The sequence below is a fragment of the Centruroides vittatus genome, unplaced genomic scaffold, assembly GCF_030686945.1.
Source record: "Centruroides vittatus isolate TY-2023 unplaced genomic scaffold, ASM3068694v2 scaffold_149, whole genome shotgun sequence".
Lineage (NCBI taxonomy): Eukaryota > Metazoa > Arthropoda > Arachnida > Scorpiones > Buthidae > Centruroides > Centruroides vittatus.
Window position 1 is genome coordinate 556,912 of NW_027122681.1, and position 72,089 is coordinate 629,000.

The 72,089-nt window shown below is 33.9% G+C and overlaps 2 protein-coding genes across 2 annotated transcripts; both read left to right on the top strand.

Annotated features, from left to right (window-relative positions):
• Window positions 1-12,051: 12,051 nt before the first annotated feature.
• LOC136987195 (uncharacterized) lies at window positions 12,052-13,301 on the top strand. Its single transcript, XM_067284886.1, has 2 exons — window positions 12,052-12,088; window positions 12,430-13,301. The coding sequence occupies exons 1-2, from the start codon at window positions 12,052-12,054 to the stop codon at window positions 13,299-13,301; spliced, it is 909 nt and encodes a 302-aa protein (XP_067140987.1).
• Window positions 13,302-28,085: 14,784 nt separating this feature from the next.
• LOC136987196 (uncharacterized) lies at window positions 28,086-49,527 on the top strand. The gene is made up of 18 exons (XM_067284887.1): window positions 28,086-28,131; window positions 30,101-30,142; window positions 30,210-30,338; window positions 30,957-31,238; window positions 31,303-31,370; window positions 31,556-31,675; window positions 38,698-38,787; window positions 39,313-39,384; window positions 43,570-43,611; window positions 43,679-43,808; window positions 44,427-44,708; window positions 44,773-44,840; window positions 45,026-45,145; window positions 46,070-46,307; window positions 46,376-46,579; window positions 46,649-46,686; window positions 47,363-47,678; window positions 49,253-49,527. Exons 1-18 carry the CDS (start codon window positions 28,086-28,088, stop codon window positions 49,525-49,527), a joined length of 2,562 nt encoding a protein of 853 aa, XP_067140988.1.
• The last annotated feature ends 22,562 nt before the right edge of the window (window positions 49,528-72,089 follow it).

A 72,089-nucleotide genomic window follows, 5' to 3' on the forward strand; every position in this document is an offset into this window, starting at 1 on the left:
TTGTGTGTGAGGATCGGGATTTATTCATTAATTTAGTGAGAAATATTACATTAAAATTTTTCTAAGTTGTTTATATGAGAGGAAGTTTTGTTCGTCGTTTTGGAGAAGGAGAAAATATAACTTTTCTTCATACACCCCTTATCTACTGAGTTGGGCGCCTACCTGGACGTTCACCCCGTTCACGTATCCTTGAAAATTCCGTTGACGTGATAAAAATCCTTTATTTACATTGGATCAAAGTATTCGAATAAGGAAAACCGTTTCCTGCGATCGACGAGTTCTCACGAAGTCTACATAGAGTTTAGGCCTAATTAAGGGAGTAGGCGACATGAACTAGGCAGTCCTCGAAATATGTGAGGTGCCATAGGAGGCAGTTCCGAAATCCGGAGTCCACATCGAGAGGCAAGTGCCGCATGACTGCAGGCTGCCATAGACAGGTCTCCCACCATTAATAGTTTAAATTTGTGCTCATAACGACAAGATCAGCATTCCCCGCCTTCATACATCACCTCCAGAGCTCTTCAAAAAAGACTACGATCGACCAACAGTCGATGTAGTATATATTTGATTATTGTAAACTCCTCTATCTCGAGAAATAGGTAAAATTTAGCAATTCTCGTGACTAAGGCAGTAGTTAGCATCCTCTCGATATTGTTGTATATTTTCATTTGTTTCTTTGATTAAATTTTGTTACGTTAATTTAATATAAGTTTGTCTAAATTTAACCTAAATTTTCCATGAGGCTCAACGATGAGCGGTAAGCTCACCTACGTATTTTCCCTGCTCATAAAATAAGCCCTCCTATTTAAATTAATTCGTTATTATTTAGTGGTGTCGGGAATGCTGACAGAAGACGATTTTAGGATCGCCTATCTCCATATTTTCTAAAACACATATAAATGCCATCCTACGACCTACGCCATCGTACGAAGTTGTTTGTTTGTTTCCTCGACAGAGAGTGATTCCATCATCGATCTTGAATTTTCCTACGGTTAAAGCATGGAATCATAAAATACTTCAAATCTAGCTCCATATGTTCATCATGTTTCATAAGCAGTTGTTTTAAAAATTTTTATTTCATAGGTAATTTATAATAAAGTATTATGTAAGTACAGTACATAGGTACTATTTGTGTTGTGAGTTATTCCATTTATGGAAAGCCAAAATTTAGGTCACGACCTGCTTAAATGAGATCCCGTTTAAATCTCATGTGCCCCAATTTTTGTTTACGCAGACATGAACCCCTTGCAGTTCGCTGTCGACCTCTAGGGGTCGATACAGACTACTTTGGGAATTATTGCTATACACGAAAAATTAGTTCTTCCAGTTCTTGTTTTTGTAAAGGGTGTGTTTTATCAAAACTTTGACGTCACACATCTTCAATTACCCTGAGATGAGGTGAATTTTTCAGCCAAATCTAGCTCTTACACTCTCAGGTCTGAGAACATCCTTTGTATTTAAAATAGCGAAAGGTCTAGTAATCGTTTAATTTTTTAAAGGTATTCAGCAGTATTAAAACGAGTAATGTGCACATCCATGTCTGAATGCGTTGGGTTGGCAGCTTGGCAGCAAGCCAAATTGCAGATAAAATTGTACGGTTTCAATCGAACTGCGTATCTGACTAAGTTCATGACATGACTTCTAACAAAAGTATAATACTTATTCGATTAAATTGTGTGTTTTGTGACCAAAATCGTTCGATGCCTGTTCACTGTACCAAAAATCATTACATAGAAAGCATACTTTTGAATTTTACAACACATTCTGTGTAATATCTTTTTACCACTTTTCCGTTTACTACTTGAGTTAGTCATTTGATTTTTTAACTTTTTTCAACCCTTTTTTAACCCGTAATTAAGTTCATCGTGGGTTCGACCACGTCCACATGCAGCCTACCAGCATAAAATAAATACTATATTTCTTGTATAAATGAAATGATAAAAGTTCGCATATCATAAATGTATAAATCGAAAGAAAAGAACAAGTTACCTATATCAAGAACAACGTTCATAACGTGCACAACATTATAACACGTAATTTTACTCGCCGTAATAACGAAAAATCTACGATTGAATGAAAATACTCATCAACATTAACCAAAAATTCAAGTTCTAATGTAACTCGACTGATGTTACGAAATTACAGTTCTTGACACTAGTCCACCAAAAAATTACGAGACAACAATCAGTCATACCACTATTCTACGAAACGAAATAATGATTGCGCTTCAATCCCTTTACAGTGCAATCCGTTAAACTACTAATGAAGGAATCTCTAACTCAAACACAGCAAATCGCCAGTCAAATACATGTATATCAGATGTGGACCGTATTTTTTATTATTCAGTAAACCAAAACATGGTGTAAACAAAAAATCTCTGGCTGAGACTCTACGACTTACGTAAACAGTTAGAAGTTTGAATTTTTTTTGTTTTAATCCCGGCAAGAAGATAGAAACATTGTTCCATCATTTAATATTTTCCAAAACATATTACTTTTCTAGTTTCGTTTTTCTTTATTATTTCAACACTGAGAGGCAGGAAATCACCTAAAACGGTCGACAAAACAATTCTTTTCAAAACGATTTAACCCAAATTTTGTTAATGTGCATTGTTTATGTCCTAAAAATTTAAATTAGAAAATATTCATGTAAATACCGTTATGTCTTATTCAAAATTATTATTATCTTTTTCAGAAAAATACTGATTTACAAAGGTTTTGAGTGAAAACTTCTGGTCTGTTTAAACGTAGTTTGGAAAGAATTAGTCAACACGATGGCATTCTAAATGTCTGAAATATCTTCGTAAAGTGCATAGAGCAATAAATTTACTTTTAATCTATTAATTTGTGCTCTTCGACCATCGAGAATAATCAAACATAAAATCAATACACTAATTTAACTCTGCTCTGCAATAAACTTGTAATCCAAGTAAATTTATAAAAGCTGATCATTAATAACATTACACTTTCAATTAAAATTCCTTTTTGAAAATTATAGTTTCCAATTACTATAATGGATACCGTAATACGATAATGCACTCAAGAATATGAACATAATACTGTACAATCAAAAATTAATAATGATTTCTTCGTGTTTAGAAGTGATAAGACAGGATTCCATTTAAACAATATAATGAAAATTATAAAACGATCAATTCGTGACCATAGCAACACTCCGTAACAGAATATTATAATTTCAGACGAACGAAATAAAATATTCTCCGAAAAGAAGAGTGAAAATTGGTACACTCGAGAGAGTTCTGTTTATTCGAGTAAAAAATGCCAGCATTTCGAGAAAAACAACATTGCATGGGGTACATGTTGGCTCCACTACTGAATTCAGCGAAGGTATTCGGCCTATTTTTTTGGAATCCGTGTCCATGCGTAGAAGAAAACAAAACAGCAAAAGCCTATTTACGGTCAGCAATATTTAAGCTGTATACTTTATTTATAGAAGTATTTCTCTGGATGATGGTCTGCGCTTTTCTGATAAGGTTGGACAATAACAACCATTACTTTGTAAGAGTTGGTAAAATGTTTGGAGATTATGAGTTGGAAGCATCAATAGTCATCGCGCTTTTCGCAGTATACATTGCTGGGCAGTTCAGTATACTGAAACGAAAAAAAATCCACTTACATTGCATCGCAGGCAGTTATCCAGAAGAATGGAAAATAACCGACACCGTAGACGAGTACTCATTGCGTTGGTTATGTCTCTTATTTATTTTATTGAGCATGATTAGTGTAACGTCCGGAATTACATTTTATTCGGAAATAAAGAAACAAAACGGAACAGACACAAAAGCATTTCTTGTGTCTGTTATCGAAGCTTTATGGCTCATTTATGCTACAGGTCAGATCTTACATCTTCTTTCTCTATGTTCAGCGGGTGTATTCATAATGCAAAAAAGACACCTGCTGCTGGCCGAAGAAATAACGAAAATAACTGTTAAGGAACTTTTGCTACAAAACAAATTACAGGAAATCTTGCAAAATCATGTTGAACTTTGGGGATTTTGGAAAATGATTAACGAAGAATTGGATATTTTTTTGCCTTTTGTCTACACGTGTTTTCTCTACTCGACTTCTTTCGTTTGGTACGCAACATTATTTGTGAAATTATACCCGACATTAAAATTTGCTGCTACAATAGTATCGCTATTTCTTCTGTTTGGATTAATTGCTGGTAGCTGGGCTCTTTCTCATTTGACATCTTTAGTACGTGAATATTACTTAACGGTTGATTCTTGAAATGCCTAAATTAATTTCTTGTAGGTTATTTTAGAGTTTATCAATAATTAGAATATGTAGAAGTTCGTGTAGTTGTATTTAGATATATATTTATTTATTATTCTTTTCATGCGTTACTTTTTATGTTTAGATCTAATTAAATGTAAATGCCTATATTTAGTTTTTTTTTATAATTTGTTTATTTATTGTTGAATTATAAAAGTCATATATAGATATAACTTCGTATGTGTTCGGAGAACATAATTTTTCATAGAAAATACACCAAGTTAGAAAATCTGATACTAAATGCTAACAAGTTGTACTTTCATTTACGAAAACTAACAGCTTTATAACATTAACTATGTACTATATGCATATGCATAGCACTGATAGCAATCATATTAATATTTTTTTATATTATTATTACTTTAAAAATGTAATTAATACCTTACCCAATAACGAATTTTGTTTCATTAAATCAATGTTGTGTTTTTGCAATATATTAAACTTTATATATTACATGCCAAAATTGCATATTGTTTTAACAATATATATACGGAATTTTACTTAATTTTTTTTGTAAAACTTATCAAACTTGCTCTATTTAGGCTTAATGCACTCACATTGATCTGCGATTTGCGAGCACAAATTAAAGTGCGTACAATATTTATTTTATTGATTCATTTAGCTGAAACATTCTGTATTGCTTAAACATCCCCTGACCACTTATGTCTGAAGCAAAAACACTTCAACAAACAATTAATTTTAACACGTCGACGTATCTACCAAGCGCAGGAGAAATTCAAATAGTCATAAACAATTGTTAGTCGAATGATATTCCTACATGAGAAGATGCTTATATTATTCTATTCATTAATTTATTACGTAATGTTCGTTAAATGAGATCAGCGTTGCAAATTGTCTTCTGCCTTGTAGCTTTCATTCGTATTGATTTATTCTATAAATAAATGAAAACAGGTAAAAAAGGTGAAAACATTATCATTCAATAATTATTTTTATTAGTATTTTATTTAATATATAGATGTAAATTCATACATTGATCTATAATATTCTGTTTTTAGATGTACGATAATTTCATAAGTATCGAAAAGGTTTTTTCTGCAAATCTCCCATTGGCATTCAAATTTAAGGTATGTAAAAAACCTCAATAGTTACATTATAATTTGTAACTGCGAGTTGTTACGGTATTTATTTAATATAATTTATAGTCTGTCCTTTTCAACATTCTATTGTTTTTAAAGTTTCGATCATATGCTATGTCTAAAGTCAGAACTAACCTGACTTACTGTCATATGACTAGAAAATTAAACTCTTCATTGGAGACAAAATTAAATATAAAAGAGTGTAACAAGTTAAATATTTGGCGGATTAGCCATACCATCGTCGGAATTTATATTTTGTGCCTTGTCTTGTCTTGTTCTTTGACTTCCGCCTAACGTATCACGTAACGTATTGTTATACAAGCCGAAGAATGAAAGATTTTTAGAGGTATTATACATATTATTAGAAAATCTCTAACTCTCTGTTTAAGATTAATTAATTGTATATTCAGATAAGTTAATGACGTCTATATTATGTTTTTGTATTGATTTATATTTCTCTGACATAATTAGTTTATTAAATATATTTATATTTGTTAACTTAATTATTTTCATTAATTTGAATACGAAAATCGAAATCTATCGATTAACTTACTCACTGCTCTCCCCACTCAAACGTTAGTTAAAACCTTCCTTCTCGGAATTATAATAAATATATATTCGCGATACAAGACGCGATTTAACTTTATTGTCTGGCGACAGAATCCTGACGGCAGACAACGCTTTTACGATCGTTTGGTTTTTAAATTTTTATATTAATATACTAAGGTCATCGGGATTTACTATCTAGTTGCCGTATAAAAGGTGTTATCATTTTTTCTTTTCTTTCCCGCTTTATCATCAAATACATTTACTGTACAGTTTATACAAAAATCCTTTATCGCTCTCATCTAATATCTTTTAGTTAAGGTTAAGCACGTGTCAATTTGACACGATCTTGAATTCATGTATTGTAATTATAAACAAAAATGTAAACTAGAACATCATTTATACTCGAAAAGAACAGGTCGTTATAAGCGTTTATTGTGAATAATTAACATATTCAAACGTTATTCATTTTTCGAATTACTCATTGATTTTATAAATTTTAATTTTTAAAGATAAACGACTTTATGAAGAGATTTGGAAAAATTCCTCTCGGAATATCTATGGGCGGATTCTTTTATATTAAACGCGACTTCTTGATAAGGGTATGTTTTGGATAATTTTAAGTATATATTAGTACACATCAATGGTTAATGCATTAAACATCGCTATTTTCAGGTGATAAGTGCGGTGTATTCGACGTTTTCTTCGTGCATTCAAGTTAGTGGAATTTTAAAAAAGGAAACGAAATGTATTGTAAAACAAGTAAACACTACTCATCGTATTTAAGTTTTTTTTTTATAAATAATTAATCAAATAACATAGAATTTATGTATAAAACATGTACAAAGTTAAATGCTATAATAACATTGAATTTTATAAACTAAATTATTTCGAAAATTAATGCATGGAATGTAAAAATAAATGAGTCATCTTAGATGTGTATATTAAATCACATTAATTTGTATTCTGATTATCTTTATTCACATGTACAACCTTTGTTTATTTAACATCACATGCACTCTATCGAAATGTGTTAAAATATAATAGAGTCGTATCAGTTTTAATATTTTACACTAATTTTAATGAATATTATTTAGACGATGAAACGAAAATAAATTAGAAAATGTATTGCATGCTTGTAACTGCTTCGCATTAAATTACTGTAATTAATTAGTATAGTAATTATATTTTTTCTGTAATTACTTAATAAAGTTTTGTTATACTTTGATTAATGTCTACGTTTTTAATATATATATCGTTATATAATACCCGTTATTACACTGTACTCATTGCTGTACTGCTATATTATAAAGAGTTGTCCTCTATAAAGTATTAAGTGTAGTATTTATTTGATGACAAATTTATAAATAAATATCTGTGAATATATCTAATACACGGTATTTTCTTTAGAATAAAGGAAGATAAAAGTTATTGTGACTTGTTTATTCGTTTACCGAAATGAGTTTCAAACTTTTCTAGTATGAATATGACTAAACCTTTATTTACAACAAGACTAGTTGTTGTGCCAATCGAAGCAATAGAATAATTCTGTAAATTTTTCCATTAAGAAACTCTAAAGTCGACACTAACGAATCATTATAACGCTTAATAATCTATATCCACTCAATATAAAAAATTAATTTTAAAAATTTAACAATCAGTAAATTAACAAAACAAAGTTAAATTTTTGTTTTTTTCTTTTATTAGTAAATTTAACATTTATTGTGCTTACAATAATTTGTACGCTACTTCTTGACTACGCAAGAATGTAATGTAGGTAAGCGACAGTACGAATGGAAATGTACTGAGTAAAATAGTTGTTTATTTATCTAAATCGACAGGTTATATCTGAACAGTTTCTAAGGTGATTTCGTAATAGAGTGCTTCTGTACGGTAACATGTATTCACCGAGAAGTTTTTCTGTATTTAAATTTGGAGAAATATACCGGGATTCGGTAATACTTTTTTTATCCTAGGATAGGTGTACTTTGGTGTAAAAATTAAATGACATAAACAATGATGATCGAGCAAGAGAACTGGCTTCATCACTCTATCATCACATGGCTATTTTTACTTTTTGTTTTAACAATTCATCAATTTTAGGTGCTGCTACTTTCATTTCGACTTTTTCGTTACAGAAAAGTATCGTGACGCTGTTAAGCTTGATGTTTTATGCGTTCAGAACAGATGTTGTGCCTTTATTAATTATTTATTTAAACGTAATATTAATTAAACACTGAAAAAAGTAAAATGTTTTTATCAGACGATTTCTCTGATTATTTTACCTATGCGATGAGTGTGATAATACAGTATAACGTGTTGTGTGCCTTCTTAAATTATTTGTTCTAAAATATACTTTATTTGAAGTTTTGAAAATTCAATTGTGCAGCCTGTTAAACTATTTCTGAGTGTTTTCGCTCTCTGTTTGTTACGATCGAGTTTGAATATAATACAGATGAAATTTCAATTTATACACTTATAATTCATAGAAAAGAAAAACTTCTCGTAGACATCTTGACTTTTTTTATCATTTTTTATCGTAAGAAGGTCTACATTTGAGCTGGGAATGGGTTCTATCAGACTTGAAAGAGGGCAGCTATGTGACAAGCAAATGTCCTGACAGAGCTTGTAGATATCACTCGAAAAATTCTGGGTGATTTTGAATGCCTGCATTCGTTTCGAGTATCATAGGAATCAGAAATTTTATAATTTATATTTTATACTGGAGGAGAGTAACTAAAAAACTACAATTTTACATTGTCCAAAGAGAATTTTTTCAGTTCATGTGCAAACAACTTGTATATAGTGACCTCTTACGACACTGCAGACGATATTTCAGAAAATATAAATGATTAATGCCCGAGATCAACACTAAGCATTTTTGTTACTAGCTGTATTATCTAATCCGGTTTTTGCATGTGTTATCATTTTGAAAGTCAGATTTATAGAACCATCAAGAAAACTATCTCTAAGAACGAGAGGACCAGCAGTCACGCACTGCTGATATACCCAAAACCCAGAGAGAGAGAAGAAATAAACATGAAAGAAATCACCAAGAAAATTCTCGAAAAGGTGATTCCTCATAAAATCGAAATAAACGTCAAGACAATCAGCCAAGTAAAGGGAGATGGAGTATGTTTTCGGGTAGGAAACAGGGCAGAAAAAAAAAGCTCTTGAGAAGGCTATTAACAAATTAGAAACAATAAAAAGAAACACACAATGCAAGATCTCTGAATTACGAATGCCCAAGATAATATTGATAAATGCACCTAACTCCATTTAAACGGAAGAAATTTTTGACTTTATGTATAAACAAACTTGACATTGGGGAAAGTCGAAATGGAATAATTTAAAACAGACTGCAAAATATCATCATTCATAGTAAAAGGGAGAAGCAAGGAAAACTGTCGTCATCTGGTATTTAGTACCTTCCCCAAAGTAAGGGCAGAACTGATTATAATGAAACATGTCGCTTTATCTAGGGCACAGATTAAAGTTAATGACTACTTGCAATTAATCCGATGCTACTGATGCTGCGGATGTCAACATCTGGCACGGGACTGCCAGAAAAGACAAAATTGTAGTCATTGCAGAAATAAACACAAATTTCATGAGTGCGGGAAAACTATGAACCCGAAGTGTGGAAATTGCTCACAAGAAAACAATAACTTATCTAAAGAGAGAAAAATTAAGATAAGTCACAATGCTTATAGCTCACAATCCCTACAACACAAAAAATGAAGCAGCAAATAATACAACAAACCAACTATGGACCTTATCTCTAATAATAACTCTACTCAGATAAACCGCAACAACGACAGCATAAATCAAAATTAACTGCGTATTCTACAAATTAATACACAGAAATGTAAAGCTGCCTGCTCTTTAACTATCAAGACCACTAATGATAATAACATTGACTTAATTATTATACTAGAACCTTATACAAGACATAATAAAATTGAAAAGTGGAGAATGTTAACCACAGACAAAGAAGAGAAACAAAAATGCGGCATAATAGCCATAAACAAGAACTTGGACATTGCAATGATCTGACACCTAACAACACAGAGGATCACGACGACAGCTGTTTATCAAAATCCACATCTTTCCATTTTAAGTATGTATTTCACTCCCGATGACAACGATGATGAGTGTATAGAAGAACTGGAGAACACCATTCATCAAGTAAACAGTAATAACTTTATAATTGTTGGGGATGTAAATGCAAAATTTCCAGCATTGTTTCATAAAAAAGAAGACAACAGGGGGCGCATCCCGACTAACTTAATGGCCACTGACAGCCTTTTACTTGGCGAATACGATATACTATCCTACTTTTTATACAATCTATGCAGAGAGATAGAATGACGTCTTTCTGACACCGATCAACATAAAAAACAAAATCTTCACTTGCAGGACGCCATTACAAGATACAGCAAGTGATCAGAGATATATCTACGCAGGACTATTGAGAACCGACAGAAGACTAAATGACAACATTGATTACACCTAAAAGATAAATTGCGATATCTTCAGGCAGACATTTGCAATCATTGGAAAAACTACAGCCTTTACAGAATAGAAGACGGCAAAGATGTAAATCAATATGCTGAACACATAACTAAATCTATGCAAGAGGCAGGAAAATTATCAACAAGAACCAAAAAGTACGAAATACAAAGAATCGATCCGGTGGACTGACAGCCTAACAAAACAACAAAAACATGTTAGGAAATTAAGAAGAAAACTAATAAGAGCTACAGACGAAGATAGAAAAAACTGAACATAAACGTACTCAGCAAAAATCTATCCTTCACTAACCACCACCTTATAAGTTGCTAAGGAAATTTTTAATTAAGAAAACTAACATTTTCGATCTAGTCCATAGATCATCTTCAGTTTAAACTGACGAACAAAAATAATTTTGTGGAATAGAACTCAACATATTTAAATTCAAAGAAAAAACCGACAACGGAGCAAATAAAATTAGAATTAAAGCGCAAAAAATACACATTGTAAACTAACAAACACATAACAATTCCAAAGTTATTAGTACACGCTAACATCATTTAACAGATAATAAAATATTAAGGTTCTACAAGTACGAAACACATCGCAAATCATGAGCCATTTGTAAGTCTCTTAATTGCAAACTTCCAAGCTGACGGTAATCCCTCAGCGTCCCTGGCGTTAATGCATCTATTGTCGAGTCTACTCTTGTATATTTCTATTTTTTCCGCCGTCTTTGCTAAAGTTAGAAAATATACTTGTTTGACAATTTCCGCCTCTTCCCATCCAACGACAGATCCTTCGGCCTGGGCCATCTGGGCCAGTACCGTTGCGTTCGAACTTTTCCTTACATCATATTGGTATTCTTTGACTCTTACACCTAGGTTTTTCATTGTGATCTCTATATACTCCTGTTTTAATCCCAATTGCTGGTTTTCATAAGGGATCCTATAGACCCCAGCTTTATCCTCTTTCTTAATCTTCCCTTTATCAGTTCTTAGAATTTTGTAGAGGTTCGGGGCTCGTTTTAAGATCAATGTTGATTTTTTAATGTCCGCTATCTCCTTCATAATGCCCCGTACATTTTCGTTAAATGTAAACTTAGTATATCCACTAGGTCTTTGTTTACAGGTTCTTGTGTCACTCTTTTCAAACTTCCTCACGATACCATTAATTACGTTTCTTCTGTAGCCCAAGTTCTCTGCTATTTGCTTGATCCTGTCGATTTCGTTAACCCTGTCTATAACGTTATCGCAATAAAATGGAAGAGTACCTCGAACAGACGGAGTGTGTTACGACCAACGATAAAATCGTTGAGAATATAGATAGGAGGCTCAAGAAACTCGAAAGAAGCAAGCTCTCGACGATTTTACCGTTTATCAACAAGTGCCGTAACCCCAGACCTGGGGTCCCAAGGCTATTTGCGTTTGCTAAAACGAATAAGGAAGGCAAGAGAATAAGGCCAATTGTGGAAAAAATTAAAGCCTTTACGTTTTTCTTAGAAAAAAAGTTGCACGGTTATCTTTCCTCCCTACTGGAAGGCAGTATATTGGTTGCAAAGGATCCTACGGTAGTAGTTAGAGTTGCAAGACATAACTCTGATGGATGAGGAAGTGGGTACTATATTAGATTACGAGAGTATGTACCCATCCGTAAAAATTGAGTCCTGTTTGGAAGCGCTAATGGAATCCTTATTTAAAGTAAACCCAGAGTTGTTACACCACAGGGACGATGTTTTGGAGATGGCTAACCTGGTATTCCGCGAATCCTTCTTTGGCTTCGAAGGCCATACTTACAAACAGAATAGGGGAGTTCCTATGGGAAGCCCTATGTCGGGGCTTCTATGCGAATTAGTGGTTAAGAAAATTGAAGAAAAAGTTCTGCACAGCTTCAGAAACAATATAGTTTACTACAAGAGATATGTTGACGATATCTTATTATAATATGGAGAAGTAATCGAGAAATCAGTACCTTTATAGAAAGAATTAACGATAACGAAGACGGCCTGCGTCTGAAACTAGAGCAGCAAAGTTCAGTAGTGGTACACTTCTTAGACATCAATATCACCTTTAAGAGAGGGCATCTATCCACTAAAGTGTATACTAAACCAACTCATAGCTTACTCTATATCCCTCTACAGTCAAATGATCCATTTCGTTATAAATTGGCAGCGTTTCGTACCTTAGTCAGGAGGGCCTTTACTTATTGCGATAACGTTATAGACATGGTTAACGAAATCGACAGGATCAAGCGAATAGCAGAGAACTTGGGCTACAGAAGAAACGTAATTGATAATATCGTGAGGAAGTTTGAAAAGAGTGACACAAGAACCTGTAAACAAAGACCTAGTGGATATACTAAGTTTACATTTAACGAAAATGTACGGGGCATTATGAAGGAGATAGCGGACATTAAAAAATCAACATTGATCTTAAAACGAGCCCCGAACCTCTACAAAATTCTAAGAACTGATAAAGGGGAGATTAAGAAAGAGGATAAAGCTGGGGTCTATAGGATCCCTTATGAAAACCAGCAATTAGGATTAAAACAGGAGTATATAGGGATCACAACGAGAAACCTAGGTGTAAGAGTCAAAGAACACCAATATGATGTAAGGAAAAGTTCGAACGCAACGGTACTGGCCCAGATGGCCCAGGCCGAAGGATCCGTCGTTGGATGGGAAGAGGCGGAAATCGTCAAACAAGTATATTCTCCAACTTTAGCAAAGACGGCGGAAAAAATAGAAATATACAAGAGTAGACTCGACAATAGATGCATTAACGCCAGGGACGCTGAGGGATTACCGTCAGCTTGGAAGTTTGCAATTAAGACACTTACAAATGGCTCATGATTTGCGATGTGTTTCGTACTTGTAGAACCTTAATATTTTATTATCTGTTAAATGACGTTAGCGTGTACTAATAACTTTGGAATTGTTATGTGTTTGTTAGTTTACATATGTGTATTTTTTGCGCTTTAATTCTAATTTTATTTAGTTGCTCCGTTGTCAGTTTTTTTCTTTGAATTTAAATATGTTGTGTTTTATTTTATGGAATTATTTTTGTTCGTCAGTTTAAACTGAAGATGATCTATGGACTAGATCGAAAACGTTAGTTTTCTTAATTAAAAATTTCCTCAGCAACTTATAAGGTGGCGGTTACTGGAGGATAGAAAGAACACTTATAAATGTGAACTGCAGGGAGGAGGTGATAGTCGTATCTCTCCTTTCTGGCAACATGTCGTTGACGTTTCGCTTGTCAAGATGGTGTGTTTACGTTAATTGTCCCGCGGGGACAGGACTATTCAGTCAAGTGGAAAGAGAGTGGGAGAGAGGAGGTGGGGTCGTTGGTAAGGCGACCAGCGATATTCGAGAAAGGAAGACACCAATTAACAAAGAAACGACGGTTTATTGGATAACTAATGAGTCCTTACACAAAATCTAACAGAAGGGATTTATTAATTCCAAATACGCGAAGGAGAGAGAAAGAGTTCACAAAGAGCGTTTCATATCTCTTGGATAATCCGTATATATATTCTGTAGGTAAATAGGCACAAGAGTAAAAATATAACTACATTGTGACTTGGTCCAGGTCAACGATCGTCTCTTCTGAGGGGGAGAGAAGCGGCTTTTATAATTTCGCGGAAGGAAAACTGTCACGTGATAAATGATCTGGAAGGTAAAGGTGTGTGTGTAGGTTAAAGTTGTCTCCGGAATCTAAATAAAGTTACGAAATCAAATGGTAACTATCAACTTTAAGTCTTGTTGTGTGGAAAAAAGTGTCGAGATATATAGGCGAATGTTTACATTATTAGGAAGGGAAATTAACATTTCTTAGTAATATCGTTTCCCGTTCCTTAGGAAGAGGAAAATTAATAATAATAAAAAAATCGGTATAACATCCAGATTTCACATAAAGAAGAATACAATACAGCCTTAAAAAATATAGAAAAAGCATCAATAGCGCCAGAACCAGAGCCTGGAAAAATTTTTGCAGTAAGAAACTCAAAAACAATCCTTGGGATATACCATAAAAAGTCATTTACAATAAAAAGAAGAAATGTTACAATCCAAATATTATCAATGGGAATGAGAATAACACAGATCTTGATATCAAGGACAACATCAAAAACATCTTAAGGTATCATTTCCCAAATGACAAGAGCACTACGGACTCTGAAATACACAAAGAACTACAACAGGCTACTCAAAATCAATTACCATCACAGGTGGATGACAGAATGTATACATTCTTAGAATACAGAAAGCCATCTCATCTATGGCAAAAAGGAAATCTCCAGGCCTGGATGGCTTTACGGCAGAGATGGTTAAGGCGGCCTTTGAAGAGGTGCCCATTGCGTTTGTATATGTTTTTAATGAATGTCATACAACAGGAGTATTCCCATCAAGTTGGAAAAAGCGAACGTAAAATTAATCCTTAAGTGGGAAAACGCCACCAGACCAGAGAACTTTCTACCAATCTGCTTACTTCCGGTCTTAGGAAAAGTGCTTGATGGAGTGGTCATAAACAGGTTAAAATCAACGGAAACAACATAAAAAATGTACAACAAATGAAGTACCTAGGAATATACCTAGAAAGAGCACTAAATTGGCATTATCACACCAATCAAATATAGAATAAAACTACTGAAAAGTCAAATCGGGTAATTGGTATTACAAGAAACACATGGGAAATGGACTCAAGAAACATCAGGCTTATCTACCTTCAAGCGATCGAACTAGCCATACTATGTGGGGTGCAGGTATGGTAGGAGGCCCTCAATAATACCCACATAAAGAAAAAATTGTTGTCAATTCAGAGGAAATCTGCTATTAGAATTTGCAAAGCATACCAAACAGCACCCACTGACACGCTACTTACCATAGCATATTTGACCCCAATTCATTTAAAGGAAAAGCAAATTAAACCAGGAAGGAATGATTGTATGAACATCAAAATCATATTAAAGAAAGAAGAGGTTGGGATATGCAAATGATTAGTATTTCAGCGCATTTATACGATGCAGGAGGGACAAACGACATCTGAAGCACTGCATAAATGAAAAGTTGTGCAGTAGATTTTTTATTCGGAAATCGCTTTGTAAGGTCGGGGTTTTATCAGAATATCATGTTATGTCTCGAATAAGAAGAAGAAATGCTTACCAGCAAAGAGTCTGAATGCGATAGAGGCAAAATCGTTGCCTATCGAAAGTGTGGATTATCGTTCCGTGATATTGCCACTCGCACTGGTCGAAATCCAACCACTGTCATGCGAATATGGAATCGATGGGTTTGCTGCAGGGCCGGATTTACCGATAGACAAATTAAACAAATGTCTAGGGGCCCGTAATCCAGAGAGGCCCGGCTTCAGTGCAGAATCTTTCTCTGTTTTAAAACGAGTTAAAAATTATTTAAGAAATTCGATAGGACAGGAAAGTCTGTCTTTAACAATGCTTACTAAAAAAAGATACTCTGAAACGGCTAGATTGATGAATTTTCTGAAATGAAAATCCAAAAACGAAAAATTTAAATATTCAAAAGGCTGATTAATGGCTAAAATTATATACAGTAAGACCCCGCTTAACGCTGATTCAATATAACGCGGTCTGCTTGACGCCTAAAAAACGCTCAAAATTTATGCTGATTCAAATCAACGCCGCACTTCATTGATTCATATATAATACAATTATTCCCAAACACGAACCAATCTGCAAAAAATGGCAAATTCGTCGTAGCGCTGTTCTTCCCTTAAATCTATGTTTGTTTTGTTCAATTTTGGAAAAAATATAACATCATGGATGCCATAGGAAATACGGACTTCGCTTGGCAAGAATTAACTGATAAATGCATGAAAGGAGTGTGGAAGAAGTTATGGCTGGAGGTATCAAAGAATTATCATCGAGAAGAGTCTATCGCTGTATCGTTAGGTTGACAAAATTGTCAACTTAATCGACACAGATGTAGGCGAGCAGACAGCCGGATGGCCGAGCGGTCAAGGTGGCAGCCTACCGCTCTGGGGGACCCGGGATCGAATCCGAACGGGTCGAATAATCCCCAGGAATTTTTCGGGGGGTGGTCCGTTCGGATATGTCGGGCCCCGTCCCTCACCACCCGGTCGCTCCATTGTGGGCCTGGCCGAACCCATAATGGGCCTTCTAAAAGAGGCCCTCTTAGTGCCCACAGGGCGGAAAGAGTTAAAAAAAAAAAGATGTAGGCGAGCAGGAAATTGGAAGTTACTGTAGGTTTCTGGTAAGAGCTTTACCAACGACTTCAAAAACTGGCAGAACAAGGAATTCGTGTAGAATCGGAAAATAGTGATTCTGAAGACGAAGAACCAAAGAACTTGCTACAGATTTACTTAGGAAAAGTTTGGTAACGATAACCGAAATCGTTGTAGCGAATGATCCAAATTGTGTTAGGAGTGTTAAAGCAAAACGAGGCATTTTTGATGCGATCTTCTGCTACCGACATTTGCTTAAAAAAAGAAAAAGAAAGCGACCAATGAATTTACAGGATTTCATCGCAAAAAACAAGTTTATGTGTTATTTAACATATATTATTATGAGAAAAATTATATAAAAATTACTTAAAATTATAGTAAAATTACTTATTTTTTGGTCGCGTGTTCCCGTATCCCTATTTACTCTATGTTAAAATGGTCTCGCTTTAGCGCTTTGTGGTCTAGGAACGCATCCCCCGCGTTAAGCGGGGAGATGCGTTCCTAGACCACAAAGCGCTGTACCAAGGCTGTTGCAAAGCAAAGTACCAGAAACTCTTTTGTTGTACAATTATTATTGTATTAGTGTTTGTATTCTTTATCATTAATAAAAATTTTAAGTGACATTATTTAAGATTTGTTTACAAGCGACTTATTTATATGGGGCCCCAATTTAAATTTTGTCTAGGGCCAACTAGAGGCTTAATCCGGCGTGGGTTGTGAGGGTCATACTGAACGGCATGCAGGATCTCAACGCTCTCCCATGACTAACGCCCGAGAGGACAGATATATTGTGAAGTTGGCCATGCAAAACCGTAAAACCACATCACGGACCATTAGTCAGGGAATGGGCTTGTTTGCAGCACGTCCAGTATCCGCTCGTACGGTGTGACAACGTTTGCAGCAGCATGGACTGTCAGCACGGTGACCATTAATTCGGCTTCCCTTGACAATGCAGCATAAAAAGAGCCGGCGACTCTGGTGCGCCCAACGACAAAGCTGGATACAGGAGTGGCACAATATTGTCTTTTCAGACGAGTCCTGGTTCTGTGTGCAGCATTCTGATGGCCGTATACGTGTCTGGAGGCTCCGAGGAAACCACTCGTCGCCTGCTTGCATTTGATATCGGCATAGGGGCCCTGCACTTTGCGTGATGGTATAGGCAGCCATTGGGTACACGACACGCACATATCTAGTTCGGACCGACAGTAATTTAAATGGAGATCGGTACATTTCTGACATCTTACTTACAGTGGTCGTGCCCTATCTTCGAGGCCTGCGAAACGCCGTCTTCCAACAAGATAATGCAAGGCCACATGTTGCATGTAGTGTTTTGACCTTCCTCGATAGAGTGAGTATTCAATTGTTGCCATGGCCTGCACGGTCTCCAGATCTCTCACAAGTTGAGAACATCTGGTCATGGGTTGCTGAGAGACTGGCTCGCCACCCATCTCCAGCTAATACTGTTAATGAAGTGTGGCATAGACTTGAAGCAGCATGGAATGAGTTGCCCGCTTCTCTCACCCAAGCACAGTATGACTCCATGCTTAACCAAATAAGGACCGTTTTAGCTGCCAGGAGTGGCAACTGTTTCTACTAATTTCGCACCCCTGTAAACCCCAAACTGCTTGCAAATTGAATCATTCTGTCTTCATGCCATACTGTTTACGTACAATAAATATATATATATATATTTTTTTTTTCTGCTTTCCTTCTTGGTGTTGCAATTTTAATGGCCAGCAGTGTATTTGAAGTTGGTTTATACTGAATAATAACTTAACGGAAAGCTCGGAAAATCACATAACTGACCTCGAAAAATTGGATGACCTTCCACCTGATAATACAAATAATCTGGCACATATCACACATTAAAATATCGATTACAGACCAGTAAGTACAGGTGTCATGACTGACCCTAAAGAAAAATGCCTTTTCGACATCAACCTAGACTTTAGTACCACTGCTCATAGTGGAAACCAACACTTCACTGCTTACACAGACAGATCAAGAAATGATCAAGGAGTAGAATCAAAACTTGTCATCAGAAACAAGGATAACACCATTTACCAAGCTTCACTAAGATTAGCAAATGAATGCTACATTATGCAGACCGAGTTTTCGGCGATCTTTAAAACTATTTCTCATGTAAACGAACTCTCCTCTAAAACTCACAAAAAATTAATCATCTATACGTACAGTAGAGCAGCACTTCACACTCTCAACAATAAAAAGACCAAATCGGCCATCTCAAAAGTCCTGATAAACTTAGCAAAGAACATGTGACAACATAAGAAAATTATTTTCAACCGGATCCCCGGACACAAAGGACATGAGGGCAACGAATTAGCGGACAAATTAGCTAAAAATGCAATTACAAACTCCAACATAACTTACTCTAGCCTTCCCATCAATTTCATCAAAAAATACATCATACAAGAATTCAACATCTTATGGCAAAGAGAGTGGAACGAATTTGCAACTGGTAGACAACGTACAGATTCATCCCATCCATAGAAGAAAGACAATGGGAAAAGACATTCAAACTTGCCTTCGAACTTACGCAATGCTTGACAGCCATGGAGCCTTCAACACATACTTATATCGTTTTAAAAAGAGGAACTACAACCATTGCAACACAGACATAAATTGCAAAGACTTAGTGAATCACTTCTTATTTGAATGCACAAAATGCCAAGAGCACAGAATAAACTTTGAGAGAGTTTGCCCTCAAGAGGGACATAATTGGCCACCCAAAGGACAAAAGTTGTTCGCCACTGATAAACTACTGCAGGCTATGACAAAATTTATACAAGACAGTAATCACTAATACTATCAATGATAGTAAATCAGAATAATAATAACAATAATGACAGAAATCAAGAAGACCACAACGACTTTATCACGATGATGACGATGATGAACAATAACATACACGACGATGACTACGACCACGATGACTACAACAAAAATGAGGAATATCAATAATCACGCCAAAGACCGCAATGACAAACACAAAGATGATCACAACCACGGTATCCATGACAACTAGGAAAACAAGAGAAGAACAAGATGTTAGAAACAACAACCAAATGACCACAGCAACAACGACGACAACATGAACCAAGATGACCAAATGACAACTATAATTGAAAATCAAGACGCGAATGATCAATACAATGGTTACAGAAACAATCCAATGATCAATACAATGTTTTATTTCAGACAAGTAACAAATGAAATACGATCTTTGTAAGGTGTATTAATTGTTTTTAATTCACCAACCACTGCAAACATTCATTTTTTTCTTCACTGAAAGATCTGGCACAGACCAGGAAAAGCAAGATAGTTTAACCACCCAACTTTTCATTATATGTTCTACTAACTCGTCCATAGATTCTTTCTGGTATATAGGATGCGATAACGAGAACAATAGATCAGTGAGTGTTCCCTGTGTTAAATCAGGTCAAAACAATCCAAATCCAAATCACTTCTCGCAAATACGTCTTCGTATTTATATTGCAAATCTACCAAAGTGGATATTTTGTCTTCTTCTACTTCACTTATATCAAATAAATTAGGAAATTGGGCGCAAATCACTTCATTCTATGGTAATTATATAGTTTAAGGAAATATGAATTTTTAAATTATGTTATATAAAAAGAATGTATATTAAATAGTCATTCGGAAAATGCATAACTTTTTACCAGGCGATCCGTACATACAGTACTATAAACAAAAATTCATAGGACTACTTACTGATTGTGCCCCATTCTAGATGCCATTGCCTAAGCTTGCTGTTGTCATGGAGGTGCATGCTGGATGGCAGTTGCACGCGAAGTGTGTCACGTGATCTAGGTAAACCCTAGGACAGTACTTCCGGAATCTCGATAGCACTTGAAGTTTTAGAAATGCAAATTTTTAATTTTCGTGGGCTCGAGAATGCCAGTGGCGTGCCGTGACATTTGATGACAGGGAAGCTGTGTTTCTGTAAGAAGCCGACTTCCAGGGGCAATCAGTTAATTGCTCGTCAGTGATGGTCTAGGGCAGTGGTTCTTAACCTTTTTATACTCGCCGCCCACCAAATATTTCATAATTTTTTTGTGACCCCCATTTTTAAATAATAATTTATATTTGATAATTTGATAATTTATCTATAATAAATTGATTTTTTTATTATTGCTTTATTTTTATATAATAAATGTAAATCATAACTTTATTATTTCATTATCTATTTAAATAACATTCAAACTTCACAATTAAACATGAAAACTCATTAATTTTTAACAGAAAATAAAATAAGAAACATGTCGATAAATCGATCCAATGTCGATGCTAAAACTAAACTAAAACTAAAACGCCCACTTGTCGTAAGGATTTTGCATAACTTTTGCAAAAATATTTAAATTTTCAAAGCCTACTATTTTTCCTAATTATTTTTAAAATTCCAAGCATTAATAGTTTCTTAAAATTGCTTTGGAATAAAAGAAGTAAATACTGCGGAGTAAATAGCATATTTGCATTTATTTCTTCTGTACTAACAAAGTTGTATGTAGGAAGAAATACAAAATAAATAAATAAAAACTAAATAGGAAAACTTTATCTTTCTTATTTCACTTTTCAATACGATATTCGGATTATACATCAATTTTCTTTTTATTATATTATGAAGGAAATTTTGCATAATTTGGCGGCCCCCGGCAAACTTCTTATGGACCCCCAGGGGCCGCGGCCCCCCTGTTAAGAATCACTGGTCTAGGGTCCATTCGTATTCATTTGTTCGATAAGCCAGTAAAAACTGTAGACTTCTCTAAATGTATTTTTAATATCACAATTACATTCTGAATCGATATAAGGGCTAAAATTAAAAATAAATTATAAAAACTTACTTGGTGAAATAAAATGTGCGGTGGATATACATACCTGGTACAATGTATTGTTCGATTGTATTAATATACGTTTAAAGAAAATTATAATTAAAATATAGCTTTGTAAAGAAACGTACATAAAAATAACATAAAATATTCTTTACTTTTTAAATCTTAAAACAATCCACTTAGTCAAATATCTTGATACGAGTAGCTAATGGATGGAACTAGTGACGGTCCAGGTAGGTGTGTAGTGAGTGTGTGCGTGCCAAATCCCGAGGGTGCCGATACCGGTCAATGTCAAATGCCTCTTTTGTCGCATCACTAGTATATCTCAAAGGACGCCACAGGGCTGTTGTAAATTTTAAACGTTTCTCACCGTAGCTGTAAAAATCTAACTATGTTAAACTTAATAGTCATTCGTTTTCTAACTAATTCGTTTTAATACCAGGTGTACACGGAAATCAGTTTTCCACTGTACTGAGCGAGTGATTGGTTCTGTTAAGCTTTTGTTGAAGTAAAATTCTGGCTCTTTCAACAGGATTTTATTTATGTCCCCATTCCCTAATCTCTTAATTATTTAGTCACTTCTTAAGTAGAAATAAGTCGAAACCAGTTACTTTGTACCTGAATATCTGTAGTCTTGGGAAAATAGTGGAAAGACAAATTTTTATGACAACGGATATATAAATCGTAAATTTAAGGAAAATAAATTCTAGAGCTTTTTTTGTACCATTGTATGTACTGTACGTCTCATTCATTAAATTTGGTTGTAAATGATGCTGCCAAAGTAACAGTTAATTTTTAACACTGTAGTAGAATTGTACACGTTTTTTCTGCATCCCCTTACAGATGAGACATACTAAATCGTAATATCACCGGTTTAACATCGAAATCCGTAAGTAATATAAGATGGGAGAGCGGAATAAACGCAGAATAAATATATCAAATATTTTAATGGAGTTTTTTTAAACTCCTGTCAACTATACAGAACTATCATAAAAAACGTGCCAGTAAACTCCTATCGGTTGGGTTGTTATAAATCTAGTCTAGGGTGGGCAACCCATTTTATAACATGGGCCAGAATAAATTTTACGTTTTTTTCCGCGCCGTAGTAGTTAATTGACGCCTTCTTGTGACTCGTAATTTTTTTAGTCTGCAAATATGAAATAAATAAATAAAAAGTTAATTACTACATTTATTTTTTTTATCGTTTTCGAAAATTACAAAGAATTGGAAAAATAACTAATTAATAGTTATTTTTCCAATTTAATAATTTATTAAAGATTTCGCGGGCCGGATAGAAACTTTTCGCCAGCCATAGCTGGCCCGCGGGTTGCCCGCCGTTGATCTAGTCTGCTTATGATTCACATAATCGGGCGAGGGTGGCCGAATATCTAGCAGGCGGCTAACAGCCCACAACCGCTCCGGGATATAAAGTCGCGTACTCTTTACGCGTGTATCGCTTCTACCAGCTAAACCGTGACGTTGGTGCTCTGTAAAGCGCATGCGCCAATGCCTATAATCTGGCTGCTTGGAAGTTGACAGGCAGGCGGCTAACAGCTCAGAACCGGTCCGGGTTATAAAGTTGGACTCCGTACGCGTGTGTCGCTTCTACCAGCTAAACCGGGTGAGGTTGGTGCTCTGTAAACCGCATGTGCTAATGCCTATATAATCTGGCTGATTAGAAACTGACCCAGTTTCGACATTCCTTCCGTCACCGAATTATTCGAATATACAATAGCAATCTTATCGTTTTTTTTTCACATGTAGTATAGAAATTTGTAAAAGATACATAATGCAGTTATAATATAATATTCATTTTAATTAATTCACAGTACGTTAAAATATGAAAATTTATATTTTATAAAATATAAGGGAAGGTCATTGGAAGGTGGAATCGGCGCTTCCATCGCTTCCAATGACGGCACGCCATTGGAGAATGCACGTTCTAACCTAACCCAACTTATTCTAATAAATTACCAAATTATTAGTAATTGATTAGGGAATAGAATAGGTTAAATCATGTTAGAACGTGCGTCTCGGGTCCACAAAAATTAAAAAATTGCATTTCTAATCGCAAATGCTATCGAAATTCCGGAAGTGTTGCCATAGGGGTTACCTAGGTACAGTTTAACCATCACGTGATAGAGCAAACGACGACTTATCATTAACACGTGATTAACTCGTGACACTTCGAACAACTCGCGGACTACAGTTTGACAACTTTGGGCAGCTTTTCTTCTCGCAGAAACAAGCTGCCTGGAAACGCGCCAGAGAACTAGTCACGTGACCAAGTTCCGTTAAAATTGGGTCACGTGACACGCTTCACGTGAATCCGGCATCCAGCGTGCACCTCCACGACGATGGCAAGCCTAAGCAATGGCATTTCGAATGGGACACAATCAGTAAGTAGTCCTATAAATTTTTGTTTATAGCACTTTATATATGGGTCGCCCGTAATAATGTTATGCGTTTTCCGAATGACTATTAAATATACATACTTTCTAATATAACATAATTTAAAAAATTGATATTCTCTTAAACTATATAATTACTCATTCTATTGATAACGTTGTTCAACAATAAGTTATTTTATAGAACGTGAACAACAGGTAGTGATAAGGATATTACTAAAATATATTAAAAATATTTAGTGAATGATTATCTAGCATATTAATTAGATAAATGAAAAAGGAATATGAAAAAATAAATTTCGGGTTGAAAGTTAAAAAATAAAAGAAGAAAAATTTTACACTTTTCCTTACCTAATAAGACTGAGAAGCAAAAGAATAAATGAAAAGCATTACTCATGTTCAATGTAATACAAATACGAAACGAAATGTTAGAGTAGCATAAAGACAACTGAATAGACAAATAAAAAAACACAAGACTGAGTTAAGACAACATCAATAATACCTGTTTTCTACATATCAAAGTGAATATAATTGTAAGCATGTCCATGTCGCATACTTGTTAACAACGTGTCAGTCCAATTTTGAAATTGATTTACAAGAGATAACAAAAACAATATAATGATAATATTAAAAAATTTAGTTTTTCAGGTCATGTAGTAATGAATTTTCAAAACTTTTTGTAAATACTCAACTAAATTGTCGCTTTCCTACGTTGCATTTTTCCGTATTTAAAACATTTTAAGAGTACAACATAGTGTACGCACAAATTTAGTATTTTCAAATAAAAAACAAGTAATATAAAAAAAATTTTTTTAAAGTCAATTCCTACTTAGGTCAGAAAAGAAAAATTTTATTTTAGTCACTTTTTATTAAATAATTACAATTAATATAAATATGTATATACATATGACAGAATCACAATATTAAGTGGCAAAATAGAAAGAGAAATAGGAATTGAACACAAAGCATAAAATTACTTCAATTTTATTTTTTCAGAAAAATGCTTCATTCTAACCACTAAGCCGCAACTGCTAACTCACTCTTGAAAATCATTTGGAGAAAAATTCTACTTAAAGCAAAAATTTTTAAAAATTTATCGATTTTCGCAGGAATTAAACTCGCATTCTTCACCTTCATGTGAAAAATACTGAAATCCTTGCATTTTACTGATTGAGCTATTGCCTGTTTATGTCAATTTTCATTACAAACTGCTAAAACTCTATTTAATTATACTGAAATTTCTGAAATATTTGTAATAAATTGAAATTTATTATACTTAGCATGTTTTTGGACAATGTGTTCTTCGAGTCGCTCCTGTACAAACACCAGAAGATACAAAACACTTTTTCTGCGAAGTTGCTGATAAACAAGTATGAAACACTTGAATAAGGATAAGGATTTACTTGGCTGAAATTAAAAAAAAAAAACTGTAGATCTATAAATCATCACTGTCTTCTGCCTGCCTGTCCTTCCTTAATTTCGCAAAAAGAGTTGGATAGATAACTAGCATTACTCTATCGCTAATAGGAAACGTATCATGTACAGGGGCAAACTATTATTAATTTGAGGTGGAAAGCATATATTTTAAAGTAACTAAATAAAAAAATATGATTAAAATTGCAACCTGGCATTGTGACAATGTCACAATAAATATTTGCTCATTAACTTCATTCTTAAATGAATAATGAAGAAATACGTATTTATTTTGTATTTATTATATGTGAAGTAAAGATTCTTTTCTAAGTACAATAACTGAAATATTGAATTTTCTTATAAAATCTGTATTGATTTTTTTTTAAATATAAAAGTAACAAATTTTAAAATAACATTTATTTAGATTAAATTTAATTGTTTAAACGAATGTAAATTAATTTCTATAATTGTCGTATTTGTAGGATTATAAAAAATTCGATGAATGCTTACACGAAAAGTATCTGTTTACTGATGACAATTATAAAGCATTTTATGTAAGTTTTCATGTCACTAATGCGCAAATGTTATAAATAAAATGTGAAAATACTTTAATTTAGAAATAAGGTTAATGTTATTAATGGTTCCAAAAAATGGCGGCTTGTCTCTGATTTAAGGGAACAGACGAAAGAAACAGCGAGGACGCACATTCTAACCTAACCTAACCTATCGTAATAAATTACCATAATTATTACCAACAAAATTATTAGAATAAGTTAGGTTAGGTTAGGTTAGAACGTGCGTACTCACTGTTTTCTTTCTTCTGTTCCCTTAATTAAAGACAAGCCACCATTTCGGAACCATAGATAACATTAACCAAAAATAATAATAATAATACTTCTATTTTCCAGCGTTGTCTTGGAAAAGAACCATGGTAATGTGTGTAACATCAATAAATATTTTAAAAGTATTGTTAATTTGATTAATTAGAATAATAATTCATGAAACTAATACAAAATTTTGCATAAATATATTTTAAACTTTTTGCAGACCCCAGAAAGAATTTCTTCGATTTGCTTCAAATTATAAGCAAAGTTTTGAATAAATTTTTGTGAAAATAGATTCTTCTTTAAATTTAATTGTAATTAAAATATTCATGAAAAAATAAAATTGGATTCAAGCATTTTGTTTTGTCTTTCACGCAAAATGAAGTTATGCACTTTGGTCCGTTCTAAATGCATTATATCGATAGTAAATTAACTTAAATTGATTTAGCTGCAATTCGAAAAAAATGCACATTTGTGAATTTCCCCGTTGGTTTGTCTGTCCTTCCGTGATGTCGAGAAAGACGTTATATATGTAAAAGTCGAAAGGAGATGTGACAAGCCCGCAGACAGCAGGCCCCGAATAACTACATTCAAACTTTTCTCCTCAACCAGAAGTTTCGTGATTTAAATGCAGCTACCGCACAAATAAAAAATCGCAGAAAAAAAGACCGCATAAAAACAGGTTTGACTGCACTTATTTGTACAATAAAATTCACGTAACCCGACAAAATAATATTACTTAAATTCTAAAACTTCTTCGGAATAACGAATAAATGTTGAAACGTTTAGCTTTTATGTTGAACAGTACAAACACTAAAAAATAAAATGTCACACAACGTGAATCAAATATACTGTTGTATGAGACATTGGCCTCCTTTTTTATTATCACACTAATCACAACTATGCTCTTTTAAGGAAGAGGTTAAATACTTCGTGGGATTTCAACTAAACAAGGTTTCTGGTTCCCTACTGTATGAAGAGTGGTCCCCCCAATATAATCGTCGAGAACATACACCTAGTCGTGACGGGGGGGGCTTAGTACCTTGGTCATCACTTAGAGCAATAGCTCCAGATGAACTTGAGAAGCTAAGAATCTGGCAGTGGTCGCTTAAGATAAGGTATAAGGTATCGTCCCGAGAGCTGGATGGCACCTAGGCAACTAACAAATCTCGGTGTGTGAACGATCACCTCGGAGTCCATCGCCTATTTTTTACAATAGTAACTATAATAGTAATAACACAGAAGCTTATTGTAACACTTGTTTGAGTATATACGCCTCGAATTTATTCTGACATGGCACTTGAAACAAAATAAATAATAGAAAAACAGTGATACAATACAAAAAACAAATATATTTACGGAATATGTGAAATATTACTACCTTTGCAATGTTTTTTTTTAACTCTTTTCCGCCCTGTGGGCACTAAGAGGGCCTTTTTTAGTAGGCCCATTATGGGTTCGGCCAGGCCCACAATGGGGCGACCGGGTGGTGAGAGACGGGGCCCGACATATCCGAACGGACCACCCCCCGAAAAATTCCTGGGGATTATTCGACCCGTTCGGATTCGATGCCGGGTCCCCCAGAGCGGTAAGCTGCCACCTTGACCGCTCGGCCATCCGGCCGCTCCTTTGCAATGTTTATCGACAGATGACTTTGTATAAATATAATTGTCTAGGTGTAAAATTGACGTTTAAATATAAACGACGTTATTAAAGTTTTATATACCGGTATAATTTTTACTTTATTTACTTTATAGGTAACGCGCAAGTAGTTATTAAAATTTAGTGACTAAAATCTTTCCAGGTGACGTCGGCAGATGGTGCGACGGTTCACTTTGAGTCACGTGGCGAATATCCCACTGTTCGTAGGAGTCACTCTGAATTTGGTCAGTGGAACGAATATGGCGGAGGAACGTAAACTGCAGCAAGATAATACTGATTCAGAAGGTAAATTTTGAAAGTAAATTATTATTATTTTTTAAAATTAAGGTTAAGAATAAATTCGAAACGGTCATAAAACCAATTAGAAAGTAAGTAGAACGAAGACGAATGGAAGGAATTGCGGCATTTTACGTGTTAAAGTTCCTTCCAGTTACGCTCGCTAGTTACGTTACGTTTGATAAACTTTCGGAAGTTTGTGTGTATACCTAAATGAGGGAGGTACGTTGTAAAATACATACAAGAATAATTGTAAAATTGTACACGTTATATGAAAACAGATTTTAGTGTCATTAAATGTGTGAATAATTTATAAACTTTCTTTAATAATACAAAATGTCAATTGTAATTATGTAATATATAATTTTACCAAATGTTAAAATCTTAAATATATGTTTTAATTATGAATAATAAAAGTTTATAAATTTAAAAAGGGTATTTTTAAAATCAAAATAGCGGTTTTCACTAGTCGCCAAGTTGACGCGATGACCGTGTGAATTATAAAAGTTAGTGTTAATACCAATGATATTGACTATCTTCTACTTATATCCTATTAACAGAGAATATATACCCACCTTTATATATTTGAAGAGTTATTTATTCATTAATTGTAAAAGTAAAAACAAAGGATTCGTCTAGAATATTATCGTACGAGGATCATTCTTACTGTACGAACTTTCCAAAGAAATGAATGGCTCTACCTGTTACCGGTGAGTGCGCTATGAACACTTGAAGAGTTCGCTATTAGATTCTTAATCTGTGGATAGGACTGATTAGTGACTAGAAGGAATCGGTGACGTTTCTTCTCGGAAGGGATAAACCCGAACTTTTTGGAGGTTAAAAGTTCATATATAACTCGTTTAATATTCATTCAAAACGTATTTTAATTTCATGTGTAAAGATGATGTCGATGGATAATGTCTAGATGCAAGTACGAAAAGGAAATGGTCCCCGTATGGCACTCGCTTTTATACCTCTTCCGTTCATTAGCTAACACACTTCCCATTGTCAAATTCGGCATGTGAAGCTCAAATAAAACCTTACTTAATGTTTACGTTTCATCACCTAACAGTATCGTTGTGTGCTTCACGACGTTGCATTTATAGTTTTTTTTTAATATTTTAAACTCTAAACATCTCTTTTTCTAAAATTAAGTTTTTTCCTTTATTAATGTTTGGGATCATCTAGAACACTATTTTTATACTTTTTAACAGCCATCTCTCATCAGTTACGCTCCGTAACGTCGTCGCACTTACCCACGCCAAAAATTTCACGATAAAACAGGGTGTCGAACTTTACATTATTTATTAAGTGTATAACGTATAGTACAAGGCAGTGGTGTAAATAAGGCTCGCTATGCAACATTTCAGAAACAAAAATGAATCATTTTTACTCAAGAATTAAATTCTAGCATTACGTGACGCTTTTTAAAATATCCCGCCCATTCCAATGCATCGCAGCGATTACCTGCATATCCATCCACCATATAAACATTACGTAACTTATGGAGCCCTTTACATTTCATTTATTTAAACTATATTTAAGGTAATATAGTTTAAATAAATTTTAAAAAATTTGCGACAAATTTAAAGATTTGTAAATTACAAATTTTCTGAGTAATGCTTCTCATAGTAAAGGAACAAATCAAATCTCAAAATTGATGTGCACTCTCCCTGGATAAAACAAGGGTTGTATATTTTGTAAACATGTTTTCAGTCAGTACTGTTTAATGTTGATGGCTTCTGGTAGAGATGTGAAACATGTTTGTAATTGGATGGCCACAGTTCCTTTCAGAAAGATCTCATAAGGCTGCGTGCCGTGCAGTAGGTTCCAATTACATTTTTACAAGTAATTAAAACACAATAATTGTTGTGTGAAGTCAATTGTTTGTAAATCCCATCAAAGATACCAGTTATAGAAAATTATTTTATGTATATTCACATATCCCGATTTCAATTTGATGTTTATTTTCCTGTAGATAGTGATGAATCGTCTTTTACTCAAGAAGAGGGTAACCAAGGTAAGTTTACTGATAAAACTTTCTCGCTTTTATGCGTAATTATTTATTACAAACAAAACTAATTTAGATATTAAAATGGAAGAACAGGAAACAGTTTCTGAGGGAGAAGAGAAAGTGCAGGTCACTGAACAGGATAACCCAGTTGAATCTAGAATAATAGAAGGATCATTTCCTGTTTTTGAAGGCCCAAGCAGAGGTAAATTATATTAATATCGAGCATTCTTGAATTAAGGCAAGTTGACGCAGTTGTTACGTTTAAATTATTGTTATACAGGCTGGTTTACTGAAAAGTAGCCGCAGTGAGTAGTATAGCACAGTAATAAGCACAGAAGCTAACTGCTGGTATTAGGGTCATATATGTTGAAAATCGTCACCTGTCTAATCTGTACACAGCTATGCACATCGGTCGTGTTTAGTATGACCCTGCGTAACCTAGTGCCCATATATAGCAGCGAGTGTATATGGATTTGTTTCGTACTCGGGGACAGCCCAAATTACAAAAACCATCACCTGATACGTAATGAAAACTTGATTGTTGACCGACACGAATTTCCCAAATTAACGTGAAATGATGTCAAAATTACATGCCTTAATTTAAATTTTAAAGAACATTTTTCGTTTGTTGATAAAAGTAGAAGTTTCTCTTTTCAAACATAAGCTTAAGTTAAATATTGGAATAATGAAAAACTTTTAACTTTGTAATGGGCATGAAAAAATTCGTAATCGAAGGAAACAATGTGTGACGCTTATACGATACCTTACCTGAATAAAAACTCTAATCTATTTGATATTTTAGAAAGAATGGAAGAAGTAGAAATTGAAGAAGTAGAAATAGAAGAAGAAGAAACAGAAATGAATTACCAGATCACGGAATTGGCAGAAAACCTTAAAGCATCACAAGTCGGAAAATGTTACGTTTGTGAAGAAAGAGCTGAAATATACTTCTGCATATACTTATGTTGCGACTGCCAGAAAAAACTAGAAGAACTGGTTAGAACGGGGCCCACAGTCTTCTGTGAAGTTGGATGTCTTAAAAATTGCTCTTCCTGTCTTCTTTCTATTGTTTTCCAATACTTGAGAGTGGATGTTATTCCTAGTGAGTATTTTTATTACTTAGAGATCGTCTCATTTATTTTAAAATTTATTTCTTCCATATCCAGCATATAAAGAAATCGATTACAATTCGGAATTATTGAGAGAGTATGTGAGTGGAGGAACGAAAGACAAGGTAAGTCCACTCTTGAATTTGTATCGATTTAGTAGATTCGCGAACAGTTCTCGTTACAAAATGGAATTTTGATTGACTACGATCGATTAGTCAATTGGATGTTCCATTCGCTGTGTCGAATCTACGAGATACGCGATGATACTTGGCAATATACGAGAAACTAAACATTTTTATACCAAAAACAGTCTTTGGAACAAAAAGGTGCCGATGCTCGCTTCGCCAAATACTTGGATCGATGCTGGGATCGATATGTTCAATGGATCTGGGAGCAGAAAGACATCATTCTCTTGAGCGTCGCCCAAGCGGTAAGTGATGATTACCTTCAGATTTAACATCCTCATCAGACTGAAACGTATTTAATGTTATGTTAGCATCCTCTCTGCTCATTAAGTTTCTTGGTTGTTCACATTCTCAAGTGTTTCACGTGGACGGTCTTCTGCAAATATCTCTATTATGAGCCTGCAGAAAGAGTAATTGTTAACGGCGAGAAGTGCAAAAAATGAAAAAGTTGGTTTATACTGAATAATAACTTAACGGAAAGCTCGGAAAATCACATAACTGACCTCGAAAAATTGGATGACCTTCCACCTGATAATACAAATAATCTGGCACATATCACACATTAAAATATCGATTACAGACCAGTAAGTACAGGTGTCATGACTGACCCTAAAGTAAAATGCCTTTTTGAAATCAACCTAGACTTTAGTACCACTGCTCTTAGTGGAAACCAACACTTCACTGCTTACACAGACAGATCAAGAAATGATCAAGGAGTAGAATCAAAACTTGTCATCAGATACAAGGATAACACCATTTACCAAGCTTCACTAAGATTAGCAAATGAATGCTACATTATGCAGACCGAGTTTTCGGCGATCTTTAAAACTATTTCTCATGTAAACGAACTCTCCTCTAAAACTCACAAAAAATTAATCATCTATACGGACAGTAGAGCAGCACTTCACACTCTCAACAATAAAAAGACCAAATCGGCCATCTCAAAAGTCCTGATAAACTTAGCAAAGAACATGTGACAACATAAGAAAATTATTTTCAACCGGATCCCCGGACACAAAGGACATGAGGGCAACGAATTAGCGGACAAATTAGCTAAAAATGCAATTATAAACTTCAACATAACTTACTCTAGCCTTCCCATCAATTTCATCAAAAAATACATCATACAAGAATTCAACATCTTATGGCAAAGAGAGTGGAACGAATTTGCAACTGGTAGACAACGTTACAGATTCATCCCATCCATAGAAGAAAGACAATGGGAAAAGACATTCAAACTTGCCTTCGAACTTACGCAATGCTTGACAGCCATGGAGCCTTCAACACATACTTATATCGTTTTAAAAAGAGGAACTACAACCATTGCAACACAGACATAAATTGCAAAGACTTAGTGAATCACTTCTTATTTGAATGCACAAAATGCCAAGAGCACAGAATAAACTTTGAGAGAGTTTGCCCTCAAGAGGGACATAATTGGCCACCCAAAGGACAAAAGTTGTTCGCCACTGATAAACTACTGCAGGCTATGACAAAATTTATACAAGACAGTAATCACTAATACTATCAATGATAGTAAATCAGAATAATAATAACAATAATGACAGAAATCAAGAAGACCACAACGACTTTATCACGATGATGACGATGATGAACAATAACATACACGACGATGACTACGACCACGATGACTACAACAAAAATGAGGAATATCAATAATCACGCCAAAGACCGCAATGACAAACACAAAGATGATCACAACCACGGTATCCATGACAACTAGGAAAACAAGAGAAGAACAAGATGTTAGAAACAACAACCAAATGACCACAGCAACAACGACGACAACATGAACCAAGATGACCAAATGACAACTATAATTGAAAATCAAGACGCGAATGATCAATACAATGGTTACAGAAACAATCCAATGATCAATACAATGTTTTATTTCAGACAAGTAACAAATGAAATACGATCTTTGTAAGGTGTATTAATTGTTTTTAATTCACCAACCACTGCAAACATTCATTTTTTTCTTCACTGAAAGATCTGGCACAGACCAGGAAAAGCAAGATAGTTTAACCACCCAACTTTTCATTATATGTTCTACTAACTCGTCCATAGATTCTTTCTGGTATATAGGATGCGATAACGAGAACAATAGATCAGTGAGTGTTCCCTGTGTTAAATCAGGTCAAAACAATCCAAATCCAAATCACTTCTCGCAAATACGTCTTCGTATTTATATTGCAAATCTACCAAAGTGGATATTTTGTCTTCTTCTACTTCACTTATATCAAATAAATTAGGAAATTGGGCGCAAATCACTTCATTCTATGGTAATTATATAGTTTAAGGAAATATGAATTTTTAAATTATGTTATATAAAAAGAATGTATATTAAATAGTCATTCGGAAAATGCATAACTTTTTACCAGGCGATCCGTACATACAGTACTATAAACAAAAATTCATAGGACTACTTACTGATTGTGCCCCATTCTAGATGCCATTGCCTAAGCTTGCTGTTGTCATGGAGGTGCATGCTGGATGGCAGTTGCACGCGAAGTGTGTCACGTGATCTAGGTAAACCCTAGGACAGTACTTCCGGAATCTCGATAGCACTTGAAGTTTTAGAAATGCAAATTTTTAATTTTCGTGGGCTCGAGAATGCCAGTGGCGTGCCGTGACATTTGATGACAGGGAAGCTGTGTTTCTGTAAGAAGCCGACTTCCAGGGGCAATCAGTTAATTGCTCGTCAGTGATGGTCTAGGGCAGTGGTTCTTAACCTTTTTATACTCGCCGCCCACCAAATATTTCATAATTTTTTTGTGACCCCCATTTTTTAAATAATAATTTATATTTGATAATTTGATAATTTATCTATAATAAATTGATTTTTTTATTATTGCTTTATTTTTATATAATAAATGTAAATCATAACTTTATTATTTAATTATCTATTTAAATAACATTCAAACTTCACAATTAAACATGAAAACTCATTAATTTTTAACAGAAAATAAAATAAGAAACATGTCGATAAATCGATCCAATGTCGATGCTAAAACTAAACTAAAACTAAAACGCCCACTTGTCGTAAGGATTTTGCATAACTTTTGCAAAAATATTTAAATTTTCAAAGCCTACTATTTTTCCTAATTATTTTTAAAATTCCAAGCATTAATAGTTTCTTAAAATTGCTTTGGAATAAAAGAAGTAAATACTGCGGTGTAAGTAGCATATTTACATTTATTTCTTCTGTACTAACAAAGTTGTATGTAGGAAGAAATACAAAATAAATAAATAAAAACTAAATAGGAAAACTTTATCTTTCTTATTTCACTTTTCAATACGATATTCGGATTATACATCAATTTTCTTTTTATTATATTCTGAAGGAAATTTTGCATAATTTGGCGGCCCCCGGCAAACTTCTTATGGACCCCCAGGGGCCGCGGCCCCCCTGTTAAGAATCACTGGTCTAGGGTCCATTCGTATTCATTTGTTCGATAAGCCAGTAAAAACTGTAGACTTCTCTAAATGTATTTTTAATATCACAATTACATTCTGAATCGCTAGCCACGATATAAGGGCTAAAATTAAAAATAAATTATAAAAACTTACTTGGTGAAATAAAATGTGCGGTGGATATACATACCTGGTACAATGTATTGTTCGATTGTATTAATATACGTTTAAAGAAAATTATAATTAAAATATAGCTTTGTAAAGAAACGTACATAAAAATAACATAAAATATTCTTTACTTTTTAAATCTTAAAACAATCCACTTAGTCAAATATCTTGATACGAGTAGCTAATGGATGGAACTAGTGACGGTCCAGGTAGGTGTGTAGTGAGTGTGTGCGTGCCAAATCCCGAGGGTGCCGATACCGGTCAATGTCAAATGCCTCTTTTGTCGCATCACTAGTATATCTCAAAGGACGCCACAGGGCTGTTGTAAATTTTAAACGTTTCTCACCGTAGCTGTAAAAATCTAACTATGTTAAACTTAATAGTCATTCGTTTTCTAACTAATTCGTTTTAATACCAGGTGTACACGGAAATCAGTTTTCCACTGTACTGAGCGAGTGATTGGTTCTGTTAAGCTTTTGTTGAAGTAAAATTCTGGCTCTTTCAACAGGATTTTATTTATGTCCCCATTCCCTAATCTCTTAATTATTTAGTCACTTCTTAAGTAGAAATAAGTCGAAACCAGTTACTTTGTACCTGAATATCTGTAGTCTTGGGAAAATAGTGGAAAGACAAATTTTTATGACAACGGATATATAAATCGTAAATTTAAGGAAAATAAATTCTAGAGCTTTTTTTGTACCATTGTATGTACTGTACGTCTCATTCATTAAATTTGGTTGTAAATGATGCTGCCAAAGTAACAGTTAATTTTTAACACTGTAGTAGAATTGTACACGTTTTTTCTGCATCCCCTTACAGATGAGACATACTAAATCGTAATATCACCGGTTTAACATCGAAATCCGTAAGTAATATAAGATGGGAGAGCGGAATAAACGCAGAATAAATATATCAAATATTTTAATGGAGTTTTTTTAAACTCCTGTCAACTATACAGAACTATCATAAAAAACGTGCCAGTAAACTCCTATCGGTTGGGTTGTTATAAATCTAGTCTAGGGTGGGCAACCCATTTTATAACATGGGCCAGAATAAATTTTACGTTTTTTTCCGCGCCGTAGTAGTTAATTGACGCCTTCTTGTGACTCGTAATTTTTTTAGTCTGCAAATATGAAATAAATAAATAAAAAGTTAATTACTACATTTATTTTTTTTATCGTTTTCGAAAATTACAAAGAATTGGAAAAATAACTAATTAATAGTTATTTTTCCAATTTAATAATTTATTAAAGATTTCGCGGGCCGGATAGAAACTTTTCGCCAGCCATAGCTGGCCCGCGGGTTGCCCGCCGTTGATCTAGTCTGCTTATGATTCACATAATCGGGCGAGGGTGGCCGAATATCTAGCAGGCGGCTAACAGCCCACAACCGCTCCGGGATATAAAGTCGCGTACTCTTTACGCGTGTATCGCTTCTACCAGCTAAACCGTGACGTTGGTGCTCTGTAAAGCGCATGCGCCAATGCCTATAATCTGGCTGCTTGGAAGTTGACAGGCAGGCGGCTAACAGCTCAGAACCGGTCCGGGTTATAAAGTTGGACTCCGTACGCGTGTGTCGCTTCTACCAGCTAAACCGGGTGAGGTTGGTGCTCTGTAAACCGCATGTGCTAATGCCTATATAATCTGGCTGATTAGAAACTGACCCAGTTTCGACATTCCTTCCGTCACCGAATTATTCGAATATACAATAGCAATCTTATCGTTTTTTTTTCACATGTAGTATAGAAATTTGTAAAAGATACATAATGCAGTTATAATAAAATATTCATTTTAATTAATTCAAAGTACGTTAAAATATGAAAATTTATATTTTATAAAATATAAGGGAAGGTCATTGGAAGGTGGAATCGGCGCTTCCATCGCTTCCAATGACGGCACGCCATTGGAGAATGCACGTTCTAACCTAACCCAACTTATTCTAATAAATTACCAAATTATTAGTAATTGATTAGGGAATAGAATAGGTTAAATCATGTTAGAACGTGCGTCTCGGGTCCACAAAAATTAAAAAATTGCATTTCTAATCGCAAATGCTATCGAAATTCCGGAAGTGTTGCCATAGGGGTTACCTAGGTACAGTTTAACCATCACGTGATAGAGCAAACGACGACTTATCATTAACACGTGATTAACTCGTGACACTTCGAACAACTCGCGGACTACAGTTTGACAACTTTGGGCAGCTTTTCTTCTCGCAGAAACAAGCTGCCTGGAAACGCGCCAGAGAACTAGTCACGTGACCAAGTTCCGTTAAAATTGGGTCACGTGACACGCTTCACGTGAATCCGGCATCCAGCGTGCACCTCCACGACGATGGCAAGCCTAAGCAATGGCATTTCGAATGGGACACAATCAGTAAGTAGTCCTATAAATTTTTGTTTATAGCACTTTATATATGGGTCGCCCGTAATAATGTTATGCGTTTTCCGAATGACTATTAAATATACATACTTTCTAATATAACATAATTTAAAAAATTGATATTCTCTTAAACTATATAATTACTCATTCTATTGATAACGTTGTTCAACAATAAGTTATTTTATAGAACGTGAACAACAGGTAGTGATAAGGATATTACTAAAATATATTAAAAATATTTAGTGAATGATTATCTAGCATATTAATTAGATAAATGAAAAAGGAATATGAAAAAATAAATTTCGGGTTGAAAGTTAAAAAATAAAAGAAGAAAAATTTTACACTTTTCCTTACCTAATAAGACTGAGAAGCAAAAGAATAAATGAAAAGCATTACTCATGTTCAATGTAATACAAATACGAAACGAAATGTTAGAGTAGCATAAAGACAACTGAATAGACAAATAAAAAAACACAAGACTGAGTTAAGACAACATCAATAATACCTGTTTTCTACATATCAAAGTGAATATAATTGTAAGCATGTCCATGTCGCATACTTGTTAACAACGTGTCAGTCCAATTTTGAAATTGATTTACAAGAGATAACAAAAACAATATAATGATAATATTAAAAAATTTAGTTTTTCAGGTCATGTAGTAATGAATTTTCAAAACTTTTTGTAAATACTCAACTAAATTGTCGCTTTCCTACGTTGCATTTTTCCGTATTTAAAACATTTTAAGAGTACAACATAGTGTACGCACAAATTTAGTATTTTCAAATAAAAAACAAGTAATATAAAAAAAATTTTTTTAAAGTCAATTCCTACTTAGGTCAGAAAAGAAAAATTTTATTTTAGTCACTTTTTATTAAATAATTACAATTAATATAAATATGTATATACATATGACAGAATCACAATATTAAGTGGCAAAATAGAAAGAGAAATAGGAATTGAACACAAAGCATAAAATTACTTCAATTTTATTTTTTCAGAAAAATGCTTCATTCTAACCACTAAGCCGCAACTGCTAACTCACTCTTGAAAATCATTTGGAGAAAAATTCTACTTAAAGCAAAAATTTTTAAAAATTTATCGATTTTCGCAGGAATTAAACTCGCATTCTTCACCTTCATGTGAAAAATACTGAAATCCTTGCATTTTACTGATTGAGCTATTGCCTGTTTATGTCAATTTTCATTACAAACTGCTAAAACTCTATTTAATTATACTGAAATTTCTGAAATATTTGTAATAAATTGAAATTTATTATACTTAGCATGTTTTTGGACAATGTGTTCTTCGAGTCGCTCCTGTACAAACACCAGAAGATACAAAACACTTTTTCTGCGAAGTTGCTGATAAACAAGTATGAAACACTTGAATAAGGATAAGGATTTACTTGGCTGAAATTAAAAAAAAAAAACTGTAGATCTATAAATCATCACTGTCTTCTGCCTGCCTGTCCTTCCTTAATTTCGCAAAAAGAGTTGGATAGATAACTAGCATTACTCTATCGCTAATAGGAAACGTATCATGTACAGGGGCAAACTATTATTAATTTGAGGTGGAAAGCATATATTTTAAAGTAACTAAATAAAAAAATATGATTAAAATTGCAACCTGGCATTGTGACAATGTCACAATAAATATTTGCTCATTAACTTCATTCTTAAATGAATAATGAAGAAATACGTATTTATTTTGTATTTATTATATGTGAAGTAAAGATTCTTTTCTAAGTACAATAACTGAAATATTGAATTTTCTTATAAAATCTGTATTGATTTTTTTTTAAATATAAAAGTAACAAATTTTAAAATAACATTTATTTAGATTAAATTTAATTGTTTAAACGAATGTAAATTAATTTCTATAATTGTCGTATTTGTAGGATTATAAAAAATTCGATGAATGCTTACACGAAAAGTATCTGTTTACTGATGACAATTATAAAGCATTTTATGTAAGTTTTCATGTCACTAATGCGCAAATGTTATAAATAAAATGTGAAAATACTTTAATTTAGAAATAAGGTTAATGTTATTAATGGTTCCAAAAAATGGCGGCTTGTCTCTGATTTAAGGGAACAGACGAAAGAAACAGCGAGGACGCACATTCTAACCTAACCTAACCTATCGTAATAAATTACCATAATTATTACCAACAAAATTATTAGAATAAGTTAGGTTAGGTTAGGTTAGAACGTGCGTACTCACTGTTTTCTTTCTTCTGTTCCCTTAATTAAAGACAAGCCACCATTTCGGAACCATAGATAACATTAACCAAAAATAATAATAATAATACTTCTATTTTCCAGCGTTGTCTTGGAAAAGAACCATGGTAATGTGTGTAACATCAATAAATATTTTAAAAGTATTGTTAATTTGATTAATTAGAATAATAATTCATGAAACTAATACAAAATTTTGCATAAATATATTTTAAACTTTTTGCAGACCCCAGAAAGAATTTCTTCGATTTGCTTCAAATTATAAGCAAAGTTTTGAATAAATTTTTGTGAAAATAGATTCTTCTTTAAATTTAATTGTAATTAAAATATTCATGAAAAAATAAAATTGGATTCAAGCATTTTGTTTTGTCTTTCACGCAAAATGAAGTTATGCACTTTGGTCCGTTCTAAATGCATTATATCGATAGTAAATTAACTTAAATTGATTTAGCTGCAATTCGAAAAAAATGCACATTTGTGAATTTCCCCGTTGGTTTGTCTGTCCTTCCGTGATGTCGAGAAAGACGTTATATATGTAAAAGTCGAAAGGAGATGTGACAAGCCCGCAGACAGCAGGCCCCGAATAACTACATTCAAACTTTTCTCCTCAACCAGAAGTTTCGTGATTTAAATGCAGCTACCGCACAAATAAAAAATCGCAGAAAAAAAGACCGCATAAAAACAGGTTTGACTGCACTTATTTGTACAATAAAATTCACGTAACCCGACAAAATAATATTACTTAAATTCTAAAACTTCTTCGGAATAACGAATAAATGTTGAAACGTTTAGCTTTTATGTTGAACAGTACAAACACTAAAAAATAAAATGTCACACAACGTGAATCAAATATACTGTTGTATGAGACATTGGCCTCCTTTTTTATTATCACACTAATCACAACTATGCTCTTTTAAGGAAGAGGTTAAATACTTCGTGGGATTTCAACTAAACAAGGTTTCTGGTTCCCTACTGTATGAAGAGTGGTCCCCCCAATATAATCGTCGAGAACATACACCTAGTCGTGACGGGGGGGGCTTAGTACCTTGGTCATCACTTAGAGCAATAGCTCCAGATGAACTTGAGAAGCTAAGAATGTGGCAGTGGTCGCTTAAGATAAGGTATAAGGTATCGTCCCGAGAGCTGGATGGCACCTAGGCAACTAACAAATCTCGGTGTGTGAACGATCACCTCGGAGTCCATCGCCTATTTTTTACAATAGTAACTATAATAGTAATAACACAGAAGCTTATTGTAACACTTGTTTGAGTATATACGCCTCGAATTTATTCTGACATGGCACTTGAAACAAAATAAATAATAGAAAAACAGTGATACAATACAAAAAACAAATATATTTACGGAATATGTGAAATATTACTACCTTTGCAATGTTTTTTTTTAACTCTTTTCCGCCCTGTGGGCACTAAGAGGGCCTTTTTTAGTAGGCCCATTATGGGTTCGGCCAGGCCCACAATGGGGCGACCGGGTGGTGAGAGACGGGGCCCGACATATCCGAACGGACCACCCCCCGAAAAATTCCTGGGGATTATTCGACCCGTTCGGATTCGATGCCGGGTCCCCCAGAGCGGTAAGCTGCCACCTTGACCGCTCGGCCATCCGGCCGCTCCTTTGCAATGTTTATCGACAGATGACTTTGTATAAATATAATTGTCTAGGTGTAAAATTGACGTTTAAATATAAACGACGTTATTAAAGTTTTATATACCGGTATAATTTTTACTTTATTTACTTTATAGGTAACGCGCAAGTAGTTATTAAAATTTAGTGACTAAAATCTTTCCAGGTGACGTCGGCAGATGGTGCGACGGTTCACTTTGAGTCACGTGGCGAATATCCCACTGTTCGTAGGAGTCACTCTGAATTTGGTCAGTGGAACGAATATGGCGGAGGAACGTAAACTGCAGCAAGATAATACTGATTCAGAAGGTAAATTTTGAAAGTAAATTATTATTATTTTTTAAAATTAAGGTTAAGAATAAATTCGAAACGGTCATAAAACCAATTAGAAAGTAAGTAGAACGAAGACGAATGGAAGGAATTGCGGCATTTTACGTGTTAAAGTTCCTTCCAGTTACGCTCGCTAGTTACGTTACGTTTGATAAACTTTCGGAAGTTTGTGTGTATACCTAAATGAGGGAGGTACGTTGTAAAATACATACAAGAATAATTGTAAAATTGTACACGTTATATGAAAACAGATTTTAGTGTCATTAAATGTGTGAATAATTTATAAACTTTCTTTAATAATACAAAATGTCAATTGTAATTATGTAATATATAATTTTACCAAATGTTAAAATCTTAAATATATGTTTTAATTATGAATAATAAAAGTTTATAAATTTAAAAAGGGTATTTTTAAAATCAAAATAGCGGTTTTCACTAGTCGCCAAGTTGACGCGATGACCGTGTGAATTATAAAAGTTAGTGTTAATACCAATGATATTGACTATCTTCTACTTATATCCTATTAACAGAGAATATATACCCACCTTTATATATTTGAAGAGTTATTTATTCATTAATTGTAAAAGTAAAAACAAAGGATTCGTCTAGAATATTATCGTACGAGGATCATTCTTACTGTACGAACTTTCCAAAGAAATGAATGGCTCTACCTGTTACCGGTGAGTGCGCTATGAACACTTGAAGAGTTCGCTATTGGATTCTTAATCTGTGGATAGGACTGATTAGTGACTAGAAGGAATCGGTGACGTTTCTTCTCGGAAGGGATAAACCCGAACTTTTTGGAGGTTAAAAGTTCATATATAACTCGTTTAATATTCATTCAAAACGTATTTTAATTTCATGTGTAAAGATGATGTCGATGGATAATGTCTAGATGCAAGTACGAAAAGGAAATGGTCCCCGTATGGCACTCGCTTTTATACCTCTTCCGTTCATTAGCTAACACACTTCCCATTGTCAAATTCGGCATGTGAAGCTCAAATAAAACCTTACTTAATGTTTACGTTTCATCACCTAACAGTATCGTTGTGTGCTTCACGACGTTGCATTTATAGTTTTTTTTTAATATTTTAAACTCTAAACATCTCTTTTTCTAAAATTAAGTTTTTTCCTTTATTAATGTTTGGGATCATCTAGAACACTATTTTTATACTTTTTAACAGCCATCTCTCATCAGTTACGCTCCGTAACGTCGTCGCACTTACCCACGCCAAAAATTTCACGATAAAACAGGGTGTCGAACTTTACATTATTTATTAAGTGTATAACGTATAGTACAAGGCAGTGGTGTAAATAAGGCTCGCTATGCAACATTTCAGAAACAAAAATGAATCATTTTTACTCAAGAATTAAATTCTAGCATTACGTGACGCTTTTTAAAATATCCCGCCCATTCCAATGCATCGCAGCGATTACCTGCATATCCATCCACCATATAAACATTACGTAACTTATGGAGCCCTTTACATTTCATTTATTTAAACTATATTTAAGGTAATATAGTTTAAATAAATTTTAAAAATTTGCAACAAATTTAAAGATTTGTAAATTACAAATTTTTTGAGTAATGCTTCTCATAGTAAAGGAACAAATCAAATCTCAAAATTGATGTGCACTCTCCCTGGATAAAACAAGGGTTGTATATTTTGTAAACATGTTTTCAGTCAGTACTGTTTAATGTTGATGGCTTCTGGTAGAGATGTGAAACATGTTTGTAATTGGATGGCCACAGTTCCTTTCAGAAAGATCTCATAAGGCTGCGTGCCGTGCAGTAGGTTCCAATTACATTTTTACAAGTAATTAAAACACAATAATTGTTGTGTGAAGTCAATTGTTTGTAAATCCCATCAAAGATACCAGTTATAGAAAATTATTTTATGTATATTCACATATCCCGATTTCAATTTGATGTTTATTTTCCTGTAGATAGTGATGAATCGTCTTTTACTCAAGAAGAGGGTAACCAAGGTAAGTTTACTGATAAAACTTTCTCGCTTTTATGCGTAATTATTTATTACAAACAAAACTAATTTAGATATTAAAATGGAAGAACAGGAAACAGTTTCTGAGGGAGAAGAGAAGAGTGCAGGTCACTGAACAGGATAACCCAGTTGAATCTAGAATAATAGAAGGATCATTTCCTGTTTTTGAAGGCCCAAGCAGAGGTAAATTATATTAATATCGAGCATTCTTGAATTAAGGCAAGTTGACGCAGTTGTTACGTTTAAATTATTGTTATACAGGCTGGTTTACTGAAAAGTAGCCGCAGTGAGTAGTATAGCACAGTAATAAGCACAGAAGCTAACTGCTGGTATTAGGGTCATATATGTTGAAAATCGTCACCTGTCTAATCTGTACACAGCTATGCACATCGGTCGTGTTTAGTATGACCCTGCGTAACCTAGTGCCCATATATAGCAGCGAGTGTATATGGATTTGTTTCGTACTCGGGGACAGCCCAAATTACAAAAACCATCACCTGATACGTAATGAAAACTTGATTGTTGACCGACACGAATTTCCCAAATTAACGTGAAATGATGTCAAAATTACATGTTCTTTCAAATTTAAATTAAGGCATTTTTCGTTTGTTGATAAAAGTAGAAGTTTCTCTTTTCAAACATAAGCTTAAGTTAAATATTAGAATAATGAAAAACTTTTAACTTTGTAATGGGCATGAAAAAATTCGTAATCGAAGGAAACAATGTGTGACGCTTATACGATACCTTACCTGAATAAAAACTCTAATCTATTTGATATTTTAGAAAGAATGGAAGAAGTAGAAATTGAAGAAGTAGAAATAGAAGAAGAAGAAACAGAAATGAATTACCAGATCACGGAATTGGCAGAAAACCTTAAAGCATCACAAGTCGGAAAATGTTACGTTTGTGAAGAAAGAGCTGAAATATACTTCTGCATATACTTATGTTGCGACTGCCAGAAAAAACTAGAAGAACTGGTTAGAACGGGGCCCACAGTCTTCTGTGAAGTTGGATGTCTTAAAAATTGCTCTTCCTGTCTTCTTTCTATTGTTTTCCAATACTTGAGAGTGGATGTTATTCCTAGTGAGTATTTTTATTACTTAGAGATCGTCTCATTTATTTTAAAATTTATTTCTTCCATATCCAGCATATAAAGAAATCGATTACAATTCGGAATTATTGAGAGAGTATGTGAGTGGAGGAACGAAAGACAAGGTAAGTCCACTCTTGAATTTGTATCGATTTAGTAGATTCGTGAACAGTTCTCGTTACAAAATGGAATTTTGATTGACTACGATCGATTAGTCAATTGGATGTTCCATTCACTGTGTCGAATCTACGAGATACGCGATGATACTTGGCAATATACGAGAAACTAAACATTTTTATACCAAAAACAGTCTTTGGAACAAAAAGGTGCCGATGCTCGCTTCGCCAAATACTTGGATCGATGCTGGGATCGATATGTTCAATGGATCTGGGAGCAGAAAGACATCATTCTCTTGAGCGTCGCCCAAGCGGTAAGTGATGATTACCTTCAGATTTAACATCCTCATCAGACTGAAACGTATTTAATGTTATGTTAGCATCCTCTCTGCTCATTAAGTTTCTTGGTTGTTCACATTCTCAAGTGTTTCACGTGGACGGTCTTCTGCAAATATCTCTATTATGAGCCTGCAGAAAGAGTAATTGTTAACGGCGAGAAGTGCAAAAAATGAAAAAAAACTTTTTAATGGAACTAAATTTTCCTCAATGTATAGACATTTTACTGACCATGCACTTTATTTTATTGCATTTCAACAATGCAAGGACGAGTGATTTATTTACATTTTTTCCAGTTGTTAAACACGAAATAGCAGAAAGTGAAGATGCAAAGATTCTTTCATTTGCGATATTGTACTATTTCGTCAACCATATGTAATTATGGATTGTTTCGTCGTTAGGGTCGTCATTAAAAAAATTGCATTTTTTCTCCACTTACGTATATTTGGGTGATTGAATCGTCGTTTGTACATATTATTGGTGGTCAATGTAATTGTACCGCTTCAAACTAAGATGAAACGAAGGATGAAATTTCCGGATTTACCCTCTAGACAGGAATAGGATCCGTATCACTTAAGATACTAAGCGAATATATTGATGCACGGGCATCCGGGCTAATCGGGAGGGTGGGAGAAATAAAGATTTCAAAGCTTTTGTGCTATTACATTCACAATAAAATCCTTTTAAATTATAAAAAGTAAAGACCTGTTGAAAGTGGATTATTGAAAGGAACTCTTGGCTAGATCCCTAAAGAACGATAGAGACTTTGTAGTTAGTGGTATAAGTCTTAAAATTCGATTTTAGTAAAAGACTTGATACGCCCTCTGTTTAGTATATTTCACAATTGTAGTTTTGGCCGGAGATTCATTGTGATTCTAAACGAAAATTTGTTTTCCTTTCAGATAGCCGTTCTAAAAGCAAATCGCAAAAAAGGAAAGTACCTAATGGCAATAACCGATCAGGTAGACAAAGGGCCAGCCTTCAGAGTGGACGAGGGATACATCAATCCGGATGACATCAAATCCTACAAGCACAGATGCTTGCTTTTTTCTATCCTGAATGCAGCCAGACAGATGTCGCGTTTACGTTTTACGTTTTACCATTTGTATCTCCTGAAGTTAATTTGCCTCTTTCACTTGGGTAAATTCCCAGTCCTCATTATTTTCCCTTTTGATCAGATATATTTCAACTTTGTCTTTTATATCTAGACGAAACAGAAAGTAAAACGTCTATCGCCCATTCGGATGCGACGGCATTAGCTGAAGAATATTCTTTTCTATTAACGGAAATATGCGTCAAAAAGCAAATGGCAGCCGTCGGAGAAGTTATGAATTTGGTAGAGTCTCTTGACAAGCAACTGACCATCACAAACAAAAACAGTAGAGCCGTGGAGAGACACATCGAGGCTTTATGTAAGTGGTATGACAATCGTTTCTCTATTCTATTCCTTTGCGTGTCTAACGAAATACTTTAATTTTTAGTGGAGGAAAATCGAGGAAAGATTCGTTTTCTATCTCCGGTAAGTAACTTTTTCGATTTGTATATTATTCTATTAGAAAATTGTACTTCAGTGGCAGTGGCCCGCAGACTATAAAAAAGAGAGACAAGCTATAAAAGAGGGCATCGTACTGTGCATTATTCAAGGAGCTTCAAACCTTGATTCAAAGACGGATCAACGCTCGCTCACGGTGGCACTTGTTGCACTTCAAGGTAACGTGGTCTCGAAAACAAGGAATTGGTTTTGGTAAACATATTAAGTTGAATGGGTCAATGGACAAATATCATTTATTAGTTTCTTCTATACACATGTATTTGCAGAATAGGCTAGAAGTCGCGAATTTTCTGTAGTTTGAGGATTAGGAAAATGGCAATGGATATGAAAAAGGAGCACGTGTCACAGTATATAGGCGCCTCTGACTAAGAGTTTTTTGTCCTGAGAGATTCAAATCCGAAGCGAATTTTTGTGATAATTTTTCAGGAATTTAAAGAACGTTCGTCATTTTTGTTCAGATTTTTCGAATAAATACTACAAAAAACCTTTTATCAACGATCGAAATCGACTTCACTTGTCAGTTGATTATTTCGCGATGTAACTGTTAAAATTTTCTGTAATCTCGGACTTTTCAAATTTATTTTGTCTAATGATGTCTTTGTTGTTGATTATTACTCATTTAACACGTGTTTTCTTATGTTAGCACCCACTCAGAGACGAAAGAATTCCAAATCGCTTCATAAACGAAACCTTTGCTGAATGTCTGTTTACTGCAAGGGCTTGCCTCGTGGATTACTTTTCTCTGCACGATTGTCGAAGCTTGATTCAAGCCAATATAATAAAATTAGCGCTGTTTATTCGCTCAATGCACGATATTCCAGAATCGTCGCCCTACGATGACGAAATCTTCTCACAATTGAAGAAGATACTTCAAGATATAAAAGATACCGGCGGGCGCATTGGATTACATTCGGAACACAACGTAGTACCAACACAATTGTTGTTGTTGACAGATCCAGGTAAGTACAGAATTATTCTCGAGAGACTTCAAAATTCTCTAAATTTAACTCTTTGTGTTTATTGTTACAAATAGTACAAATATATTTTGCTTTCTACCGGAATTTGTAAAGAAAGTAGTGAAACGTATTGTGCTATTAGATGGACGTTTTAAAATCCTTAAATTCTTGATTATAACATTACATTTCAACATGTTAAATAATAAAAAATAAATACCTAAGAAGTTTAAATTCTTATGTACAGACGCCATATTGTTTCGTCATCGCTGTAGTATTTGGTTTTGTAACGTTACTTTGCGAATGCGTGCAACTTCCGCTTCAGCATAGCTGTTGCACTGCTGAATTTAGCAACGAGTGCATTGTATCAATGTTAAATTAATGGGTTCATAAACCATTTTTATACCTTTTAATGTCATAATTTGAAGGTTTTATTTCCTTATCAATTATCATCTCTCCCGTAAGATTCTGTAATCGATATTCTCCAGCATTAGCATATCCTGTTTCTAATTATGTCTAAGCCTTAGTCACGCCCGTTTGCATGTCATTACAGCGTATTGAAAGAGCTGCTACACACTTTGGGATATTGATTGGGAAGGGTACGAAAAGGTGAAGAGAGAACACGAGAATCCTTCGTTTTCTTTTACTTAGGTTTGTATTTGTTGTCTGTAGATCATATCTACATCATGGGTTGAATCGATTTCCTTGTTAATTTTTTCCGGAAGGAGGTCCTAAAATTCATGGATTGCAGGAATAAACAAGAAAAGCTGTAGCCTCACACAACATAGCTGATACTAGGTCTACTAAAAAGTGCATTTAAGGTTTATGGCAATAAAACTCACGAAACTAGCAGTAAATCTCTTTCCTACTTCAAAACTTTAGTCGAGAATTGAAATGCACTAATTTTCAGGGTTTTCAAGAATAAAATGATATATTGTTCTGTTAAATCGTTATAGAAAATTAAATGTTTATTATTCTTTTGCAGAAACGTGCTTAATTGCTATATGTATTTTTAAGATCATTTGTTTTATTAATACATAATCTCCATATCTAATTTGGAATCATGGCTATATAGATGCCCCGTGAATTTTCGCATGGTTTAATCTATAAATTAGTAATAATTAAATGATTAACCAACAGGGCAGAAAATAAGGCTGTGGGAATTAATTTGTTAAAATAGGTCTCCAGCGAATTCTAGGAATTCCACAAAGATGAATTTTGCTCAAATAATATATGGCAGAATGGCGTTTGAGCTAGAGTTGTGGAAATTATTCTTGTTCTGATATTTTTGCAATATTCTACAAGTTTTGTTTCACTATTGTAGTTCACAATTTGCCATTCCCGTTGTGTGTAAATATACTGAACACTGTTCTAGCATCACTAAAGAACACAGAAGGCATTTTGCCTGTTCGAATGGGTCCACAATTTGTTATTCCTTCTACATTACTAGAAGGAATTGCCGTAAACTAGAGTTGTCACATACACTAAACTTATAAAATCCTATTATTTCAATATAGAAGTAAATAAAGCTGTTTATAAATTTTTGAGAAATTGACAATGATGTACTAATCATATTGCAGGATCGGGAATCAAGATGTGTTATTCCTCGCAAATGTATTTGAGAAAAGTGTTCCTGCATAAATTGTCTGCAGCGAGCAAGATAGACGTAGCTACTCTCAAATGCCTTATGCCATCGATCGACTTGCAGGGCTACGTCCAAAACGATGAACTGCGCTCACACTTTATTACCTTCGCCTCATTCTTGCAGATGATCCTCCAGGCCGAAGCATACGTCACCCAAATCGGGTGTCGATATTTATTTGATCATCGAGTTATGACATCCGAATGGTACTAAATCTTTTCATAACGGGACGCGACAGAAGATTTAATGGTCGTGTGTTGTTAGTTATTCCGTGATCCTGGAAAACGAAAGCTTAATCACGATTTATCTTAACTTGGATTTGTGAAATGAAGAATTAAATAATCCCTATTGTGTCGGGGACAGAGAAACTCCGACTTTTGTTAAATAAATGTTAGTATTCTAATCTTAGGTGTTCTAATCATTTCGCCATATTAGAAATAATTCTCTAATATTATGTAATTAGAAAAGTGTTGCTAATGCCTCAACAAAAATATGCAATAAATTCGGGAATAGATACAGTATTTTATTTTAGATTTGTATGGTATAAACTCGGTACATAGAACATACAAAATGTGTGTCGTATGGGCGTTGGCCGTAAGAGGCACCACTGTAATATATGTAAAAATGTAATTGGCACATTTTAATGTTTCTATTTATTGTATTCTAATTATTCTAATGTTCCAATATATATGAGAAGAAATACAATCAATTAAACAACTGTTTTGAGTTAATCTAGATTTTCAAATTTTCATTTGAATTAACTTACTGTATATTAGTCTACCTTACGTCGTTCGTCCTGGTCATCAATAATAAGGAAGTTTATTGAATATTCTACAATATTATACAGGGAGTTTCGAAATGCCTGTTACAAACTCACTTTTACTTAATGTGTCCTACATGTTTGTAATCGGAATTTCGAAATACTGTGTGTTTTTTGAGATTAAATGCCTAAATTTTATGCAGGGATTGCTGACAAGTACGGTTTCTCATTACCCGGTCTTTTGCTTGTCCCGGGAAATCTTGGGATATAAATATTTTAAAAATAATTAGTGATATCATTTGATTTCAAGATATTTTTCATTTTTAAAAGTAATTTAATACATTCTGCAACCTCCAAACTAATAATAATAATGCTGTGTAAAATATATATTAAAATTACCTTTGAATTACGTAGAAATTTTCACAAATAGAAAAAATATATTAGTTTGTTGGAAACTGCTTACAAAAAGTCTTTGAATTGAATTGAAAATTTAAAGAAAAATATGAACTTAGATCGAACTTCTAACTTAGAAGGTAATTTTTGTTTTTTAAATAAAACGTAATACAAAATAATAATATAAATTTTTATAAGATTTTGAAAACCAAAGATGGTCAATACTCCGATCGCTTAAACTAGTCATTATTTTAATAATGAAAAGTCCCGCTACTGAAAGTGCTCTTTCCAATTCAATGGATGTGGGTAGAATCGTTTTTAATGCATTTAAAAGAAAACAAATGTTTTTTTTTACCCGTAGCATGGAAGATTTCTAGTTCGTTTTCGAGATGCGTTACAGTACTTATTTTGTCGACCTCGGCTGCGTTAATACGGTATCCAGCTTATAGCCCGATAATTGGCAGTTCGTTTGGCTTTAATAATCAGATTTGTGAAGAAAAACTTCATACTCGCACATTTCGTACTCGTTTCTATCTTTGTCCAACTTGCAGAACCTGGCAGAATGCAGAGTTATTGAAGCTACTGAACATGGTTAAAATTAAGACAGCATCGCCGCAATTATTCAACATATTACAGTTCTGACAATTAAACAATTTCCAGAGTTCTGCCACAAATGGGCTACATAGTGATTATTCACAATCTGTGACTTGCCATAAAGAGCAAAAATTTTAAAAAATAATAAGCGGGCTTAAAATTAATAAATACAGATGTATTCTAACAGTTTGAGTTAATTATACTTTATTTGCAAAATTCCCTCAACCTTAAAATAAAAAATGTGAATTTTTAAGTAATTTGCGGGATTTCCCAGGTTAAAAAAACAGCCGGAATCCCGAAATCTCGTTCCAGAAATCCTACTAACAAGCAGGCTCACATAAAAACAAAATTTAGCCCACGTAGTTTGTTACGCTATCAGAAGTTAACGTTACAACAAGTAACTCGGTCCACGGTTGTAAATACAGGCATAAAAATCTATATATTGACGACTTTTAACTAAATTTAGCAACAATAATTTTTTAACTATGATCATAAATCCGTTTAATTAGTATTTCTAAAATAAATCGAACATTTTGGAATACGTTTAATTTAATTATCGTAATCGAACCCATCCGGAGATGCTCGATATATCATTTCCCTATCCACGTTTTCCTCTTTCTAGAATTACCATTTTTCAGCCATTTCCGGATTTTAAGCGCACATTCCGAAGAGCAGATCATCTTAATGTTGACACTCGGTGTCCAAAATCGCTTGAGGAAGTAGTAAACGTATTAACAGAGTAAACAGAGAGAACGAACTCGTAACGTATGGTAACAGATAAGCACCCACCACGAAGGTTTTTTTATTAGTTTTACCCACGAGTAATAGTGGTTTTATTATTAATGCCTTGTTTATCTAAATCTCTTCCTTTCTCCCTGTTGTCAGTCGAGCCTGCGTAATATTCTAACACGTATTTATCAGAAGAGATCCTATCGTATCCTTGCTACTTCGATTGTTTCTATTGTGTCGAGTAACATTTCTGTTTACTCTTCTTTTGTCTTTTACTCTGGGTAAATCGCCATTTTCTGTTCAATTAGGAAAAATCGGATCGTGTGTTGGCATCTTTCCCATATTTCAATTTGATCGGCAATTAGTAACAACGAGAGGAGTTAACAGAATAATTAAAATGAAAACGAGCATCATATTCGCTAGTTCAATAATTTCCCAACTGCAACAATGTTAGTTTATTGTCGATTTACAATACTAGCATAACTGAACTATTGTTATTTTTACTGTGTAATAGATATAAAATATTATTAAATGACTTCTCTGTATTGCCAATTGTCGTAACGAGTTATTAATAATTCAGTTATAGGTTTTGCAGTATATTTTTGATTGTCCGGGATCGCATTAACAGTGAAGCAAATGATAGACATTTCTTTCACACTTAACTGTTCTGTTTACGGGGCATGTTACTTAAACTATATCGGTTAACCGGAATGAGTTTTCTTCATTCGTCACGGATAATCGAGAGTTTATACTTTTACAAAATTATTAAAAGTAAGACAGTAAAGTGCTATGTATTTGTTTAATAGGAAAAAACGAAAGTGGATTTAAGTTAATTATGGTTCATATTAAAGCGGATAGTTTATACTTATACTGAAAATATTTCAGTACAGTAAACCCTCAATTTTATGGACAAAACAATTTTAATATGCATACAAAATATGAAAAAGAAAAGTCTTCTATTCAAATAAAGACACTTGTGTGACACTCGTGAAAAAATACCTTAACAAATAATAGAAAGTGCAACTAAAAACTTTTTGAAACCCGAACACATTATAGGCTACATTAACTTTTGGTCGCATGATATCAAAAACAGTGAAAGCTGGAAAAAACTTGTCTACTACTTTCCCGGCCTGTGTGTATCCATAATAGAAAGTACAGTACAAAAACTTTTCGATTTCTTTGCAAATTTACATACTTCGATACCTCCTGAATACAAAAAGTCAAAAAAGTTGCATGTGTTGGCGTCTATTTAGTCGCTATCTCAGGATAGGGTAATAATGAAGAAACTAAATTTGGCACGGGAACTTGTATGTAAAAGGCATTAATGCTATAAAATTTTGGTTGTAAAAACTTGAGGGGGTGAGAGATAGAGTGTCGTGCGTCTTATCTCCAGAGAGGTCGGACTTAATAAAGATTTTACTCGTTATTAGCTTTTACAGTTTTTTTTTAAATGAAATTCATCTAACTTTCAAAATTAAGCTGTCTGCCATTTGATAATATAATCGAGATGGGTTGATAATAATAATAGTAAACGCAGAACTCAAACGGTTAGGATTTGAAAGTTGAAATTTGGTGCACATGGTACGTCATGAGAACGTACACTAAGAAGGAAGTTTTCGAAATCCCCCTGCGGGAGAGAGAGAGAGAGAGAGGATTAAGGCTTATCTTAAGAAACAGCTTCTATTGTACTATTTTAGATGCGGTTTTTTGCGTTTTTGACCGCGTTTTAGTACGATATGCCATGAAATACATATTAAAAAGGGATTTTTGGAAATTCATCTCTCCCAGGAAAAAGGAGGAGTGAGTTAATTTTTAGTCAGTACAAAGTGTAAATAATGATAGAAAGTAAACAGTGGTACATATAGTATGTATTTTGGAAATTAATAAATATTTTAATCATTTCCACTGTTCGCGTTACCCAAAAACAATAAATCCAAAGTATACGAATTTGAACGAAAATTTGAATTCGTTTCAAATTCGAAATATGATGTTTCAATCGAGGTATAAGTAGATTGCTATAAACTCTCTCTTTGCGAGCATAGCATCAGTGTTAGGTCAATAGGTCAAGCACGCACCTCGCGAGCTAAATAGAACTTTTTATTACTCCACTTGATAGGAGTATATGTAACCGCATCTAATTGCATATTCGGTAGAAATTAGCCTCACTAGTACAATTGTATATATCATAGCGTAGTTATATAATAAGCTTTTATTTTGTTATGTTAACCTGTCACCTGTCTTATTCGGCCAACGGACGTGTATCGGCTTACCCAACGCACTTTCCACTCAATAGCTTGCGTTCCTATTAAAATATATGAAGTTTTTATTAAAAAACATTTTATAACAGAAAGCGGCACATATGATTTCAGTTATATCTAAAACAAAATGCCATAAAAGCCGTGAATGCTGCAACTCGATTCTAACTATTATAGATTAAACGAAGACGTATCTACTGCGTTATTTCATCAATTCAAGATTATAAAATTAGCAATTCTCTTATATTAAGATTTGAAACTGTCTTCTTTTTGATATTAAAAATGTCCTTATTAAGAAACAGGAAATGTTTTTAGATATTGATTTAATATCTTACACAGGATAATCCTTATAATTATAGAAAAGAATAGCAGGATTGAAATGATAAAATTTACACGTTACGAAATATATAAAAGTATGGATATATAAATAAATTCGAATTATTGTGTGATTAATTTATTGCGAATAATACATTAAACTATACAGTGCTGATTAATTACAGTAATTTATTGCAAATCAATTACAGTAATACAATAGGTTAATAACTTATTGTAGCATCATTTTCCAAGAAAGAATTATTATTAAAGTCAACGTGTGACACTTAAAATAGTATGACTCAAAAAATGTTTTAAAAATACTGGAAAAAAATTGCAGACAACGATTGTAAAGTTGCAATTCTAAAACATATTAGAATGTGTATTACTAAAGAGAAAAGGTTACAGATTAACTAGAAATCACCTATATAATTAACTAAGACGAGTTAATTGTTTCTTACAACTGCCTCATAAATTTAAAAGTTAATTTATTGCCTTACATTCACTGTTGCTAGAGTTCGAATTACGTCTAATGAATACTTAAGCAAGATCAGTATTGTTTACGTGTTTGACCGCACATTTTGTTTCTTTTTTTAAAACTCCACTCACCTCAATGCACGACGAGAATATCGAATAGACTGCGCTTATCACCTGAAATTAATAATATTTTACGTAACAACCAATGATATGTATTCGCATAAACTTAAATCTAGTTCAAAACATACTCTTATCAGGAAATCGCGTTTTATATAGAAGAATCCGCCAATGGATATTCCGAGAGGAATCTTTCCAAATCTCTTCATGAAGTCGTTTATCTATTAAAATAATAAATTCATAAAATTCGTTAACATAACTTGAAGATAAACTGAAATTCGCGAATGATAATTATATGCAATAAGACACACTATTTCTTTGACCACAAAGTATTGTGTGACGATATGTTAACGTCATCTTTTCAGTTTTAGAATAAATAAAAATTGAAGATTGCTGTGTCATATTAACACAAAAAGTGCATTTTTCAATGTAAAAAGAGTTTTTGTCAAAGCCGATAGAATAAAAGTTATGTATGCTTTTACTATTTTCGATAACTTTTTAAATTAGTACGCCTACGATCACGTATAAAAATAATCTAAATTTATGTACAAAATAATAAGTAAAAATAACTGAAATGAAAATAACGCTGTAATTCACAGTTTTAAATTCAGAATTCGAAAATTGGCGACTTAATTGAATTATTACTTGCCATCATACGTTGCCTTCAAGTCGTCGAAATCTTATAGAAATGGTCAACAATAAAGAATCGCTTCTACTTTGTACATGAGTGAAAAGTATCTCAGACAGTTACACGTTGCCAGAAACAATCAACGAAAAACAAATTAATGTAAAAGAGAAATTTCGTGATATTTCTTATATTTTAGACTTATGTTGAACTTATTTACGTACCTTAAACTTGAATGTCAACGGGAGATTTGCAGAAGAAACCTTTTCAATACTTATGAAATTATCGTACATCTGAAAAAAGAATAATACTTAAACATGTAAGTTTTGTATCTTATAGTAAAATCGACATGGGTTAATAACAACAATAATAACAAGCGCAGAGCCCAAACGGTTACGAGTTACAAGTTAAAATTTGGTACACAGTTAGGGTAGGCCATGCAAACTAGAAAAAAGGATTTCTGGAAATTCGGTTATCATAAGAAGAAGTTTTCATGAAAGTTAACGGCGAATTGAGTGAAGAAAAGAAAGAAAAATAATAAATTAAAATTTTTCTAAACATAAGTAGGGAAGTTTTAAATCACCTAGTAATCAATCACAAACCTACATCTTTAAATTAATTTAAGAGTAATAATCACATACCGCAGAAGTCAAACGGGAAAGCGCCCAGCAGACAGAAATTAATCCAATCAGAATCAACAACGACGATAAGGAAACAATAATTTTGACTATCGTGTGTAACTTAACAAATAATGTTGCATACCAAAATAAAGCAGTCGCGTAGAGATAACACGTGTAAACAAACGGATAAAAAACTTCCAATTCTTCGTTAACAATCGTAAAATGTCTCCACAATTCGACTTGATTTTTCAATATTTCCTGCAATAATTTTTGTAGGAAAGGTTTTTGAACAGTTATATCGGCTGTTTCTTCCGAAAGATTCAAGTACCTTTTATGCAATATAAATATACTTGATGAACATAAGAAGGCAAGGAATAGAATCTGGCCGACGGCGTAAATGTACCATAAAGCGGAAATAAAAGACACAAGAAAAGCTTCTGTGTCTGTTCCTTTCTGTTTTTTTATTTCCGCATATAATGTAATTCCGGCCATTACGGTGGTCGTTATGAATACAGTAAATGACACAGATAATAAACACAATGCGTACTTTTCTATCATTTCGTTTATCTTCCATTCTTTTTCGTAACTGCCGGCAATGCAATGAATATCGATTTTACTTCTTTTGATTATACTAAACTGCCCGGCGACGTATGTCGAGAAAAACGCAAAGACTACTGCTGCTTCCAAGGCGTAATCTCCATAAATTTTTCCAACTCTTACAAAGTATACATTGATATAGTAGAATCTCATGAGAAAAGAGAAAGCCATTATCCACAGAAATATTTCTACACATGAAGTGTACAGCTTAAATATTGTTGATCGAAAATGATTCTTTGCTCGTGTTTCGTCTTGCACGCATTGACACGGATTCCAAAAATATAATCCGAATATTTTAGCCGAATTTAACATTGGATTCAGCATGTAACCCATACAACGTTGTTTTTCTGGGATTGATGACATTTCTTTACTTGAATGAAAGAAAGAATTTTCAGCCTACGAATACTCGGCTGTCTTTTGGAGAATAAGTTATTTTAATAACGGAAACCAATATATTTTATTGGGTTGCTATGGTAGTATATTTATTAAATGGAGTGGTATTTATATAACTGCTAAAGATCTTTAAATCATTATTTCAATATGATTTATACTAATCATATTCAAAGAATGATTTCTAACAGATATTTATGAACAATACGTTCATAAATATCTGTTATACATCATTGAAATTGAAAACTGTTTGTAGTTTCGAAGATGAAATTTTAATTCAACCTATAAATTGTCATATTATTTAAATCATTAAAATCTTTTAGTCATTAATTTAATGCAGAAATTGAATTCTGAAAACAGAATTATTGGTACCGTGACATGTATTATATATACCTTCATTTGGTATTAAAAATTGATGTTTTATCCGTTTAATTTGTAATTATTGATAATTAAATTACTTCTTCTCACCACATTTGACATGTCAGTTTCGTTAAAAATGTGTATTTTTTACGTAAATTATAAAACAAACGAGCAAATATATATTGCGACTATGTTAATGCCTGACTGCAATTTTTAATGTTTTTTTTTAAGTTGTGTAATTTAAAATATATGTTAAACTTAAATTAGTATTGTCTTACATCTGTACATCATAATTTTTATATTAGCAACAGAGTCGTGTGGTCATATATGTATCTCTTTTCAAAAAAATTTCTTTAATAGTAATGAAGTAAATTGCGATTTCTGTTCGATTGTTAAAATCTCACAATTCCAATTACAATGCGTTTATCATTTTAAATAGGAATTAGTAAGAAGTTCTGTTTTACGACTCTCTTTTAGTTTGACCATAAAATTTTCTATTCTTATATTTACTGCTTAAATAATCCATGAATGTAATCAGCCAGATTAAATATGAATACGTTACTAAAAATGCAAAATTCAAATTATGTAAAAGTTATTTCTCTTGGTTAATGAGATGGTTCATAATGCATTTACAACAATATTTTCTCTAAATTTGACAGATGCTGAACCTTTTTCAACAACGTTTTTGAATGTTACTGCAGAAATGTTTTCATAGTTATGGCAATGAGCAATTAGAGCATACAATAACTAACGAAAATAGAGGATTCCCATTCGAAAACATTACGTATATTTGCAAATGAATAGAAAGTCGTAAAATTTCAATTTCGATCATTCAAATTTTACGTGTTTTAATTCCAGAGAATATATATATATATATTTATCATTTAAGTATATTCGTGCACGCAATCCAGGAAACAAGTTATTAAATTTATAAGATGTCTAACTGTTCCATATTTATGCAATCGACTCATTTTACATAATCTTAAAATGTCAATAGATTTTAATATAATTTTATAATTAATTTTAATAGAAATCTAAAGTCTGATTAATCTTATTTATGATAAAATTTTAAAAAAGTATAAAACTTTTCGAAAAGGTATTTTCTGATTCATCCTTTTTCTTATATAGATTTATATTAATAAATGATAAGAGATTTAATTCTATATTCATACATTGTTGTGAAAAAATACATTTTGTGTTGAAAATAATAATGAGTCGTGATCTTGATAAAAAGTGTCAAAAAACTATAAAAGATACTATAAGCAGTGTAATAAGACAGGTGTTTCAATCAGTAATTCACTTTCTTCATTCAATAAATTTAGTTCTTTTAATTATTCCCCTTAACATGATATAACACTGAATTCTCAGTTCCTTTGGCTCTAATAATCAGGTTTATGAAGAAAAACTTCATACTTTCGTACTCTTTTCTATCTTTGTCCAATTTGCACAACCTGGCTGCATTGAAGCTACTGAGCATGGTTAAAATTAAGACAGCATCGCCGCCATTATTCAACATATTACAGTTCTGACAATTAAACAATTTTCAGAGTTCTGCCACAAATGTGCTACATATTGATTATTCACAATCTGTGACTTGCGGTAAAGAGCAAAAATTTAAAAAATATAATAATCGGGCTTAAAATTAATAAATACAGATGTATTCTAACAGTTTGAGTTAATTATACTTTCTATTTGCAAAATTCCCTCAACCTTAAAAGAAAAAAAAAAAGTGAATTTCTAAGTAATTTGCGGGATTTCCCGGGGTGAGAAAAATTTTTCGGGTTAAAAAAACAGCCGGGATCCCGAAATCTCGTTCGAGAAACCCTACTAAAAGCAGGCTCACATAAAACGAAGTTTTGCTTACATAGTTTGTTACGCTACCAGAAGTTAACGTAAAAACAGATAACTCGGTCCACAGTTGTAAATACAGGGAAGCCAACACACACACCTCCATTGAAATGTTTTCGCCTTTTTTTTTTTTACTTATTTCGGTACCGAGAGTCTTGAGACGTGGACATTTGGAAAAAAATTGGCGTATCAAATTCAACACGATTTCTTTACTCTCTCTTGTTACCTATACATAACAGTCGGGAAAGTAAAACTTGAAGACAAATTCACTTTTTCAGTACTGTTTTTTTAAATCAAAAAAGTTGTAAAAAATTGTACGTTATCTCAACCAATAGAATCGATCGTAGATAGATCAAAGTAAAATACTTAAAAAGTTTGTTTACAATACTTTGGCCAGCATTTCACTAAAATTTGTAAACGTGTGAAAATGTTTAAAATATTTTATCCATTATTACATAACCATCTGTTATATACAACGGAAGGAAAGTGTGGCAATAGGTCAAAAATCACTCGTCAAAATTTTTGCAGTTTTGTATTCAGGAGACTTAGATACACCGAGAAATGCAAGAAAATTTGAGGATTTCTCATGCACGTTTGTATTTCTGTATGTGTTGGCGACCATTTCATTTAATATCTCAAGATGGAATAAAGATTAATCCAATTTGACCTTTGCCAGGTATATGGTTTAAAAAAGAAGATTAACACAGTAACTTACGTATAAGAATCATTGATGCTTTTTATTGTTAGTTAAATGTCAAGGGATAGGGGAAATACAAGAATTATTGGTTAATGTTACCTTAAATAGCCAAGATGGCGGCTCGTCTGTAATTCCAGCAAGGAAACAGCGGGACGCACGTTCTAACCTAATCTAACCTATTCTAATAAATTACCATAATTTTTAGCAACCAAATTATTAGAATAGGTTAGAATAGGTTAGGTTAGGTTAGGTTAGAACGTGCGTCCCACTGTTTCCTTGCTGGAATTAGAGACGAGCGCCATCTTGGCTACCTAAGGTAACATTAACCGAATTATTCTGTCATATGTCGGGTGAGGAACACTTAGTTCAAACGACAGAAATTATTTTACGTATATCGAATAACTCATAGTTTTAACGAAATATGCCAGAATAATAAAATGCTTTACATATGTCACGAACGAACGAAAATTAAATTATAATATTTCTGATCTGTAATATCAGCCTTCTTCTGAAACACAATTGTATTTAATCTGTAGAACTTTTCCCTATAATCCTTCTGTCAGCATTTCTGAATAATGGCGATTACATCTGCGTCATGCCTACTAGTTGGCCTATGCAACATTTCGTCTTACAATAAAATGAAATCCTTCAGATATAGTTTCTATTTCAGTAGAAAAATACAATGCTTATTTAATTTAGTTAAAGATATGTTAAAGTATTTACTGCAGACAGCTTATTTTGCTGTAAAGTTCTTGCTAAATGACTTGTGAATAAGAAAGGGATTTCTCTTGTTAGGGTGGTCTGAAGTAACTTATACTTAGTTGGTGAAAAAACAGGCACAAGAGATTGTGAATAGAATGAGAATACTAATTTCAAAATGTTGATCGTGGTTCTAATTTATAATATAGATATAATGATAATATATCGGACGTTTAAAGTCTGTTTTCCTTTTTAAAAAAAAACTCTTAAAATATACTTTTCAGATATTAGGTGGCAATTTAAAAAAAAAAGAAAAAATGTTGACTTGTAAACTACGATTTTCGCTCATCTGTCTGTTTGCCTCTCCTTTCTTAATCTCAAGAACTGAATAAAATAGTTGAAAACTGTAAAGGGGTGTGGAATGATGACGTACTGCCGGTCCGAATAAGTTTATAGCGACTTCCGATAGAAATCAAAATTTATGTTATTTATATTAAAATATTCTCTTCGAGAAGAGTAGATAAACGACCGCACGTCTCTGTTGCTAGTAGAAAAAGTATGATGTACAGAGGTAAGACAATACTAATTTAAGTTAAATAACATATATTTTAAATTACACAACTTAAAAAAAAACATTAAAAATTGCAGTCAAACATTAACATAGTCGCAATATATATTTGCTCGTTTGTTTTATAATTTACGTAAAAAATACACATTTTTAACGAAACTGATATGTCAACTGTGGTGAGAAGAAGTAATTTAATTATCAATAATTACAAATTAAACGGATAAAACATTAATTTTTAATAACAAATGAAGGTATGTATAATATCTGTCACGGTACCAATAATTCTGTTTTCGGAATTCAATTTCTATTCTTTGTTAAATAATGAATAAAACATTGTGATGATTTAAATAATATGACAATTTGTATTTTCAATTAAAATTTCATTTTCGAAACTACAAACAATTTTTAATTTCAACAATGTATAACAGATATTTATGAACGTATTAATCATAATGAAAAAATGATTTAAAGAGCTTTAGCGGTTACATAAACACCACTCCATTTAATAAATATACTACCATAGCAACTCAATAAAATATATTGGTTTCCGTTATTAAAATAACTTATTCTTCAAGAGACTATCGAGTATTCGCAGGCTGAAAATTTTTTCTTTTATTCAAGTAAAGAAATGTCATCAATCACAGAAAAACAACGTTGTATGGGTTACATGCTGAATCCAATGTTAAATTCGGCTAAAATATTCGGATTATATTTTTGGAATCCGTGTCATTGCGTGCAAGACGAAACACGAGCAAAGAATCATTTTCGATCAACATTATTTAAGCTGTATACTTAACGTGACCATTTATTTTTTGACTCAAAACGGGACATTGGTTTATTTAGGTTAATTAACAGGTAGTCAATAAAAAAAACACTTTTTTAAAGTTATTTATTCAGAAAAAGTCAGTTAGCTTAAAAGTTACGATTAAAAAATATATATACCCGAAACGTTTAGTTATATTTATATTTATCAGAGGAACAAATTTGCTTTAATATAGCTGGTGATGATTTTAAGTAAGAATGAAACTCTTGGCACGTTTTTTTTATATTCACCTTAATTATCAACATCGCCTTTAGAACTGAAATTTGTAACTGGGTCTTCTCAGATGGCCACAATTTGTTCATCATAGAAAATACTCTTTTTACTGGAGCATTTGTAGCAGGAAAACATAAAATATATTTAATTAAAATAGAAAAGTTTTTCATGCTGAAGATTGTTACTCGAAAGAGTTTGAATACTTCCACCCAACGAGTTTCCGTGGAAACATTTAGATTATTCCATTCGGTTACTTTCTGCGATGTAATGTAGTTACAATTTAACGAAAATTCGTCAAAAACTTCTGCATCTTTATTACAGTCAATATATCCTTTTCAATTAATACATCCAGAGATTTTTGAACGTCTTCCATGCGGGGACCTTTTTTTACATCTGCCCAATAAAATATCTCCATTTCTTTGGTAAGAAAGCAAGTCCACTGTTCCAGATATTCACGGCTTGTTTGATAAAATTCTGTAGCCGCCCTTTTCACAAACTCTTCATCTATGTCAGTAACATTATCTTTCGATTTCACTATTAATTGACGGACCATAAATGGAAGAAACTGATTGGTCTGTTTCTGAGTCAAATTGTCTTTTAGTTGATTGATTTCTTTTGCAGCTTCAATTGCCGATACAGTCTGACCTTCCAGTTTCAATAGAGCTTGATGAAAACTTGCTGACAGAGCGTGTAAAAAATAAAGCCACAATTCGAATATGGGATCTTCAAAAAAGTTTTTTAGTAACAGGGGACATTTTTCAATACTCAGAAAGTAGTTTTTTAATGGCTGATACATTTTTAAAACCCTTTCCAAGGCAGGCATAAGAGCAAGCCATCTAGTTTTGCTATAGCCGAGCATTTGTTGATATTCCGTTTCAGTTTCGGCGCAAAACTCCTTTAGAGCTTCAACTCGAATCGTGTAAACATAAAAAAAATGAATATATCTTTACAATAATGCTTTCGTAATCTAAGGGTAGCCTGTCTGCAGCAGATTTTATTGCATTGTGAATTACATGGGCTCCACATCCAATACCTATCAATGGCTTTTTCAGTGATGATTGCAATTTCGTTAACAGATTGTTAGTTCCTCGCCTAGCCGCACCTCCGAAATTGACGTTGGCATTGTCTCCGCAAAATGCCACGACTTTTGCTGTCAAATTATTATCTGTCAACACTTGGTTTAAATAATCGACAATGATGTCAGAAGTCTCACCTGGTTGGTCTTGGAGATCTAAAATTTTTACTTGCACACCTACGTAAGGTTGAATAAAGCGCAGTAGAACAGGGTATATTTCTTGTTACCGTGGTTTGAAGCGTCGTTTAGTATTGTAATACAATTGGACTTATCAAGATCATCTTTTAATTTTTTCTATTGCTGTAGGCGTCAAAACATTTACTACAATAGCTTCTGATTTCGTACGCGCGCATGTAAATTTGGGATCAAAACACGATTGAATTAATTTCGACGCACAATCATTAGAGCGAAAACTGTGGTTTTCTTGTATCGTGTGATAAGCCCAGAAGCCTTCTGCCGCGGCGATATCCAAATCCTTTTAAAGTTGGTGCGTCCGATTTCTTGAAAAAGGTTAACATCGAAGAACTCGAAGCGGCGGTACGATCGGCATTTTTATGTTTTTCAGACTTTAAATGCTGTTCAATATCACTGGCACCACCATGGGAAACGCTAAATTCTGTACGACACTTTTCACATCTGACATCTGAGGGAGTATTTATTTGCTTGATAAACGGATATTTCGCTTGTAAGTTAACATTGAACGTACACTTGCGTTCGGCATTTTAACTTATGATTCCAAAACAAAAGAAGTTTAAGTTATTTACTAGGTACACGAGCATCAAACAACAACAAAACAAATATCGAGAAGTGGGCAAACGAAAAATCTGCCAAACAATTAGTCAACAAAGCGCGAGCGATGACGTCTTCGCCACTCTCGGCTATCGTCGCGTCAGCCGACGACGCAGTTTGCTCTCGCACACCGATCGCGTCCGGCCGGCTCGACTACTCAAATTTTTGCGCGTGTTTCAGAAAACGCGGACAATTTTGCGTCCCAGAGTTCATTTCGGGGACACCGGGACGCGCAACTCTAAAAAGGGACAGTCCCGTTGAAAAACGGGACGTCTGGTCACGTTATGATATACTTCATGTGTAGAAATATTTCTCTGGATAATGGCTTTCTCTTTTCTCATGAGATTCTACAATATCAATGTATACTTTGTAAGAGTTGGAAAAATTTATGGAGATTACGCATTAGAAGCAGCCGTAGTTTTTGCGTTTTTCTCGATATACGTCGCCGGGCAGTTTAGTATAATCAAAAGAAGTAAAATCGATTTCATTGCATTGCCGGCAGTTATGAAAAAGAATGGAAGATAAACGAAATGATAGAAAAGTACGCATTGTGTGTATTATCTCTGTCATTTACTTCATTTATAACGACCACCGAAATGGCCATGATTACATTATATGAACGTTGTATAGCACAACATTGTATTGCACAACATTATAACAGGCAGCTTTACATCTCTGTGTATTAATTTGAAGAATACGCAGTTGATTTTTATTTATACTGTTATTGTTGCTGTTTATCTAAGTAGAGTTATTATAAGAGTTAAGGTCCATAGTTGGTTTGTTGTATTATTTGCTGCTTCATTTTTTGAGTTGTGAGGCATTGTGAGCTATAAGCATTGTGATCTATCTTAATTTTCCTGTCTTTAGGTGGGTTATTGTTTTCTTGTGAGCAATTTCCACACTTCAGTTCATAGTTTTCCCGCACTCATGTAATTTGTGTTCATTTCTGCAATGACTACAATTTTGTCTTTTCTGGCAGTCCCGTGCCAGATGTTGACATCCGCAGCATCAGTAGCATCGGATTAATTGCAAGTAGTCATTAACTTTAATCTGTGCCCTAGATAAAGCGACATGTTTCATTATAATCAGTTCTGCCCTTACTTTGGGGAAGGTACTAAATACCAGATGACGACAGTTTTCCTTGCTTCTCCCTTTTGCTATGAATGATGATATTTTGCAGTCTGTTTTAAATTCTTTCATTTCGACTTTCTCCAATGTCAAGTTTTGTTTATACATTTGTTCCTGCAATGTCGGGTTTTGTTTTATTATAAGTCAAAAATTTCTTCTGTTTTAATGGAGTTACGTACAATTTATCAATATTACCTTGGGCATTTGTCCTTCAGAGATCTTGCATTGTGTGTTCCTTTTTACTGTTTCTAATTTGTTAATAGCCTTCTCAAGAGCTTCTCCTTCTGCCCTGTTTCCTACCCGAAACATACCCCATCTCCTTTTACTTAGATGATTGTCTTGACGTTTGTTGGACTAATGCAAATGATTCAGTCAAATCAGAGTTAACATTTAACAAAGAAAGTTTATTTCTACGTCTAATCCATTCGAAAACAGGAAAGAAAGTGCGCGGGGAAGTGGACAAGTGTTTACATAAAGGTCATAAGTTATGTCACCCGCCTGACACCTGATCGAGGTTCACATACTTAGAGAAAGGGAGTGCAGGGTGACAACAAATTCCACGAAACTTGCTACAAACAATTGCTACAAATCCCCCCTTTTTGGGGAAGTTTCGTGCTTACATTTATTCTCACTTAATACAATGTTTATTTCACATTGATTCTGTCTAAACAGATTTTCAATTTAAACGCGTTTAATGGTTTTGTCAAAAAATCTGCCGCCATTTCTTCCGTTGGGATGTATTTAATAACAACATTACCTGATCTAACGTTTTCGTGTACATAGGCTATTTTTCTTACTACATGTTTCGTCTTGTAGTTAGGACTTCCGTTGTTGATCAAACTAATCGCAGCCTGGTTATCGCTATAAATCGTGGTTGTTTGGTTAGAACCTTTCTCTTCTAATTCATTTAGGATCATTTGTAGCCATGATGATTCTCTCGTAGCCTCGGTTAATGCCGTCAATTCACTTTCGCATGTTGATAACGCCGTTTGATTTTGCTTCTTGCATTTCCATGATAAGAGGTTCTGTCCTAGTAGAAAAAGGTATCCGCTATTCGAACGTTGACCTGCATTTCCGTCTTTCCAATTAGCATCTGCGTATCCGATTAAGTTGGTGTTTTGGTCACGTTTGTATACGATTCCCTTAGTTTGGGTTCCTTTTAAATATCGTATCAGTCGTTTCGCTGCTTGGACATGTATTTCCTTCGGATTTTGTGCGTATTGTGACAGTTCGCTGATCGGCTGGCACAAATCGGGTCTCGTTGTTAAACTGACATACATCACGCTTCCCAAAATTTCTTGGAAATGTTTCTTATTTCCACACGGTGATCCTTCACTGTCGTCTAATCGTTGGTTGGGATCCATGGGTGTGTTTACTGGCTTACAATCCTCCATTTTGAATTTTCTAAGTATCTCTTTTATTTGTCTCTGTTGCGTCAGTTTTATTCCATCTTCGGATTTCGTTATTTCTATTCCTAAAACGCATTTAGGGTTCCCTAGGTTAACTAAGTCGAAATATTTCGCAATTTTTCCCATGGCTTCGTGTTCGATTCGCTTATTCGAGGATATTGTTACCATGTCATCAACATGTAATCCTAAGTATAGGGTGTTTCCATCTGCTTGGTATTTAAACGCGCAGGGGTCTGCTTTTAATTGTTCGAACCCGTTTTGGCACAGGTGTTCAGTAATCGTCCTGAACCAGGCTCTTCCAGCCTGTTTTAAGCCATAGATGGAGCGATTTAATTTGCATATTTTTGATTCTTTTCCTTCTCTAACGAATCCCATCGGTTGTTCCATATATATGCATTCGTCTAAATTGCTATGCAAGTAGGCTGTTTTAACATCATATTGACTTATCTTCCAATTCTTTTGTATTGCCGTCACTAACAGGATTCTTAGCGTTTCTAATTTCATTACAGGTGAAAATGTTTCTTTGTAATTTATTCCATACTTTTGAGAACATCCCAGGGCTACTAGTCGGGCCTTTTTCGTATTTATAGATCCATCCGGGTTCATTTTGTTTTTGTATACCCATTTTGATTTTATGACATTAGTGTTCGGTTCTCTATCTACTAGGTCCCATACTCTGTGTCTTATTAGTGATTGATATTCATCTTTCATGGCTTTCCACCATGATTTTTGTTCTCGGCAAGTAGTTGCTTCTTCGAAGGTATTTGGTGTGAAATCTTGCGTCATATTTACCACATCCGTATCACTCCATTCGTCTGTATCTGAGAAATTTTCGTCGTAGTTTGGTCTGATTCCTCGTTGGATTTGTTCTCTGATTCTATCTGATCTTCTAGGCATTTGAATATTGGTGTCTTCACTTTGGTTAAGGTTGGGTTCTTCATTTGTGTCGGTTTCCTCATTGAGTATATCGTCGTCCCTTATCCTTTCTGTACTGATGGGTGTGAGGCCGTTGTTTTCGTTCATATCGCCTAGATCTATCTCTATCCATTGATATGTTTGTTTTTCTTTACTAGTTTCCCCGTCTGAGCTGTTTAACAATTTGCTTCCCAATCGATGTTCAATGAATTTAATGTCCCTGGTTTCCTCCACCTTATTCGTTTTTGGGTCGTATACCCTGTATGCTCGTCTGATTCTGGAGTATCCTACAAATATGACTGGTCTCGATTTCGGCTCTAGCTTGTCTCGTTTTACCTTTGGGGTCCATGCGTATGCTAGACATCCGAATACTCGTAAATGTGATGCTGAGGGTTTATTTCCAGAGAATAGTTCCTCGGGGGATGCACCCTTTTCTAGTTTGGTGGGTGTGCAGTTCTTTAGGTACGTCGCCGTTCGTGCGGCTTCGGCCCAAAAGATTTTCGGTAATTGACTTTCTACTAGTAAAGCCCTTGTCCCTTCGAGAATTGTTCTATTTGCCCTTTCGGCGATTCCGTTGCTTTGCGGTGAATATGTTGTTGTTAACTGATGTTGTATTCCATGTTCGTTGCATATACGAATGAATTCTCGGCTTACGAATTCCGTGCCGTTGTCCGTTCTGATGCTTTTTATTTTGTTGTTTGTTTTGTTTTGCATCGTTTTTATAAAGAGTTCTAGCATATCGGCTGTCTCATCCTTTGATGTTAGGAAATTTGTGAATATTTTTCGGCTATAGTCGTCTACTATCGTCATCATGTATCTATCGCCGGTGAGCGATTCGACAGGCATCGGCCCTACTAGATCTATGTGGATCAGTTCTAGGGGGTGTTTCGTCTTATTACCCTTAGTTTCTTTGAACGGTTTTCTAGAGTGTTTGGCCTGTATGCATATTTGGCATTGGACCATTTTTGTCTCCTTGTAGTCGAGTCCTCTAAGTAAGTTTTGTCTTTTCATTATGTCGAGGTATGTTTCATTTACGTGTCCTAGTCTCCTATGCCATAGAAATTTTTCATTCCTCTCTAGCTCATTAGTGATGGCTTGTTTAGCGGAATTTCTTTCATCAGCCTCTAGAATAAAAAAGCCATTTTTTCGGATCGCTTTCGCTATCTGTTCGTTGTTTTTGGAAATGATTTTTCCTCCTGTTTTATCAAGAATGATTGTGTAGTCATCTTCAACCAATTTGTTTACAGAGAGGAGGTGTCCATCTAGCTTTGGAACATATAGGACGTCTTTTAATACTATGGGCATATTGTCTTCCATCACCGTTCCCTTTCCGTTGGCATATATGTGGTCTTTACTGGCTACTCGAATACTTCGTGTGTCCGGATTTATGTCTTTGATCCAGTTTTTATTTGATGTCATGTGTGATGTAGCAGCGGAGTCGATTACCCATTCTTCTTCTTTGTCTTTGTTGGCTCTTTCGTCTCGCGTGAACCAAGCTCTTTCCCGAGTAGGCTTAGCATCGACGTATCTGACTTTGGTTTCCGATTTCTCTCTTCTCGCTTTTGTTCCGACGTCACGCGTGCAATTTCGATATCGGTCGGTTTTCTGTTCGTGTTTCTGTGAGTTTTCTGGGTTATACCAGCATGCTGAAGATTTGTGTCCGAATTTTCCACAAGTAAAACATCCTTTCTCTTTTACGTATTTGCCCTTTTGGGATCTTGAACGAAAAGCTGATTCGCGTTCGTTGGATCGAGAAATGCTTGCTCTGTCTTCTTCCTTTTGGAAGGCGTATTCTAGGTCGTTCATCGTCGCGTCCTTTATGCTTTCGAGTTTTCGGGCAATATCATGAAATTTAGGGGGCAGTCCGTCGGTTATTAAAGTTATCAATTCCGTTTCTTCCATTCCTAAATTTACCATTTTGGCTTCTTCATTTAGTTCGCGAGCCCTTCTAATATATTCCTTCCAGTTTTCGTCCCTCTCCATTTTTAATTTCGAGAGCTTTGATCGACACATTTTTCGTTTAGTGTCTAATCGACCTTCGTATCTTCGTTCTAGGTCTTCCCAAACATCGCGTGCAACGCTTAGATTCAAAATTAGACTAACCTCGTGTTCTTCCATTGTGCATGTGATGATTCTAAGAGCTTCGCTGTTCTTCTTCCGCCATGTATCATAGGCTGCTTTGTCTTCGGGAGTGGCTGTTTCTCCAGGAATTTCTGGTTTGGGTCTTTCGAGTACGTGCATCAGATCTTGACCTTCTAATAGATTCTTTATTATATATTTCCATATTAGGTAGTTCGATCCATTTAACTTGGGTATTGAACTCAATCCTTTAGCTTTCTCGGCCATCTTTCTTTGTTCTCTCAGTATTTTTCTTCGGAAGCCTTACTCGGAAACAAGATATCACTTGGGTGACTTGTTCTTTAAACGTTTCCTGCGTTTTCTGCGTTCTCTGGGCCCATAACCGATTGTTGGACTAATGCAAATGATTCAGTCAAATCAGAGTTAACATTTAACAAAGAAAGTTTATTTCTACGTCTAATCCATTCGAAAACAGGAAAGAAAGTGCGCGGGGAAGTGGACAAGTGTTTACATAAAGGTCATAAGTTATGTCACCCGCCTGACACCTGATCGAGGTTCACATACTTAGAGAAAGGGAGTGCAGGGTGACAACAACGTTTATTCGATTTTATGAGGAATCACCTTTTCGAGGATTTCCTTGGTGATATCCTCCAAGTTTATTTCTTTTCCCTCTTTGGATTTTGGGCATATTAACAGTGCGTGACTGCTGGTCTTCTCGTTGTTAGTGATAGTTTTCTTGATGGTTCTATAAATCTGACTTTAAAAATGTTGACACATGCAAAAACCGGATTAGATAATACAACTAGTAACAAAAATGCTTAGTTTTATCTCGAGCATTAATCATTTATATTTTTATAAAATATCGACTGCAGTGTCGTAAAAGGTCACTATATACAAGTTGTTTCCACCTGAACTGAAAAATTCTTTTTGGACAATGAAGAATTGTAGTTCTTTAGTTACTATCTTCCAGATATAAAAATATAAATTATAAAATTTCTGATTCCTGTGATAAGACGGCAAGATGACTCCAGTATAAAATATAAATTATAAAATTTCTGATTCCTATGATACTCGAAACGAATGCAGGCATTCAAAATCACCCAGAATTTTTCGAGTGATATCTACAAGCTCTGTCAGGACATTTGCTTGTCACATAGCTGCCCTCTTTCAAGTCTGATAGAACCCATTCCCAGCTCAAATGTAGACCTTCTTACGATAAAAAATGATAAAAAAAGTCAAGATGTCTACGAGAAGTTTTTCTTTTCTATCAATTATAAGTGTATAAATTGAAATTTCATCTGTATTATATTCAAACTCGATCGTAACACACAGAGAGCGAAAACACTCAGAAATAGTTTAACAGGCTGCACAATTGAATTTTCAAAACTTCAAATAAAGTATATTTTAGAACAAATAATTTAAGAAGGCACACAACACGTTATACTGTATTATCACACTCATCGCATAGGTAAAATAATCAGAGAAATCGTCTGATAAAAACATTTTACTTTTTTCAGTGTTTAATTAATATTACGTTTAAATAAATAATTAATAAAGGCACAACATCTGTTCTGAACGCATAAAACATCAAGCTTAACAGCGTCACGATACTTTTCTGTAACGAAAAAGTCGAAATGAAAGTAGCAGCACCTAAAATTGATGAATTGTTAAAACAAAAAGTAAAAATAGCCATGTGATGATAGAGTGATGAAGCCAGTTCTCTTGCTCGATCATCATTGTTTATGTCATTTAATTTTTACACCAAAGTACACCTATCCTAGGATAAAAAAAGTATTACGAATCCCGGTATATTTTTCCAAATTTAAATACAGAAAAACTTCTCGGTGAATACATGTTACCGTACAGAAGCACTCTATTACGAAATCACCTTAGAAACTGTTTAGATATAACCTGTCGATTTAGATAAATAAACAACTATTTTACTCAGTACATTTCCATTCGTACTGTCGCTTACCTACATTACATTCTTGCGTAGTCAAGAAGTAGCGTACAGATTATTGTAAGCACAATAAATGTTAAATCTACGAATAGAAAAAAAAAAAAAATTTAACTTTGTTTTGTTAATTTACTGATTGCTAAATTTTTAAAATTAATTTTTTATATTGAATGGATATGGATTATTAAGCGTTATAATGATTCGTTAGTGTCGACTTTAGAGTTTCTTAATGGAAAAATTTACAGAATTATTCTATTGCTTCGATTGGCACAACAACTAGTCTTGTTGTAGATAAAGGTTTAGTCATATTCATACTAGAAAAGTTTGAAACTCATTTCGTTAAACG

Bases quoted from the DNA above. Each gene is read 5' to 3' on its own strand.
- LOC136987195 (XM_067284886.1), top strand. From the start codon at position 12,052: ATGGATGAGGAAGTGGGTACTATATTAGATTACGAGA. The intron at 12,089-12,429 runs GTATGTACCCAT...GTACCTTTATAG, and splicing joins TACTATATTAGATTACGAGA to AAAGAATTAACGATAACGAA.
- LOC136987196 (XM_067284887.1), top strand. From the start codon at position 28,086: ATGGCGGAGGAACGTAAACTGCAGCAAGATAATACTGATTCAGAAG. The intron at 31,239-31,302 runs GTGAGTATTTTT...TTCCATATCCAG, and splicing joins GAGAGTGGATGTTATTCCTA to CATATAAAGAAATCGATTAC. The intron at 38,788-39,312 runs GTATGAAACACT...TCGTATTTGTAG, and splicing joins GCGAAGTTGCTGATAAACAA to GATTATAAAAAATTCGATGA.